The 59,236-nt window shown below is 38.8% G+C and overlaps 3 protein-coding genes across 7 annotated transcripts; 2 read left to right on the top strand and 1 right to left on the bottom strand.

Moving 5' to 3' along the window:
• Nucleotides 1–2,846: 2,846 nt before the first annotated feature.
• Nucleotides 2,847–6,511, top strand: mstnb (myostatin b). The gene is made up of 3 exons (XM_084908228.1): nucleotides 2,847–3,365; nucleotides 3,672–4,042; nucleotides 4,799–6,511. The coding sequence occupies exons 1-3, from the start codon at nucleotides 2,987–2,989 to the stop codon at nucleotides 5,177–5,179; spliced, it is 1,131 nt and encodes a 376-aa protein (XP_084764354.1). The 5' UTR covers nucleotides 2,847–2,986; the 3' UTR covers nucleotides 5,180–6,511.
• A 13,438-nt stretch (nucleotides 6,512–19,949) lies between these two features.
• pms1 (PMS1 homolog 1, mismatch repair system component) lies at nucleotides 19,950–46,006 on the bottom strand. Of its 5 annotated transcripts, none has more exons than XM_084908164.1 (13): nucleotides 45,919–46,006; nucleotides 44,588–44,734; nucleotides 41,754–41,936; nucleotides 41,556–41,658; nucleotides 40,265–40,428; nucleotides 33,512–33,628; nucleotides 30,844–30,966; nucleotides 30,588–30,734; nucleotides 29,712–30,484; nucleotides 24,636–25,094; nucleotides 24,357–24,487; nucleotides 20,336–20,496; nucleotides 19,950–20,250 (listed from the first exon to the last, which is right to left on the bottom strand). In XM_084908164.1, the coding sequence occupies exons 2-13, from the start codon at nucleotides 44,717–44,719 to the stop codon at nucleotides 20,050–20,052; spliced, it is 2,694 nt and encodes an 897-aa protein (XP_084764290.1). In that variant the 5' UTR covers nucleotides 44,720–44,734; nucleotides 45,919–46,006; the 3' UTR covers nucleotides 19,950–20,049. The 5 variants fall into 5 exon arrangements, with proteins under 5 accessions (XP_084764290.1, XP_084764292.1, XP_084764291.1 ...); XM_084908166.1 differs by having other exon boundaries at nucleotides 44,588–44,731; nucleotides 45,919–46,003; XM_084908165.1 differs by having other exon boundaries at nucleotides 45,868–45,977.
• Nucleotides 46,007–46,948: 942 nt separating this feature from the next.
• On the top strand, nucleotides 46,949–55,484 carry ormdl1 (ORMDL sphingolipid biosynthesis regulator 1). Its single transcript, XM_084908254.1, has 4 exons — nucleotides 46,949–47,067; nucleotides 48,690–48,869; nucleotides 51,125–51,276; nucleotides 52,156–55,484. Exons 2-4 carry the CDS (start codon nucleotides 48,696–48,698, stop codon nucleotides 52,289–52,291), a joined length of 462 nt encoding a protein of 153 aa, XP_084764380.1. The 5' UTR covers nucleotides 46,949–47,067; nucleotides 48,690–48,695; the 3' UTR covers nucleotides 52,292–55,484.
• The last annotated feature ends 3,752 nt before the right edge of the window (nucleotides 55,485–59,236 follow it).

The raw sequence follows: 59,236 nt of genomic DNA, 5'->3' as shown, positions 1-59,236 counted from the left end.
CTCCTTTAGGCGTAGAAGATCAGGATGAGCAAAACAGAGATACAGAATGACGTCCAGCAGGCCACTGGTGTGAATGTCTCTGACAAAACAATCAGAAGCAGATTTCATGAAGCCGTGGAGAAGACTATGTTGTCTGTGACATCGTTCAGCATGACCGATGTGTTCTGGTGATGGGTCAGTGATAGTCTGGGGAGGCATATTCATAGAGGAACGCATAGACATCTACAGGCTAAGCACCAGCATCCTGACTGCTGTTGGGTATCAGGATTAAATCCTTGGACCCATTGTCAGACCCTACACTGGTACACTGGGTCCTGGGTTCCTCCATGTACATGACAATGTCCGACCTCATGTGGTGTGTCACAACAAGAGTATGCAGGCAGTTCCTGGACAATGATAGCATTGACTGGTGCCCACACTAACCTGACCTAAATCCTGCATTGAAATCTCTTGTGTGTATAATGAGATGTGAACATTTTCTTACTTAAAGCTCCATAGTGTAGGGGTGAATAGATTAACCTTACACATAAAATATCTCTGATTGAATTACAGGAGGAGACACAAACTCAGCCTCAGAAGATCACAAGCTAAAACATGTGCCAAATGTCTCATGTGGCTCCATCTGCTGGCGGGTGAATCTATACCTTTTCATGTATCAGATGACCACTATACTGTGGAAATAATTAATTAACGTATCCATCCTCTTGTCTCTTTCTGAAATGCTTTTCTCGTAAGACTCAAAAATAACTGACAATAATATTTGCAAATAAATAAATAAATAAATCTAAGACTCACCTTCCATCAGTTGCACCAGGTTATTGGAAATCTCTATTTCTTTTTATTTGAGGGAGTTTTTAATCATACTCCACTTTGTGGGTACACACAATTCTCCACCTTGGGAGAAGTGTGGACACCAAATGATGTTGACATGTTAACCTGCAAGAGACCCGTGATGGCAGTCTAAAACCTGATTTTAGTTTTAGTTTGTCTTATAGTGTTGACTTTGGTCACAATGCTCAACACTGTCTAGACACGAAGGAACATGAGAACAAAGGGCCAAAAAGCTCTGTACTCCCACATAAAGACAGGCTGCCTTAGTCATTTATTGTATACATAAATAGAATAAAACTGCAATAAAACTATTGTTAGATTTACAAAAAGATGTTGGCTTCATTCATAGCTCTGATTTCTTGATTGGCATGTGGATACACCCCCTATAGGCTGTTGATAAAATAAACTAAACACTTTATTAGGTATCCCTTGCTAGTACTGTATTGGACCCTCTTGTTGAATCAATTCTTTGTGACATAGATTCAATAAGGTGCTGTAACTTTCCTCAGGGATTTTGGTTCACGTTGAGATGATAGCATCACACAGCTGCTGCACATCCATGATGTGAATGTCCTCTTCGACCACAAACAAAAATGTTCTGTTGGATTGAGATCTGGTGACTGTGGAGGCCATCTGAGTATAGTGAACTCATTGTCATGTTTACGAAACCAATTTGAGATAATCTGAGCTTTGACACACGGTGGTCAGAAAGGGATTGACATCAGCAATCCCCTACTTGGGTAGGCTGTGGTGTGTAAATGATGTACAGTTTGCATTAAGTGGTCCAAAGTGTACCAAGAAAACACCCCCACACCATCAGCCTGAAGCACTGATGCAAGACAGGCTAGATCCAAACTTTCATGGTATAAAAGCCAAAATCTGACCCTGCCATGTGAATCTAAAAGTAGAAATTGAGACATTTTTCCAGTCTTCTATTGTCCTCTGCTGATGAGTCTGTGTAAGATGTTGTCAAAGATTCCTGTGTTAGCTGATAGGAGTAGCACACAGTGCAGGTTTGTTCTGCATACCTTGGTTGCTATGAGAGGTATATGCATTACTGTTACTATTCTATCAGCTTTAGGTTGTCCAGCCATTCTCCTTTGACCTCTGACATCAGCAGGCATTTTGACCCAGAGAAGTGTTGCTCGCTGGATATTTTTTCCCCCTGGGCCATTCTCTAATGGCTAAGTATATTTATCTGAAGCAGTGCTACACAGAACAACTACACAGAACAACTACACAGAACAACTTTAGATGTTACAGAATTTAAAGTACATGCAGTGCATAAAAATTAAAGACATACATTTTCAAATAGCCTTGACACCAGCAATTTATGTTTCTGATGTTAGTGTTAGTAACTGGCCACACGATGGCGCTCTTCTCTCAGGTCGTTCAACCAACTTTCACTATTTTGAAAAGTCCTTGGCCAAGTATTTTCTACATTTTAGTTTATTCTCTTTGGCTCTGATGTCATTGCCCAAAGCTCTTTTGAGAAATAATATAGTTCCAGATTTTCATGGAAGAGGATTTATTCGATTTTGACGGAAAGCCTGACCTCAACAAAGCAGATGATTTAATTGCCACTTGATCACATTACAACTGTCATTTTTCTTCAGGTGGTAAATTCATTTAGAAATTAACATTTTAATCCAGAATCAGCCGAAAATCCAAAACGCTGCCCTTTCTCGAGGACGCAGAAAGAGATGCGAGCAAAGATATGACTGACTATTGGATATTCTTTAGAGAAGATACGCATTGTAAAGTTTAAGAAAATGAAGAATGCAGCTTCTATCTTTATTCAAGACTTGCATTAAATTATTTGTTTTTGGGTGATATAAAACATTGTCGGAGTGAGATTATCCCGTCCAGCACATGCCCACAGCCACCGTTCCTTTATGGGTTGACAGCGAAAGAAAAATTTTCTGTCAGTCGGTTAAAATTCATTGTTGCCTGTCCAGCCAATCATAGATTTTGACGACACAAAAGAGGCTAAAGTTGGAGTATAAAAAGGTGCGCGCTAATAAACTATGATGCCTATCAGTGTGGGACATTAATCCAACCCCAGTTCAGTCGCGCATCAGCTCCGACACAGTGCAAAGGATTTTTTTTTTTAAACAAAGCGTATTTTTAAACCAGACTTCACACCTAAGAGACAATGCATCTGTCTCAGATCGTGCTGTATCTGAGCTTGCTGATTGCTTTGGGTCCAGTTGTTCTGAGTGACCAAGAGGCGCACCAGCAGCCTTCTGTCAGCACCCCAGTAGACACGGATCAATGCGCTACCTGCGAGGTCCGGCAGCATATTAAAACCATGCGATTAAACGCGATAAAGTCTCAGATTCTGAGCAAGCTGCGAATGAAGGAAGCTCCCAACATTAGCAGAGAGATCGTGAAGCAGCTCCTGCCCAAAGCGCCGCCGCTGCAGCAGCTTCTGGATCAGTACGACGTGCTGGGAGATGACAACAGGGAAGAAGTCCTGGAGGACGACGACGAGCACGCAACCACAGAGACAATTGTGATGGTGGCAACTGAACGTAAGTGTGAATTTTCTTTATTTTTTGTGTCACTGCGTAAGCGCACTCGAACGTCTCCAAAATAATTTTTTACGCACGTGGTAGAACGCACAGGAGAGTTTATTTTTAGAGAGCAGTCATTTTTTTCCCCCCAAGGTTTTGTGTTAAAATGTTGATGCAAAAGATTCAAAACACTTTATGAGACATGGTGTTTGGGCAGAGAGTGCGCCGAGTGATTACGCATGAGTTTTACGCAATCATGCGCAAACGCGCCACTTTATTTCTCAGCGATCATGGAATTAATTTTCTTTTCCCATGTCTCCGCAGCTGATTCCGCCGTCCAGGTGGACGGGCAACCAAAGTGCTGCTTTTTCTCAATTACGCAGAAGTTTCAAGCCAGTCGCGTAGTTCGAGCGCAGCTTTGGGTGCATCTGCGTCCCTCAGAACAAGTGACCACCGTGTTCCTGCAAATCTCCCGGCTTATGCCGGTCACAGACGGGAACAGACACATACGAATCCGCTCCTTGAAGATCGACGTGAATGCCGGGGCCAGTTCTTGGCAAAGTATAGACGTCAAGCAAGTGTTGACTGTGTGGCTGCGGCAGCCGGAGACCAACTGGGGCATCGAGATCAACGCTTTCGATTCGAGGGGAAATGACTTAGCTGTGACCTCCGCAGAGCCGGGAGAGGAGGGTCTGGTGAGCTCAACTTTTACTTGAAATTTAACAGGGAGCTTGTGGTTAGGTTTTCACTTTGAAACGATGAACAATAGGTGGAGCTTGGTCTCATATGTGTAGAGCAATAGGCTATCTGTTGCTACTGTCACAATCGGTGCATATCTAGCCATTTCTAAAGCGCCTAGGTTCAGAAAACTGTTAATGCGTCTCTGTACAGAGGGTGAGACTTTAACTTCCAGTGTGCAGAGAGGCTTTGCAGGCTCAGCAGGCGTTTAAACATTCCTGCATTTCACTGCTGGAAGAAGGAATCAGGATATAAAAGACTTTTGAAAGCTGTTAATCAACACAGACTCCATGTAGGCGCACACCTGCATTTGGACAAGCGCCTGGTCCACAATAACCTCAAATCTTATTGCTTGATTACATAAAAGTTCACCTGCTCCACATTCCTTTAAGTATTCAGTGTGGCTGTGCAAATCAGAGTAATTGCTGGCACATACACACACAGAGCTACTATCAATGACAAACATACATCACAGAGCTCTAATAATGGCACCCGGCACTGGGGCAATTAGAATAACTAGACAGCTGTGGCTAACCAACCATCAGATGATTTAATTTCTGCATAACTCAAAGTTTCATAATATTATCGTGCCATGTTTGAAAACTGACAGCCGCAGGGCAGCGGATTAAAAGATGAAAAGCTGAATGCTGTCACCCCCCTCCACCTGCAAACCTGTTATTATCAGATTGTTCACACACACTCTCTTGTTTCAGCAACCGTTCATGGAGGTGAAGATTTCAGAGGGCCCCAGGCGTGCCCGGAGAGACTCGGGCCTGGACTGCGATGAGAACTCTCCAGAGTCCCGGTGCTGTCGCTACCCACTCACTGTGGACTTCGAGGACTTTGGCTGGGACTGGATTATTGCACCAAAACGCTACAAGGCCAACTATTGCTCTGGGGAGTGTGAGTACATGCACTTACAGAAGTACCCACACACCCACCTGGTGAACAAAGCCAACCCCAGAGGGACTGCAGGTCCCTGCTGTACCCCAACAAAGATGTCGCCAATCAACATGCTCTACTTTAACCGCAAAGAGCAAATCATCTATGGCAAGATCCCCGACATGGTGGTGGACCGTTGTGGATGCTCCTGAGTTGGGATGGAGAGAGAAAGGGGGCGGGGGCGAAGGGGCCGAGGCGCCGTCCAGCATCCTACTTTAAGACTGTTTGATACCACCAATCCACCAGTTCCAGTGCTTTCCTGCAGAACACGGTGCAATAGAATCAGAGTAGAAGCCACAAACAGCCCGACCTTCCTGCAGGGCAACGCTTTCATAGTTCTCACTTTTCTTTCCTCCAGTGAAATCTTAGCCATAGAGGCTTGAAGCCAGGTGGATGCAAGAATGCAAACACACACACACACACACACACACACACACACACACACACACACACACACACACACACACACACACACACACCAACAAATATAACACATGCTGGACCTTGAAGTGAATGTAGCCAGAAATGATCACAGTTTTCCAAAACAGTGTTATTATTCTTTGTTTTTTAAATGATCTGTGCTCTGTCCATTTATACCAACATGCCGTCCGTTTATACACCACTCCACTTGTAGCTGATATACAAGCTATCACACTTGATGCTCTGTGTTTGTGATAATCATTTTTTTAGTTTTGTTTTCAGAGTGAAACCAGGAATCCTCAAGGACTTTTTGAAAGGGCTTGGAAAAAAACACAGCTGGAGACTCTTTAGGGTGATATTTCACACTGGTAGAACATGTTTTAGTACCCCTAAGTGTTCCCAAGAGTCAATGAAAAGTTAAACTACACAAAAGACTAACTAATCTGGAGATTAATCTCTCTTGTATTGCTCAAAGTTTCCCCCATAATGATGTGGTGGTTAATCTCTCTTCAGAGCCTATGGATACAAACATGTTCCACCAGTCTGAAGTACCACTTTAGGTCTTGTCAGGTCCTCACTTATTCTGTCATACATACATGCAACAATATATCCAACTGAGAGATCATTCTCCCTCAGTCGCAATTGTCAGTATCCAACCAAACAGCCCAACCTGCCCGATACACTTGAATTATTCTGATTGTAAATTCACATGACTGGACAGAAGGACTTGAACTGAAGGCACGATGAATGCAGCCTCCAAATGAAAGTGTGTTTAAGACAGAAAACGATGTGAATGTCGAAATCATGTTTAGACTCTGTCTTACAAACACAGTTTGCACTATGGCACACCAATAGAAAGAATTGGTTGCTACAAAAAAAAGTTGTAAAAACTGATTTTGATATGTTTGCTAATTTGTATTGTATTCATATGGCATTTGTTTCCAGTAGGAGTTGCCTTTCTGAACCATTGTTGGTAAATATGTAAAACTGCAACCTAGCAAGATAAATGTTGTAATGCAGCAACTCTATATACTTGTTTTAACAAATAAAATTTCTAGCTTGTTTGAAGAGTTCTGTTTCTTTGATTAGCTGACATCTCGACGAAGCTCATTTTCAGTCATAAACCTCGATAGAATTTGTTATTAGAGCTGCTTCAGAGAAAGCTTTGCGGTCACGTTTCAGTATCACAACACAACAACCTGAACCTCAATATCGCAGCCCCCCTCCTGTCACACTCCAGCAGCTGAGAATCTTTATGTCTTCAGCACATGGTGCAAGCTGATACAGCCAGTGCGTGACTGTGTGTATGTGTGTGTGCAAAAAACAAATTCCAGCACTCGTCCTCCCTCCATCTACCGGACTACACCTGCACAATCCTGTCACCACCCGTTTTTCTTATGCACGGCTCAGCCCAATTTCCCTGACTCTGCTTTTTTTTCCCCATGAAGGGATGTTGAAAGTGTTGTAGTCTAATGAGAGGATGTGAACTCTGGTGCGCTCTGACAGCATGACCTATTCTACTGACAGCCTCATTGAGGCCTGACTTCCGCCCGGTAGAGGGCGAATTGAGCGCCACCCGTGAGAGCCACTTCCTTTCCTGCTGAGAGCTGGAAAACTGCCATGAAGATCAGTCACAGCGCAGAGCCGAGCCTGGGCAGAGTGGATCCACAGAGCGTCTTTGCTCTCTAAGGGGGAGATTACAGATTCTGAATTCCTGTGGCCAGTGGAAAGATCTGTACTTCCAATATTTATATATTATTGCTAATTTAACCGTTTGTGGGCAGAACCATTTAAAAAAAAGTGTACCATTTACCAGTTCAACTATCCTCCTACACTAGTGCTCTTTACATGTAAGACATGGACACAAGAATTTTATAACTTTCCAAAAGTTAAACTTCACAATATTATACAGATACCAAAATTTATTTTGCAATTCTTCTTAAATTATGATCTAATTTAAGTATCCAAAATTCTTACAGATACGTGCAACAGAACACATTATGCTGTAATTATTTTTAGATTAATGACTACATTTGGAGTTCTTTAAATGAAAGGAAATACAATTAATACAGTGAATTTGTTTTAGGCAGTGAATACTTTAGCGGAACAGACAGATTACTGTTATGAGTGTGTTTTGCATTTCTGAGTATCCTAACATCCTCCTCAACCATTTTACATGGATTTTGAAATCTATAGAGTCATATGGTCCAGGCTAAATAAAGGTTAAACACTATAAATAAACCTTGGTATTTTCAGAGATAAGCTCAGATATGTTATTACTGAAATATAGAAGTGCACAAATCAGATTCACTGTATCAGTATTTTCTAGGCAATTGTTTACCAAATGCTGGGACACAATAAAGTCTGAAAATGATGGTGAAATAAAGATTTATGAAGCAGGGTAAATTGAATGATCTACAGAAAGTAGAAAAAAGAATGGTCCATAAAAACTGTTGCAAAAACTACCAGACACGTTGTAGCTAGTCTGGAGCCTGAATACAGCTTTTTGGATAAGTTAGCTAATGCTGACATGGAGTCATGCAAAAAAAGATCTAGAAACCAAGCATTGCTTCTTAAAGAAACCTGAGCTGCTTCTAAAGGTGTGAATACAGGTGTGACTTGACATTTATGGGAAATGCTTTGGTGTGGCTTGGGCACAGAAATATTTGAAAAGCAGAATATGAGTATCCTGATCTCCCGTTTTTTCATTATAAACTACACATTACTATTATAGGCACACTATAGATATTGTATGGGCATTATAGAGCTCCTCAAACTCCCCTTACTACATTATAAGCATAAGTTAGTATTTTAAGTGCAGACTGTAATACCTCGCTTAAATGGCATTTTAGAAGTTAACATACAATCCTGTTTTCTTTGAAGACATTGTTCCCTGTTCCTGTTGCCCTGTTTACTTTTAACAATAGTTTTTCAAGATGTTTTGTCCATTATTAGTGTAACTGAATTAAAAAAAAAAAAAAAAATTAAAGAAATGATCTATTTTATATATTAGTTATCTGTTCAGTATTCAATTAAATCACAAGAAGTTCATAAATAAAGATTCCCTAGCTAACTCAAAATTAAGAAAAAATCCTGGGTGAAATATAAAATCTTAATGATAGCCATTTTAGAAGTTATTAAATTAAAAACTCAAAAATATATTATAAATAGGTATAAATAATGTTTCATTGTCTTTTATGATTTTACAGTTGTAAAACTGCTCAGGTTGTGGGTTTGGGCACATAAAACTTAGTAACATCCTGCAGCCACATGAGCTGCTCTGATTCAGTAATGACTGCCCATCTTTTTCATTCATAAGCTGCTTGTTTCGGGCAGACAGCAGCTGCTCTTCCACAGTGTTCACTGCAGTGTGTTGTTTGTGAACAGGAGCTGGGAAACATTTCCACTGAGCATCATTACATCTGTCAGGAGTCCGACCCTGGAGGACCGTATCCGCCAGCAACATTCCACCTCTGACAGGTGAGGAAGTGAGAGTGAGAACGGGAAGAAGGATGTTCAGGGGTGAAAGAGTAGTCCAAGGCAGCTGGAGACCCCGTTATTGGATAGGATTCCTGTTGCGTAAATTTAATAGAAATTGAATGGATTAAACATACTCTTTGTTAAGTGTGCATTCACAAATAGCCATTAATAACATATGATAAGCTTGCTTGATGATTTTCTATTATTATTATTATGGAAATCAAACAGATTTACCAAAACTAGAGGTGATTGAATTTAAATTTTTTGTTTTAAATTTATTCTTTTCTTTTTTTTTATTTTACTCTTTTCAGTTTAGCTTTTCATTGGTTAAAATGGTTTCAGTTGAGTTTTTATTAGTTTCTATGTTAGTGTTTGTTTTTCTGATATGAAGTTAACAACATTACAATAACACAATAAACCTAAACCCTAGGCACGTCATGTAGACAGTCTCAATAAACATATTCAGCAGAACATCTTCAGGCTGGTTTGCTGACAAACTAACAAAGACTAAAGATAAAGACATTTCCTGTGTATTCCATATGCTTTTTACTTACTTTTATTTATTTCTATAGACGAGTAAAAAGTAATTTTTCCACAGATTTAAATTTTACTTAAATGCCATAAACATGGCCACAAATCCAGATCTTTTTTTTCTCTCTCTTTAACTCTACAGGGAACTGGCTGCTGAGTAGTCTTTGCTTTATGTTTTGGAATATTTATATATTGCTATTATATTTATATAATAGTTTTGGTAGGCTACTAAAACCATAAAAATATACATTTAAAGGACTAAAATGAAACATCAGCAAAACACAAATCTTGTGTTAACATTTATAACTGGAACTGTAGACTAAGACTTTACAGCTCCAATCGTGCCTTTATGTTATTGTAATAAACCGTAATTGCACTTGGAGTGAAATACTTCTGCCCGCATCTTCAGAATGACGTTACACACTTATATTTAGCATGTTGAAAATCTAGTTGGGTTGTGTATGTAGGAAGATAGCTAGGTAGGATGGGTAGATAGGGTGGGTTGGTAGGTCTGGACCAAAGTGACAAAAATAATTATAATACAAAATAGCACAAGACCAATATCCATGCCTGTATTTAAAAAAAAAAGAGAGATAAAAATGTGGCTCTAAGAGTGTGCAGCCATGCTATTTGGGTTTTGCTTTAATATTTATATTTTTGTGTACTTGAAATAATAATCTGTGTCTTGACTTGAAAGCACTTTGGCTCAATTCTTGTTGTTTTTCAAGTGTGCTTTAAAAAAAGGGACTTCTTGCTGATGTTGATGTTGTAGTGGGTATAGTACAATACTGTACTTGAACATGAGTAGCAATATGGTGATGAAATGAAAGAACTAAGTATGACTGGAAGTTATTACAAGTCACACTCTGGAGATCATTAATGTCTGCACCAAATTTTGGACCTCAAGGTTGCAGTAGGGAAAAGACAAGGGATTACTAAAGTCATCAAGACATCCCATCTAGGGAACATGAATGTCTTTAGAGACTTCTGAACCAATCCACAAAGGGGATGAGCTGGTTAATGTGGAAAAAGTGAAGTGAAAGTCAAGAGATCAAAATAATCTGGATCTTATCCTCTATAGTAAGTCTGTAGCACATTTGATATACATTTGCTAAAGATTTTATAGTTGGTGAAACATTTATTTCTGAATCAAATGGGCGAGACATTCGGCTGACCAACAACTGGCAGCAAAAAATGACTTAAAAAGAGGCTGAAAAGGTTCAAAAGGAAAAACTCCAAAAACTGAAGAGCTACACTATGTGCACCTTGCCAACGTTATTAGAATTTATCTGCAGAAAAACATAGAAATCTGTACCAAATTCAATCACAATCAATCCAGTTGGAGGACAGATATTTCATTTGGAGTTATAAATGTCCTCCTTATGGTCAGGGGATCAACAGAGTAATAATGATACATTCTCTAGACACCATTTATGATTTACTATTACCATTGCTATTTTTACTGTGCATTTATACACTTCATAACATTGGGAATTGACTGTATGCCTTTTCATTGCCTATCAATAAACATATTTTTGTAAGCAAGCTTCAAAGGGACACATATCCATTTAAGGTAATAAGATAAGAACAGAAAATTTGTTTTAACTACAGTAATTAGAATTTATATATTGTTTGTATCGACTAATTGTTGATAGTCGGTTTAACACAGTTGATGGATGGTTTACAATATTCACAGTTTTCAGACTGCAACATTTCTTTTCCTCCTACACCTCCTTCAACAAGCCCTCAAGATTCCCCAAACATCTGGACAAATTAAAACGATGCCCTGGGGCTTGCCAGGTGCATCCCAAAACATCTGGAGCCTTTAACAGATGTGCAAAGCATACCATCTGGAGAAGTGTTTCAGCAGTTAGATAGCTCAGTGGTAAAGGTCTTCCTGCATAAGCAGCAAGGTTCAAGGATGGCAAGAGGCCACAAAGTTGTATAAAACCATTAAATAACATTCTAAACAATGTTTATAGCAATAATGTATTTTCCTAGTGCAGAAAAAAGAAAACTGACACCTATTTTAAGCTGATATGTGGACCTGTAAGGCTCCGTCTGAAAACACTGGTATATGTGTGGGAGTATGATAAGTACGCATTTTAAAAGTTTAGTTATCATTGTACCGTTATCAATGTATGAATAGGTTTTAACTCAGCTCCAAAAGATTAACAATGCACCTATAAGATGTTTGAAGACCAGCAATAAACTAACAGTGAACTTGTTAACTACCAGTCAATGGGCTTTAAAACATGGCTAGTGCTACATGCTAAAAAAGCGTGATGATCCAAAGACAAAAAGGAACACAGCAACCAAAAAGCTTTGAAAAATAATGCAAAATGAAGCTTGCGCCAGTATCCAGCAGGTTGTGACAATTATGCACACTTCTTTCAGGGCAGAGTGGGGTTGGGGATGCTCTTTGATTACCAATGTATTTTTAAATGAAAAATGCCTGATTCCTAATAACATTACCCAAAAGAAAGCTAGTTTTATCGAGTGAAGCCTGTCTGGACTAATGAGTATGACATCCATGCAAAACTGTAGCCAACATCAGCAACGCACTAGTTTCATTAAGAACGCGCTGACTGTCTTTTATTTTAAATTAAAATAACCCTGAGATGTCTTTATTGTGGCTAATTTAGCAAGCTTCCTTGATAATATTGACAAATTGCTAGCTAACTTGCATATTTGATCTGGCATAAAATCTGCCTTTCTGACACAGCACTATTTATCAGGGCCTGGGAATGGCAGTAGCAGTACACTGACTTATGATTGCAAAGTTTTGGTTTGTGAAATCCTATTTCAAAGTCTCAAGATCAGTGCTTTTACCATTGGCATCTTTTCAAACTAGATGAGTAAGTAACAAGTAAGTGTTAGATCTACTTGATAAATCTTACAATTACTGGTTAACAATTTGTGAATACAAATTGCTTGAGAGTTTTCTGCCGTATTGGATGTGATACAACCACTGGTGACGAGGGGAGAAATACATGTTCCCTCCCTGACTGGTTGGCAAGTGGGTGCTGGAGGCTGTTGGTTGCTGCTAGATGAAATTGGCTGCAAAGAGGATGTGGCACCAAAAACCTCTTAGTATTTGTTAGGGTTATTACCAGATTGCTGCAATTGCCACAGTTTGCATAAAAGTTGCAGAATGGCTTGCAAACATTTGCTAAATAACCCCTGGGCAAGTGAAACTTTAAAAAGTGCAAGGCAAACTACAAGCAGCTGGTTTGTGTCCTACTCTTGACAGTTTCACAACCAGTTTGTGAGCAGTTCCCAAATATCTGCAGGCAAACACTCGCCATCTACAATGACCAGTTTCCCCTAGTGACAGATGGTTGCTAAGTGGTTACCAACCAGTCTCTAAGGTTCTCTAACTGGGGCCTAATGGACAATATTTAGCCTATTTGGTGTTGTTAGGTTCATCACATACAAGTTCAAGCTTTCTTGTCATCATGGTGCAGTCACAGTGCAACAACCATGATATAAATTACAATATTACAATATATACAATATTGCAAACAAACAGAGCAGGACAGTCCATTTTGGCCTAATTTAAGAAACCTCCAAATTACCCATTTGTCACAAAATTAAAAGAAGAGGTCAATTTATAAGTGAAACTGTAAGTAACTCTCCTTTATAGGAAAATTTTAAACCTTATTCCATGAAAATACATTGATTAGTGGTTATGGTAAACACCCCTCAAAGTCCAACTGACTACTGACTTAAACAATGTGCCCCTGGGAAGACACTTCATCTTACGAGGGCATGATGTTTAAAATCCAGGTTGTAATCACTTAAACAACCAGGAGAAGATGATCATATCAGGCAAGATTGACAGGTTGTTTATTAAAATGTCTCTCGGGCCCCCAGAAAGCAATGAAAAGCAATAAAATCAGCCAGTCTGGGACATGATAAGGGCCAGATGGCCAGCTGCTGAATGCTACCTGTCTTCACCTCTATAGTGATTTATCCTTCCCGTCTGCGCTCTGCTTGCTATTTCACTTAGCAATGAGGAATCCCTACTCCAACCCCAAAACTGACAGTCACCTCTGGGAAGCTATCGCTTGATTAATGACTTTGTAAGGCTGCTGGAAGCTTGGAGCGAGGACAAATTTGGTGTTCACTCCAGATATGTTTACAAAATTCCTCAATGTCAGTGTTTGTTTGTGAGGAGGGGTTAGGTGACGAGCAAAAAATGTGACCCCAAGTTCCAAGGCAGCTGAGCATTGCCTCTCCTGGGACAGAGAGCTGACAGTGATGAAGGGTAGATGTTCCTCTGAGGAGACAACGGGAGGGAGGATTATGGAAACCTCCTGTCTCCCAATGATATGCCTGTGCTCTTAACAGAGACGGATGTAGAATAGTATCAGGTATGTGTCAAAGAGGGCTGGATTGGTTTTGACATCTCAGAAATAACATTTATGGTACATTTTTACAGATTAATGCACACAATTAATTTTACAAGAGGATTGGTTGAGTGACATTCATGCAGCAAGCAGGAATTTCCAGAATTAGGCCTCGGTGGATAGATCCAAGAGACTGTCTGAGCATGGGCTTGACATTTATTGATATGGAAAAAAACATTAGGTTTTCGAAAGTTTATAGCAAATTTATTTGAAACATAAGCAGTGTTTATTTATAGGTTTGTTTCTTTCAAAGCTAAAAACATCATATGACTAAAAGAGACCTACTTACAGCAGTTATTCCTTCGAAAAAATAGATATTTCTTGAGCTCGACAGCAGTAGCATTTTCTTTAATTACCTAAAACATATTCCTCCAATTAGCACATCTTTGGATATAACCTCTTGCTACTGGAATTGATGACAAGTACTAAAAAATTACAAACACCAGACTTGATGGCCCCATCGAAGATGCCCTTGACCCATGAAATTGATTTTCGTGTGACTGTAAATTCTCCAATGGTTGGGAACCTGTGGCTTTTTAATGGCCATTGCATTAGTGTGTGTGCCTGAAGCCCATAAAAACAACTGAGTAGCCGTTCAGTGGTTAGCTGAAAAGTGCAGAGTCACAGCAAGGCACCAGCACCAATTACCAGCCAAGAAACAAAGTAGATGCAGCAAAGTAGTCCCATATGGACCGGTGGTATGTTAACAGCTTTGATAAATGTTTTCTGAGTTGTGCTGATAATAAGAAGATTTTGATTCTGGTGGTAGATTAAAGACTTCTTTGGGGGCCTGACTAAGAGTATTTAATGTCTTTAAAGTTCTGTGCACTCAGAGTAGACTAATGATATACAATTAAAATTATAATTACCATGTACTATCTCAGAAGGTTGTTTTCAGTACAGTTTATTTATTGGCAGATTTACACAAAAACTACCTTAGCTTATTTTCATGAAAGTTGGTGAAAAAGTGAAGCAGGGATAAAACAAAAACCCATTGAATTGCCTGCACCATTAATATTGTAACTCCAGCAATGAGTTAAATTTGGAGGGACATTTGTCCATGTAACTTCTTAATCACCTTCCTGAGTTTCAACAGACAAGAAAGCCTGGGATCTAGGAGAGTTAAAAGCACCTTAACACATCAGCTCTGTCATCTTGGTTTTCCATCTTGTTGGTTTTTGGGCAGAAAATAAATTTTTTCCCAGTCTTGTCATAGATCGATACCAGGCTTCACAAGCGTAATCATGCAGACTTTTGCTTTATGAAGGAATTTATCCATCAAAAGCAATTAAAACCAGCAGGAGGGACGGTCAAATCAAAATCAAACTTGGTACATTTCAAGGAATGTGTAAAATAACATCTGGCATGTGACCAAGGCTGAGCATGACAAAAATACACATTTTTACATCATTTTAATAGCTTTAATAGCCTCTTGGGTGGATGCAGCATGGAGGAAGAAGCATTAGCTCAACTCCCTTTTCTGTAACTGACAAATGCCCATTGAACTGTCATGCCCCAGTGGCATCTATGGATCTGAGGCTCTCTGCCTATATCTCTGGAAATATTCATGTTTCAGTAGATCTTAGGACTTACCTTAAATGCAGATGTCAGAAAATGATCGGCAGTTGCACAAATTTCATATAAGATGCAAGAATTGCAACTTTGATGTCATGTCCATGTGGCTAGAAGCCATGACAATTTATCTGAAAAGCCTTTTGTCTCAGTCCCCAAGGTTGATCACTCCTAGGGAGACTGAAGAAGCAGTGGCTAAAGTGCCTTAAGGAGGACGGCATGTTAATGTTCTGTCAAAGGATGGATTTGTTCATCCCAGGTGGAGACAGATCCTGTCATTACGCGGAAAGAAGTTGTTCTTCTCTGTTCTTCTTGCAGGGTAGATATAAAATACCAATACATAGGTAATAACAATAAATACACAGGTAGTCATAGAGTCGCATTTACCGGCACACAAGAAAATTCGTTAATAACCATTTAAAAGATTAAAAGAAGTGGGACTGCAGGTATATATATACAAGTATATAGTAGACATCATGCCCACCTAAAGCCATAATTTTACTGGCTACTAAGTTTCTTGTTTCTTCTTGATGGGTTGTCAGCTATGGTGGTAGTTTTATTTAAAACTGTTAAATTAACTGATTACTACATTTGAATGTGACAACATTATCTTTATGTCCTTTATGTATGTGGCTGTATAAAAATGTTGTCTTTTTTATAAAGCTAGCTTCATATTTCTAAACAGAAACAGGTGGTGCTATTACCCAGAACTGAGAACAGCTTTCTATGTGACCACTACTCATAAAAGTTCCAAAAATAGGGTGGGGAAAGGGGGTTAAATATAGTTCATGTCATTTTATTTTGGATCTGATGACTCTGTTAAAGTCTATGGTTACCTCTGGGTTGCAAGAGTGGGGTACAGTTGCCCTCGTTGCTGAATACGACCTAAAAAGCAGTAGCTGTGCACATTAGGGCAGTAACAGGAGAGGAGAAAACTATCTACATGGCGCTGTATGTGAAATTAATAAGTGGGACATACTGCAAGCAATTCAAAACTGCTCTTTTTGTTCTCGTTCTTCATGTCAGCACAATGACCAGAAAATGCCTCATTTTGATTCCAAAAAAAGTCAAAAAGAGTATAACAGGTGGTTTAAAAGACAGCTGGCAAAATGAACCACTGCTGACCTTTTAAACATTGTGGTCACATGGTCAAAAGATGATGATCAGTTAATCCACCCCAATTACTCTGATATGCCCCCTAGATGCCGAAGACAGCGTGTACACAGCAGATTCTGCTGCTGCGCGAATTTCTGGACACAAGCAACTGTGGAGTGACTGTCCAGCAGTGCGGAGTTTCAAACAAGCATCCATGTGGGAGTGAGGGACAACGAGTGGAGGGTGGAAGGGGTGAAAGGCGGGGCACGAGTTTTTGCTGGCATTTATCCCTTCCCCAGAGGCACTTTGCAGTGTGCTGGCCCTGCAGCAATGCTGAAGCCATCTGTGGGTTCTCTCAGCGGAGGCCACGTAAAACAAGACGTGTGCTGTGGTTTGACCTTTCACAGTCCTAACTATAATATTATCATAAGTTGACTGATCAGATTGCACTTTTCCCTGTGGTTGGTTTCAGTGTCCATATGCCAAAACCTATGAGTGAAAGTCTATATGTGGTACATGGTCAGACCTGCTGAAGTACGACCAATTATCATTATGTCAGGTTGAGAAAATGATTAAGACATGAATAACTATAAACAATATACTTTTAGATTTTGACTCCCATCATTTCTCTCCTTTCTGGCACACTTTAATTTCCCCATGCTAAACGTTAAGCAAGGCATAATATGCTAATGTCTTTAGGAAGTGGCACCACTACACGTTAGCACAGTGTGAAGGATTTGCTAAACTTTGTGGTTGAAATTACAGTGCAAATCTCTGAAGCATTTAATGCAGCCAGGGATAATATACAACTATCTGTCAATACTAAAGGCTGAGCGGCCAGCACTAATTGAGGAAAAAGAATTATGGGTAGTAGCTGGCACAGTACACCTCTCTGCAGTGCCAATGCCCATTCCAATGGTGCCACAATGAGGCTTAGGGAGAGTAAGATACTGTGGCTTTTGGACAGAAATCAAGTTAGGAAGTCAGATGTCACTCTACAGTTTGAAGGCTGCTGTTTAGATAATGCATAATCTGTGAGAAATTGGCCAAATAAACCAAAATGTCAGAGAAAGGGTTGTCTTCCTTTAAGCATATCAACCATTATTGCTACTACATTCCTTTTTCACTTGTTAGTCTCTTGACCATGCAGCAAAGACTGGCTCACTTTTATTTAAGTGGACTTAATCTGTTCATTTCCACCTAACTACCTTATAGTTGGATTCTAGTAGAGTAGCTTTGCATGATTTAAAGTTCACAATAATGCACATTTATCCTATACTGGATCATAGTGGAGTCTCTTTGACTGAAAACAGCATTATAGTCAAAGGTACCGTTTTATGCAAGCTTTCTTCTGAATTCCTACTCGTCATAAATAGAAGTTTTCAACAGCAGCTTCTGTGTTAATAGTAGCACAGATCTATCTACTTATCTGCCCGTCTGCCTGCTTGAAACGTGTCTATTTATTGGTACTATTTGGTACAATCAATCTATTTATCTGGTACTATTCATCTATCCATTTATTTATCTAGTACTACCCATCTATTTGGTTCTATCGATATATGTATATTTATCTGGTATTATCCATCAATCCATCTGGTACTGCCTGTCTGTCTGGCACAAACAATCTGTACATCAGATACCATATGTATCAATCTATCTATTCATCTATCCATCCATCCATAGGTATATCCGATACTTTCTATCTGGTTCTATTCATCTAGCTATCATCGTACATATCATGTACTATCCACGTCCATCCATCCATCACCCACTTTGTACTATTCACAAATCTAATGCTATCTATCTTTTAACTATTCATCCATCTCTCAATTTTTCAGGGACTATGTATTTTTTTGTATCTATCATTCACCAATTTGTTTAGTTCCATCCATCAAATTTATAATATATAAGTAACACATGATAGTTCCTCTTTGCAAAGACATTACATTAATATACTTTATAAGCTTCTTAAGTGGTTTGTTTTTAAATTCTCATCTCAGTGGAAACACCCCTAGAGAAAAATCACATGTCCGATCATAATAGTGCAAAAACCAAGCAGTTAGCATTAGTCTAGCTAGCTGCCTGTTACCAACTTGATGCACACCAAGCTGATTATTCATGGCAATGATCAACTTCTTTAATTTGATTCCTAACTGTGCAAGCAACAACTTTTCTCTGTCAGGATATTTTCATAACAGTATTTGACTAGCTTTTGGATGTGCTGAACCATTTAAATAAGTGTGATTTCATTTGCTGATGCCTTCAAAGTTGATTTACTTTTTACAACTTTTAAGTGCAAATCGGTTCAATGCAGCAATGCATGAAGTAACCCCCTTTCCAAGCTCCTTAGACCATGAAGTAACCCCATACAAAGTTCTATGGTCTAAGATATTTTAATGTAAATCCCGCCTTAGGACTATGGTATCTGCAGTGATTGGACGGTGTAGTTTTGAAAGAGAGCCTCCTCAGTTTTGGCTAAAGATAACATAATAGCTGTCTTATACAGATTGTCATGATTTAACTTATATTTCAAATATTCTTAACCCTTCAATATTGTTACAATGCTGGGCTTTTACATTTTGTGTGTTTTTAATGTGGTGTTTTTGTTGTTCTGTTGTTGGTTATGCTGACCCACCCAAAGACAGTGGATGACAATTTTCTTTTAACCAACTTGGAAACATATCAGCTGGTCTGATGAACACCAAACTCCAGAGATGAAATTTAGGTCAACATGGAATTGTGGTTGTTAGGGGAAACCCCTAACAGCCACTTCAGACTCACTTTGGGAGTCAATGCCATTCATTGACTCCTCTGGGCGATTGTGGCTCAAGAGCTGGCAGTTCGTCTTGCAATCGGAAGGTTACCGGTTCGAGCCCCGGCTCGGACAGTTTCGGTCGTTGTGTCCTTGGGCAAGACACTTCACCTACCGCCTACTGGTGATGGGCCGATGGCGCGATGTGGCAGCCCTGCTTCTGTCAGTCTGCCCCAGGGCAGCTGTGGCTACAACAGTAGCTTGCCTCCACCAGTGTGAGAATGAATAGTGGAATTGTAAAGCGCTTTGAGGGTCTCGAAAAGCGCTATATAAATGCAATCCATCATTATTATTTCCAAAGTGAGTTAATTCATGTTAAAATGTCCAACATAACAGCATAAACATGTTTACAGCCTTATACAAAAAGAGTGTTGATATTGTGAGAACATTACCTGTTTACCTGTCATCAAGAACTTCTGAGCCAGTCTAATCTCGGTTCTTCCACCAAAGCATCACCCTATTTTTTTTAAGGCTCTGTGGAAATCAGAGACCACATTATATGCTGAATTTCTTTTTATAGCAGTTCTGAGTCTAATCAAATCTGTTATTAACAAAACCAACAATACAAGTTTCAAAAAACACATTTCATGATTGCCCAAAGCCCAGAAATTTGTTTATTTTATGTATTCTGGTTATAACAAATTGAGAACACTCATCTACATTATAATGAAACAGCAATTTTATAGATATTGTTAGTTTGTTAGAGCTCTAAAGGTCTCAGCAAAGCCTTCACTTCCTGTTCTGTTGTAGGAATGTCAGTTAGGTGCTGAAGAAAAGGGCGTCCATGGATGCAGGTGTGGTTGGCGCCACCCAGCTGCTGTTCCATCCGCAGGAGGGTTTCCTTCACATCATCTCTAGATAAATTTGTAGGCAGCTGCCGGGTAAGTCGGACTGCTTCACCCTGTGAGGGAAAAATTCTAATTAAATTAAACAGCAAAAATATCACCGTGATGCTGTGTTCATTTTGTACTCAGAGCAGCTCTCACTTGTAGATAGTTTGTGACTTTCAATGGCCTACACTCCCGCACAGTTCTGGCTTTCTTGTGAAGAACTGCAGTCAGGATCTCCCTGAGGTCCTCCACACCGAGGAAAGGCACGCAGTCTGCCATTGCTGTCACTTCCAGATGTCTCTCGGCTAATGTGACGCCTGGCCAAAATAAGCAGAAAACAAGGATTAATATACTCCAGACGCTAGTACTATCTCCAGGAAAGAATAATAAATAAATATTGTGGTTTACAGCCGAACTGTTGACCAAGTCAAACAAGCAGAGGGCCAAATGGAGTGTTAAATGACTAATAGAAGCCCCAGCAGACTGGAAGGAAGCTGTCTTGTAGGGTGGAAGAATGATGGCTTCTCATTTCACGAGGAAATACTGCGAATCATGCACAATTTATTATTTTTAATACACAACTTTGGATGGTAAAAAAAAAAAGAAAAAAAGAACAAACCCAGAGAGCCAGGGACAATTTGAAATATCTGTGCAGAGAAATACTGCAGGGTTCAAATCATTCTCTATTCTATTAAATATTTATATGAAAATAATAGCTTAAAACAATAAACTTACCTATGGCAGTAACACATTTACTTTATATTCAGATTTAATTTAAAATATCAGAAAAATTATACACAAGTTTTGAAGGATATTTTCAAGAATATAACAAAAGCAAAAGAAACTCAGCAGATTTCGTGCACTGAAAACATCTTACATGCACCGCTGCCTTCAGTCCAAGCACACCCACAGAGGCTGGCAGTGCCAAATGAAAATTCCTGGAATTTTTTAAAGGGCAACCATTCTCATCACCTGCACACTGGGGTACAAACCTACTGTGAGACCACGCTGTCGGGCAGAGAGCCAATGTCAACTGAGGTGAACCATTCCAGCAACAAAAACAACCAATACTCACAGGACATTGTATACCCTCTGCAGGCAAATATTGAAGAGGTAACATCAAAGCATGGATGAACGAGGTTTAACTGAGGAAGTCATTCTACTTCACTCTGACATCATGTTTAAACGTTTGCTGGGATAAATCCTCGTAGTCTTATTTAATAGTCTCATTTCTTTCGCTCATTTACAGATCCACATTTTTATTCTCGGTCTCTATTAGAATAGCTCTGAATGATTTACAGTTCAAAACAATATTTATCCTATAGTTGGGCTTGGTGCTGATGCTAAATTCATCTACTGCCTTAAACAAGAGCCCATAGATTTGAACTACAGCCTGGATATAAAATAAAATATAAACATTCTGTGTCTAAAAAGTAAAGTCAACACTGACATGCCTTAAACCTGCAGTCTTTCCAATAGCCAGCAGGGAGCAACTCTTGACGAGCAACATTTTAGGAGCTGGTCTTACTGAAGGAATTTAAGGTGAGTTTAGGTGACGTGGAGGCAGAAGCTAAAGTAATATTCAGCCAAATGTTTTTCTTGAATATTAATAACCCTGTTTTTTGCCCCAATATAAAGACTTACACTGATGTTTTCAGTGTCAATAAGATTACTCATAGATTTTGGTAGTTTTTGTATTTTGCAGTTCATCGCCTTTACATTTAGTATGCTTGCAGTACACATTTGGTATACTATTATGTATTTTTGTGTGCCTTACTAGTCTACGCAACCACCATTGACTGTACTGTTGTTTGTCTTGGCCAGGAAACTCTCCCCAATGACAATGAGAAAGGGATGCTTTTATAAAAGAAAGCCTCAAATCAGAAGTAACTGACCCTCTGGTATAACTCTCAAATGTGCACCTTAAACCAGATAACTTGTAAGCTGGAGTGGAAATGGCATCTTACTAATTTAGAAGATCATCATTTAGTTTGGAAAACTAGTTTGTTGCACTAGAATAAAATCCTCCATAAAGCTAGAACATCTTACTATTCATCAGATTGAAGAAAATAAGAACCCTAGGTTTTTTCACCACTGTAGCCAGGCTGACAAAGAGTCAGAACTCTTCATGAATTTATTCACAAATAAAATTTTAGCCATTAGAGATTAGATTATTTGTAACCATCTCATACATCTATGGTAAACCATTTCTCTCTGATTCATTTTTTTGAGTTAACTTCAGTGATTACTTTCTCCTAATCATCAACGCGTCTCCTAGACCCCATTTCTACGAGACTGCCCAAAGAAGTCCTACCATTAATTACTGTTTTAGTCTTAAATATGATCAGTCCATCTATTACTGGATTACTTACTACAGACCTTTAGTAATTCACTAATTAAACCATAACTTAAAAAGCTATCATTTGACCCAGCTGTCTCAGCAACTCAAGCTAAACAGAGAGTCTTCTTCACACACTAAGGTTAATTATGGAGTTCCACAGGGTTCTAGGACCAATTCTGTTTACATTACACAGAATCTATCTGTGTAATGTAAACAGTATAATTAGAAGGCACAGCATACAATTTCATTACTATGCAGATGATACCCAACTTTATCTATCTATGACGCTAGATAACACACACCAATTAGTTAAGCTGCAGGAATGTTTTAAAGATATAAAGACCTGAATGACCTCAAATTTTCTGCTTCTACAATGAGATAAAATTGAGGTTATTGTTCTCGACCCAGAAAATCTTAGAAACAAGATTTTAACCCGATACTTGGTTAAAACCAATGGATAGTATTTCCTTGGCTTCCAGTAACACCGTGAAGAACCTTGGAGTCACGTTTGATCAGGATATGTCCTTCAAAGTTCATAATAAACAAACATGTAGGACTGCTTTCTGTCGCAGAGTAAAGGTGAATAACTAGTCAATGCATTGATTACTTTTAGGCTGGACTACTATAATTCATTATTATCAGGATGTCCTGAAAGCTTCCTAAAAAGCCTTCAGTTGATCCAAAATGCTTTAGCAAGAGTACTGACAGGGACTAGAAAGAGAAAGAATTATTCTCCTATACTGGCTTCTCTTCACTGGCTCGACTTTAAAATCCAGAATGAATTGAACTGAATTAAACACAATTATGTTTTTGATGAAGTATTTTCAGTATTTATATCAGACACATTAGAAGAGAGGCACTCAAACATACCTGAATAGAAACTAAAATGTGAGGTTTCTACAACAGAAAAGGTGGTGGTAGAAATAAAACTTCCACAGGGAAGGAAAAAACTTTTAAAAACATTATTGTTAGGTCTCAGTGACCACTGAAAATTAGTTTAGATACTATTTGAATATCAGGACCACTTCCAAGTGCTGAGACTTGATTCTAGAAGGATGTTACTTATACCAACATCACTGCATTATTTGGCTGTTAACATTTACCACAATATCTCACAAATTCTTCACCCTTTTCATTGTTGAAATGCATAAAGTTAAGTAATCAATCGGTAATTTTGGCAAGTTTAAAATGAACATTTGGAGGTTACTACTGAAAACTCTTAAAAAACAAAAACACTAGAATTGAGAATTTATTGTTTAACATGATAAACAACCTTGTGAAAGACTGGGTGTTTTTCATTTTACTCACAGCTAATCCGACACAGAGAAACTCTGTCAGACATAATTGCCTGTAATCCCGTTACGGGGACTGTAGGTTTGACATTTCTAACTGCTGAACTATGACATTAACAAAAGCATGAGTCACAAAACAAGAAACTTCTTGCACACAACTTGTTTACTTAGTGGACTTTTTGTTTGCAATATTTACATTTTCCTCATGTAGCCTGGAAATTAATATTATTGAATTTTATCATCATCCTCATGATTTGTTCTTCTAATTTGAATTCTGTGGAGCTTCTGCTTTTATTTTTAGCGCCCTCTATGGGTTATGTAGGTAGATTGCCAGGAGTGGTATTTATTTCAGGCTGATTGGATTTGTCAGACCCTGATGAAAGCTTAAAGTTGATATGTGTTGGTTTATTTTTTTCTTCCAAGCTGTTCAAAGAATAAAATTAATCTCTCTTTTTAACAGAAGCCAGAGTACCTGAGTGGTTTTCTGTGGTAATATCCTCATAAAATAATGTCAAGCAACTTTTCCTGGATTTATTCTTTGTACCTGGAGTGAGTTTGACTTTAAAACCATTTGCCACAAGCCTAGGATCAGAAAAGAAGGCGGCTCCATTCAGCTCTGGGCTTTGTTTCTCCATGCTGCACAAAGCCTCTGTGTATTCAGCCCCTCCAAGGCTTCTAAAAAAGAGAAAAAGAGGATTTTAACATACATACAAAAAACAAAGGTAAAAATACTTCTTTCTTACTTAGCTCTCATATATGTGCATACATTTATACAAAGAAACTGGCTGTGCACTTTGCTGGTGAAACGTGAGTGATACGTTACCCATCTGTTAACTGTATAGGGTTCTGCAGACTCGCTGCTGGAAGTATATTATTCTCTAGAAGTCTCTTAAACAGCAAAGCTTCCTCCACTCGAAATGGGTTTAACAACATGAGCCTCTGACCACATAAAATGACCCAGGCGCTCTGAGAGGCCAGCCGGTTTACAAGACGGAGGCCCTGCGGCGCTGCGCTGCTCTGGGATGAGAGGCGCTGAAGCTGCAGCCGCAGGGCAGCCACGCTGCAGGGGAGGGGCTGTGAGGGCTTAGGAGCAGGGTTCTTCATCTTCTTCTGAGGCTGAGCGGCGAAGAGCTCGTCCAGCAGCTGCTGGTTGGACAGCGGGGCCTTACGTTTCTGACCCTGCATATGGCTCCTCACACCAGGCTCTCTGGGGCCCTCAGCTGAGGCCAACTTAGTCCTTTGTTCATGATGTTCCAGGTGTTTTTTTGCCTTCTCTTCATACCTGCAGAGTTAAACCAAGCCTTGTAATGGTAGTTATGGCTGTTTCTGCTATTAAATCAAAAACTCTTTTCTAAAAAGTGTGCATAAATGAAACAAAGAGAATGAAATGAGATAAGCATAAACGTGTATTTTTAGTTGAACATAGTGGAAAAACATGTCAAACATTGAAAAGTTGGGATGGGGGCAAACAGAAGACTGTAAAAGAGGTGGTGGAGTATCTCACAACTAATGAGGTACAGGACTAGCCTGACTGGGTTGTTTTTTTTTGTTCTGTTTGTTTTTTAAAAGCATCCCTGAGCAGATAGGTCTTTCAGAAGTATTTAAGGGAGTATCCACAGATTGTTCATGAGTTCAACTAATTAGAAATAACTTTTCTTGATGAAAACAACAACAACAACAACAAAAAAACCCTTTTTGGGTCATATACAGTTAATAATATCATAAAAGATGAAAATGCAGAGCAGGGATGTCAGACTCATTCTGCTCATGACCAAACCAAGCCTGTACATGTAATGAAGTCTGGATTCTGAACCATTCATTTACAAAACAGAGAAGAATAAGTGCAATTTGAACAATATTCTGTCTCAGTTTTTGATATTAAACAATTTACTGTGGTTACAAAGAAACACTACTTTGCTGTTATAAAGCAGGTTGTAGATAATGTCTTTATCTGAAAAAAAACTGCAAAACTAACATAACAGACTGTAAAAAGCTCAAAAACTGTGCTCTGTCAATCTGAATATTTTGTACTTTGTGTGCCAGATTCAACACTTCAGCAGCTGGAGCTTTCAGCCGGATATAGTGAAATCTCTGCAAGGAGCAAAACTAAAAAACCAGTACCGAATGTTCACAGTATTCAGCCTTTGGAAAGTACATCATTAAAATCAGACGTGTGGTGGAAATCACTGCACATGCTCAGTAAAAAACAGGGTCAGTGAACACAGTTCACCACTTCTTCCATAAAAGTCAGTTAAAATTTATCCATATAAAGATAAAAATAAGATAAAAATGACCTATGATCTCTCTCGGGAGGAGATTTTCTCTCAAGAAGAAAATTAATTCTTGAACTATTTGCCTACACAATCATTTAAAGAGTGGTGAACTGGTCAAACAGGCAGCTTCTTTGGGATCCCAGCCTCTCTCTCAGTCTTTGAGAAATACCACATACTGTAAGCGATGAAAGCCCAAAATAAATGCTAAGAAAAAGTTTTCGCCCACACATTCTTACAGAGCAGCTCCAATCTTCTGAAAAACTTAGCTTCTCCAGGATGCTCTTTTTATTACCAATGACATTAGGAATTCACCTAACCAGCTCTGAGATATTTCATTTAAAAAAAATTGTATTTCCTTTTTTAGCATAAAGTCGTTTTTTTGTTGCTTGTCACATCATTCAAAATGATGTATATTTTTGCAAATCATTGTAATCCGCTTTTCTTTACAATGTACACAGCATCTCAAGGATTTTTTTAATGGGGTTATAAATTACATCATGAGTACCACTTTGTTCCCAAAGATCATGTTGAGAAGTTGACACCAGGGTACATTGGGTGCTTTCCTTAACAAAATAGTAATTTTATCAACTCCTGTTTCCATATACTGCATCTGAGCATTAGGTCTGATGCTTTACCACCTCATTATTTAAATAGCATGTTTCACAAATTCATGTTAGCGTGCCACTTAAGTGAAAGGTGCAGAGTTATCTTATTTCACGGTTAAGACAGCAGTACAGTGAAACACAAGTCTGAACAGATGTCATTTTCCATATGCTCTTCCATACCTTATTAAAAGATCCTATAATCTGCTGATACACACTTTCCAACCTTGCAATTACTTTAAATTGGTATGCAGCAATCTTACATAATTGGGTTCAAATGTTTGCAACACAGTGTAATGTAGTATCTCAGCAGTTAGAAATCAAAGTCTGACACGTACCAGTGCGTCTGGGACAGTTTCTAAGTCACTAATGACAAATTGACAAATGACTGAAAAGTACTGCACACGTTTAATGCAAACCTTGAGCCAGGAGGATGACAAACTATTCTACCAATATTACCGTCACTGGAACAATAGGTCAGTAATAGCTTAAGGGTTTAAATCCCGGCCAGGGAATGCATCCAGTAAGGGTTCCCCAGGCTAGGACCTGCCATGCTACTCAAGGCTACTTTGGAACATGATAAGATACTTGTAACTGAAGCCACGCTAGCTCAGACATCACCCGGATTAATAAGGTCTGGGTCAGGAACCAGGATATACTGATGAAAAGTGTGCTTTTGGAACAAGGCTATGGCATAAGCTGGCATGGGATGACAATAGGGAACTGTTGGAAAGATACTTTGAATGCAACTCCAGTTAAGGAGGAAAATGAATGGGAGAGTGACCCCCAAACTGGGAGAGTGGCTCCAACAGATTCCAGGAATGAGATGTCCAAAAAAAGCATAGTCCCAGGAACAGTAAAGATACTGCCCTAGACACTCAAGTCCCCAAGCCCCTGGTAGAGGAACTGAGATTGAAGGACAAACAAAGAGCGCCCGGAGGGCAAGAGGGGAATTTTTTTAATGTATATGCACATTTTATTTCCAAAAGTATTTGCTTGTGTGCCTTCACACGCATATACACCTGAATGGCATCTTATTCTTAATCCACAAAGTTTATAATAATGTGGGCCTTTCATTGCTAAGATAACAACTTCAACCCTTCAGGGAAGGTTTTTCATAAGGTTTAGGAGTGTTTACTGGAATTTTTGGAAATTCTTCCAGAAACACATTTGTGTGGAAAGACACTGATGTTGGTTGAGAAGGCCTGGCTCAGTCTCCGCTCTTATTCACCCCAAAGGTGTTCTATTGGGTTGAAGTCAGGACTCTGTGCAGGCCAGTCAAGTTCTTCCTCACCAAACTCAGTCACCCATGTCTTTATGGACCTTGCTTTGTGCACTGGTGTGCAGTCATGTTGGAGCAGGAAGGGACCATCTCCAAACTATTCCCACAAAGTTGGGAGCACGAAATTGTCCAAAATGTCTTGGTATTATGAAGCATTAAGAGTTCTTTTCACTGGAACTATGGGGCTGAGCCCAACTCCTGAAAAACAACCCCACACCATAATCACCCCCTCTACCAAACTTTACACTTGACATAATGCCAGTCAGACAAGTACCGTCTCCTGGCAACCAGCAAACCAAGACTCATCCATCAGATTGCCAGACGAAGCGTTCATCACTACAGAGAACGTGTCTCCAATGCTTTAGAGTCCAGTGGTACCGTGCTTTACAGCATTGCATCTGACACTTGTGTTTGGTAATGTAAGGCTTGGCTGCAGCTCCTTAGCCATGAAAACCTTTGCCATGAAGCCCTCTATGCACATGTCAAGGCAGACGAGCTAATCTGAAGGCCATATGAAGCTTGGAGGTCTGCAGCGTTTGACTTGGTAGAAAGTTGGTAACCTCTGTGCTTTATGCCCCTCAGCATCTGCTCTATGGTTTTATGTTTTCTACCACTTTGTGACTGAGTTGCTGCTGTTCCCAATCACTTCCACTTTCTTATAATACCACTAACAGATTACTGTGGATTATTTAGTAGTGAGGCAATTTCTCAACTGGACTTGTAGCACAGGTTACATCCTATCGTGGTACCAAGCTAAAATTCACTGAGCTCCTAAGAGCGACCCATTCTTTCACAAATGTTTTCAGAAGCAGTCTGCTTGATTTTATACACCTGTGGCCATGGAAGTGACTGGAACACCTGAATTCAATGATTTGGATGAGTGAATACTTTTGGAAATGTAGTGTGCAAGTATTTTAACCCTTTTTGGATGAATATTTAATGAGACTATCTTCTTATATCTTGTATCTTGCTGACAGGTATTTATATTTTATAGCTTATTAAATAATGCGCATAACTGGCCAGGGACTGCAAAGAGAGGTAAGAGCTAAGGCAATTTTTTTCATCTTTTTGTGTATTATCCTTTCAAATTCAAGAATAAAACTAAACATTTGCTTTTTTTTCTGTTTATTTATTTTAATATATCCGTCCTCATCTAACCTTCATTAATGCCAATCCTTTGACTCTGAGGGGAGCCGGGGTCAAACACAAATGCTCATTACCTCCATGTGTGCTGCGCCAAGTCTGCCCTTGACTAGCCAACTATGTGTCAGTCCTCATGCCACTTATGCGGTGTAAGTGTAGGTGAGATTTTTAAGTGGACAAAGGGACATGTGCGAGTCTGGAAATGGTCTCTAATTAAAATTGAGTGAACAGGAGTTTATATCAGTGAGTATAAATTAAATCAGTAGTTAATGCCTGTGTTTAGTCGATATGCATGGAAAGAGAAAACAAACTTGAAGCTTTAATTTGCCAAATTTAAATAGAAATGAGATGTGACCCTCTGGACAGACCAAGAGGGGACATATCATCATTAGGAATACCTGTTGCACTACGGAAATCTATGTTACCTCACCCCCTATTAGGCAAAGTTGTGTGGAAATTAGAAATACAGCTCGTATCAATAAAATTTCCACAGCAGGCCTCTCACATGCAAATGGCAGGTCAGACTTTCCTCTCTTCCATCTCTGCCTTGCAAATAACAAGAGATGGAAACTCAGAAAGGTGAAGGTCTGGAAACTCACTTCTTACGGTCTTCCTCCCTCAGATTTTTCCACCTCTCATGGATAGCGACGCTGATGTCCTGCAGGCTGGCTGTGGGTTTCTCTCTCAGGACCTCGGCTCTGGCTTCCTTCTCAAAAATAGCGACAGGAGACAACGGTGCCCTCATGGTGCGGTTGCTGATCATGTCATAGGCTGTCAGGGCAGCTCGCTTCTCCGTGATGGCATTTAATGTCTTTTTGCTTGAGCTGCTCTCACTCTTGGCCTCATCTGGGACAGAGTGATTCTGCTTTGTAGGTCGATGAATTATGACAGGCTGCAGGGGTTCTCCTGATACCGGGTCAGTAAGAGCGGTCCCCCGGCTCCAGTCCTCAGCTGAAATTTGGACTTTGCTTATAGTTGCAGCTGTCATTTTATTGTCCACAAGTCTCTCCGGGGATTTGCTTGCTGGCTTTGTCACCGTCTGAGACATTTCATCATCATAAAGAGAAAAGTTAGACTCAAGATCAGCTGGAATCTGGTTTACAATCCAGTCATCTGCTATAGAAGAAGAGGAGCTGCAGTTTGAGGCCTGGCGGTCCAGCGAGGTGTCAGCTCTCGATTGTTTGGGTCCGTCTCTGGGGACGCTATCATTGCTGTGACTATTCTCTGCATTTCGTTCACTGTCAGCCTGCAAAGGACTAGATGGCGAAGGAAATGGCTCAGAGCTGAGGTGTTTGTCAGCTGGGAGATCAGCGGTAGGCCGAAATCCATAGAGAGAAACCAGCAATGCCTCTACTGCAGTCAATACAGTCTCCTAAAAAACAGATGACAAAAGGTCAATTTCCTTCCTCAGGAATCTCTACAGCCAAACAAATAAACTGCAACTCACTTTGATTAAGTTTGAGCTTTGTGGTTACCTTGTTATGAAGAAGAACCTGAGTCTTGTCTGGCGTCAGATTAACGTCCACTGATGAAGGTGGAACAGAAATTTTAAGCATAAGGGTGGGATATCGATTTCTGGCTTGGTCGTCTGCATACTGAGCAGTATAGTGCTGACGCAACAGCTGATGGCCAATCACAAAAAAATAAAATTTGCAGAGAAACAAACAAACAAAAAAAGTTTTTAATCCATAAAAATGTATTTATTGATTGTTTTATTCAAAATGAGTTTACCTTCATTATTTCTTTGTGCTGGACTGGCCGGTTGTTGACAAATATAAATGTTTTGTCAGGGTTAGAAGTGCTCGTAGAGGAGTAATCAGCTCCAGGCTTTGGGAAAAAGCCCTCCAAAAGAATCTGAGAAAAAGAAAAATTAGTTATCCAACACAAAGAAGGCTAATAAGAAAAGGTATGCCATGCATTAAAAACTAAAAATAAGTCAAACAGGAATAAAAATCCAAAAAGAAACAAAAGCACTATAACATCATTCATCTATTTTCCATCGCTTGTATAGGATGTACAGCAGGCTAAATAAAGATCTTGCTCTTCCCATTACCTCCCCAAGCTCTTTCAAGGTGATATGGAGATGTTCCCATGCCAGATGAGGGCGATCGTGGCTCAAGAGTTGGCAGTTCGTCTTGTAATCGGAAGATTGCCGGTTCGAGCCCCGGCTCAGACAGTCTCGGTCATTGTGTCCTTGGGCAAGACACTTCACCTACCGCCTACTGGTGATGGCCAGAGGGGCCGAAGGCGCGATATGGCAGCCTCGCCTCTGTCAGTCTGCCCCAGGGCAGCTGTGGCTACAACTGTAGCTGCCTTCACCAGTGTATGAATGTGAGAGTGAATGAATAGTGGTATTGTAAAGCGCTTTGAGGGGTCCCGAAAAGCACTATATAAATGCAATCCATTATTATTATTATTATTAGATGAGATACATAATATCTCCAGTGTATCACTGGTCTGCCCCAAGATCTTATACCAGTTTGGACATGTGAGAAACACCTCACCTAAAGGGGGTTTACAATGCTAACTGGTCAGATGCCTGAACCACGTCATCTGGCTCTTTTCAGTGCGGAGGAGCAGTGACTCTACTCTGAGTTCCCTTCAGAAGAAGCTCACTTTTGCCATCTTATTCTTTCAGCCATCTATTGCTTGTGGCCAGGTGAAGGTAAGACCAACCAGGTTTAAGACATTGGCTTCACTTTTCATAAAGTCTCTCCTCACACTGTGCCAGAGGAGCACTAAAGCCACATTTCCATTTCGTCTCTCTCTAATTCTGCACAATTCTGTTGTCCATATATTAAGGTTATGATATTTTACGGGTTAAAATGATCAGACTCATAAAAGAGGACCAAAGTTCCCTCTTCTACATGCAGGCCTGTTTCTGGTGTTCAGCATTTTCCCATTAAAACTCAGCATCATACATGATGACCTTTTACCCAAAATCATGCCAGAGGGGGTCCTAATGAGCTAAAATCGACGACTCAGCATAAACCTCAACAACTGTACTTAAAACTCCATTATGAATGCAAGCTAGTAAGAAATTATGGAAAACTATTAATGTTCAGCAGATCGCGAGGAGTCAACAGCTATGCTTGTTTCCACATGGTCTCAGGCTCATTATTAGCAGCAGCGCACGCCAATGAAGTTAATAAATGAACTGCTGTTTCAGGTCAGGGCACACATGCGTTTCTCCATTTCTGCTCATTAGGGTCACTTTATGAGTGTACGAATGGCACCTCTGGCCCTAAAGGGCCTCGGCTATGTGTAGTCAAGCTGGCAAAAAGCGAGTGTCACATTTTGTTCTGCAGAGGAACAGCTCTTACAGCTCTCCCCTAGCGAGGCTGGAGAAATTGTCAACCCGGTCCCCTTGATCACTGAAGCTTTGTTCTTAGGGACAAGGTGGAGAAAAGTTCCCTTTCATTGCTACGGGGAGTAAGAGGAAAAGGTGAAAGGTTGTTCTCATAACCGGGCACCAAGCAGGAAAATAACAACAACAAAGGGGAAAATGAGAGAGAAACAGGGTGAAAAGGGCTGCTCCATATCTGTCAGAATAGATTAGTTTGGAGCCTGACAGCAGGTAGGAGCCACATGACACCTACCGTGACCAAGCAGAAAGTTACAGCTCGACGGTAATTCAACTACAATCTGCAGAGCAAAGCTTAGCTAACAAAAATCACTCAGCCCTCATCAGGAAAGAACTCAAGAGAAAAGGGCAAAGAAATTGTTGGCCAGCCACCAACTGACCACATTTGCTGGCTTGAGACCAGGCGTTCATGATGAGGTTATTAGCTCACAATCGAGTATAACGTGCATGCTCCCATTTGCTCTGCAGAAATTATCCATCATATCCAGGCATTAAATGTAGTATTGGCAGCTAAGCCTAAGGTCCTAAGGTCGTAATCATTAATCATCACCAGTGCAGATCTGGTTATTTTTAACTTGTTTTCAAATATTTTCTTAGGTTTTTGAGCGCTAGTGTTGCATAACATTAGCAACACTGACTCTGAGAAGTCCTGTTATGCATGCTGCAATGTTACACAATATTTTAACTGATCTGGATCTCAGGATGTGTTTGTTGACATCAAGCTTTCAAGGTGAGCGAGGGGAAATTGTGCTTTTCGAACACAAACGTCTGCGTAATGAAGGGCAACGGGGCCACAGGAGAAGCAGCATGAGGTTCAAGCAATGAGTAGATGTGTGCGCTTGAGGCGGGACAGGGGCAGTGTGCAGATCTGAACTCATGACAATCGTCCGTCAGGGTTCTGTGCACTTCATGCCGTCTCTTTTGTTGCAATATTAAAATGTGAATTTGGGACACAAAAGGGTTAACAACCGTTTGTGTTCATCTTGCAGAATCGCTCAGCTTTTCTCCAGTTTCTACAGCTTCCCCTTAACTAACCTCCGGTTGCTCCTGGTGATGGTGGCAAGGGATCAAGTTGGCAATAGCACCGGGCCCCAGCGTGGCGAGGAGGGCGCTTCTGTTATCGGCCACTTTGGCCTTCTGCCAAAGGACCACCTGGAACGAAATGACACCCGTCCACCTCCATGAGTCCTCGTCAAGGTTATTACAGTTTTTATTTATTAGCTTTGACTTAGATTTGACAATTTAATTTTCGATGTGACACATTTTTAAAGTGTTTTGATATTTTTTTAAGTGCTATAGTCTGTGTTTTGGTCTTTTCTATAAAACTGAATTTTTGTCAGGGCTGAGACTCAAAAAGGTCAGAAAAAAGTAGGAAAAGAAGAAACAAAGGAACCTTTGGTAAAATACACATATATGCACATAACAATATAGCCAAACAATAAAGAGTAATGAAACAGGGATTTGTAGTTAATTTCACATGAGTAGTCTTGCAGGGCCAAGTTGCAGGTTGTCCAATGGTAGTTGGAAAACCATGACTGCTACAGGGAAGCAGGAATAAGACTATTAAGCATGCTGACTGCCAGAATGAATTATATATATATATATATATATATATATATATATATATGTATGTATATGTATGTGTGTGTGTGTGTATATCATTGGAACGGGATGCTTAAGACAGAAAAAGAAGGAAAAGCAAAAATAGGTCCACTGTACTAAAAAGCAAGTTTCATCGACAATCACACTGTATAAACCCCCTAATGCTGTGAAAACGTTTAACATAATGTAGTAATTAAAGCTTGGAAAAAAATTAAAAAATAAATACATTTAAAAAGATTTCTCCACATAAATTTCTAAATGTGTACATTTTTCAAATAAGTAATCAAGAAAAAAACTCACTGCTGTATTTTCAGCAGCACCACAGTTCAGAAAATATTTTAGGTGCAAAATATGTTAACATCACTATGTGTCTACCAGTGAATTTATCTCCTGGGTGTTGATTTCTAAAAGCACACACTGTGTTGCAGGACGTGTCTCAGATATTAAATTAAAGTTGGCACCTGTAAACGGATAACTCCTGTAAACAGTTCCTGAAGAAACTATGAAACATGACACAGGCCAAATGGCAGAGCTGGAGATAAAGGATAGGGGGCAACTAAGTGCTGATTGCACAAAATGGGTTCAGTACCCTCCCCTGACGAACTCCAAATTGATTTCTATGAAAGCTATATGGTGGTCGTGTGCTCCCTTCCCTGACCTGCACCACCTACACACTTCTGTGTACAAACTGGCTGCAGCCTGAAACTGAAGCCGAGGTCAAGTCCGCAGCTGTGATCAGCAACTTAACTCAGGCATTATAATCACCCAAATCGCAGCCACAGTCAGCTGTATTTGTGTTGGGGTGCCTGATGGGTAAGAGACGAAAATGTCTATGTAGTGAAACAAGTAACAATAGCTTAAATTTGGAGTTGTGGTGAACAGGAGATCACACAACAAACTCTTCTGCATTGCGGATACTCCTGACCACTCTATTCACAGAAAGCAACACTTTCTCCAGGACTCTGCTCCACTACTACAGGAACATGCAATATTTCTTTTTAATTTACTTTTTATTTATTTCCTGGTCTTGAGTGTAACCACTGGTTTGCACTTTATTGTGAACCCTCTGTATTTCCATCCATGAAAACATCTCTTGATTGTAGACTTTGACTTTGTGTCAAATGATACATCCACCTCCTCATCTAACCCTCTTGACTTCGTACGATGTTGTGAAATTGTATTTCTTAACCATAGAAATTATTCTGTGCTCAACCACACTTGTCTTCTGTAATCTTTCAGCCTTTTCAGTGTTGCTGGGCTGGCTGGTGTATTAGTTCTTTTTAAGCCACTTCTATAGCTTTTGTTCTCTCTAATAGATGGATTTTGGTTTTTCAGCCTATCGATGACTTCATTCACTAGCATCTCATTGGATCTCATATTGGCAGTTCCAGTAAAAAGCTACCAAATGCAAGCACTTAGAATAATTTCAGATCTTTGGTCTTTTTAGACTGTTATGAAATAATGAGGGAATAGACCTCACCTGTTCCAATACTTTTCTTAAATCCCCATTTTCCCTTCATACAATGTAATGTGTACAGAGGCAAAGCTCCAAAAAAGAAAAACATCCTTGTCCAAAAACTGCATATAGTGCTTTTTGTATCATATTTTTCCGACATATTGTCATCATACATTTAAAAATACTAACTCTTACATTATTAAAAATACTGAGTCTATATATGAGAACCAAGAATTTTGTTCCATGTTGTCATACCTTTACCTATTTAAGCCATTTTTTAATACTTTTTTAATCATATTTTATTGTCCCCTTTAGTTCTCAATTAAGATGTTTTATTTTGCTTGACTTGTACTATGTATTCTGATTTATTTTCTTGTGTTTTTATTTCTTTTTTGATGTTTTATTTACATTTTTACTTAAAAAAATCTTCTTGTCTTTTGGGACATTTTATGTTTTGAAATAGTATTTTACTCTATTTCTCCATGTTATCTTACTTTATTTAAAAATGGTCACCTTTTTTACTGCTACACAGGCCTTTCCAAATTTGGGGAATAAATTAATAAATATCTAAACCGGTACACTTCTAAATTATAAAAAAAAAGACCAAATACGTCTCTGGTCTAAAACCAAAAATCCCACAAAATGACTTAATTTTACTTTTCAGTTTTTCACGCTGGAAAACATGCAACCTGAATATAACTAATGAGAATTAATGACTGTTGTTAGGTCAGTGTTTATTTATGATCCATCTCTTCACAGTTAATTAAATAACATTAGACATTGTGAAAGATGTTACATTACTTAAGTACACGTGTTATTTATGTTCAGTTAAGCTTGTGTTAGCCAAACTCATCCAACAATCAAATTGCTACCATTTGCTAAAAGAGCCAAACAAATGGCAACACATGTTAGGGATTCACGCCTCTCAGAGCATCGATGTTTGCTCTTAAAGTAATTTGAACTATAGCATTCTCTGCAAGCCCAAACAATGATGTCTGCTACATCATGCTGTAATGTTCATGGATGCACTTGGTAACATTTTTCTTGCAGCAGCATCCAGAGGCACTGTGGCTCCAAGGCTGTAAATTGCCCCCAGACCAGGCATGAATTCAGTCCCTGGATCTGGATTAATTTGTGAGTTTTCTTGAGAAAATCAAGACGACATTTCACGTGTTTTTTTTAAATTAAATGTTATATGCATTTGTGAAGTGATGACGCAAAGTATTTTGCAATCAGGGCTGCTGCCTGATTAAAGTAAATATCAATCACAATTATTTTGGTAACTCTGGCAATTACAGTAATTTTTCTTAATGCAAAAAAAAGACAAAAACAAAACAGCCGTAGATAAGAGTGAGACAATAACCCTGATAAGACAGACAGTGCAGGGAAAGGCATACAAAAACGTCAGTGGCCTTGTACTAGGAATGAAATGAGAATCGATATTATGATTGTTTAACACAATCATTCTCAGAAAACAACAGTGGATTTATTAAACTTTGAAAAATAAATAAAAGCATTAATGTATTATTATTAGACTTCCATGAGCTTTAATTGTAATTCAACTAAATAAACTCAACACTACATGAATGCAGTAAATCTGCTGCAGGCTAGTGGGAATGTGGCAGGGAGTGAATCTGGAATTTTGTGATTGGAAAACTGAATGTGGCACAATAATATTTTGATCTATATTACCTTCTTTCAGTAAAAGGTGGAGGGTAAAAATATAGCTGAAATTAAAATTCAATTAACTGCACAGGTAAAACAGACCTTCCAAAAAATCCCTGAATTCAGATCCAGATTGACTCCAAAAGCCCCACTTCTGGTCAAAATTTAAAGCAAATCTCTTCATAAATGTTTAAGTAATCTTGCTACCAAACAAACCAATCAATCAAACAAATATTAGAGCTCTCTCACTTAATGACATTTACCACTAAAAGAGATCCTCAAATATCCAGAACATGCTCCCCTTAAATTGTTAGACATCTCTGTTGTGTGTTTGCCATTCACAGAGGTTTTGTTTCAGCAATTAGTTGCATTAATTATACTATTTTGATCACCATCTGACAGACTGTTGCATCACAAGTATTTGTAAAATGTCTGCAGGTTTTATTGTACATCATCTAATCCTGTTTAAAGATTCTCAATCAAACATTTCAGAACAAAAGATTGAGGTTCGAGTTTCTCAGATGTGACGTTTTTATTATTTTCATTTATTTTATGTCACCATTTCTTTAGTATCTTTTGGTTTTGGACTATTTTACTTATTTATGTACCTTGAAGCCAACACGGATCAAAATGTCTTTTCTTTCTCTTTAAGAAAAAGTACAATAAATCGTACAAAATAAGTCATTCAAAAGAGATACGTTAAGATTTTTTGACATTACTAGAACCAAAAAGGACGAACATAAAAAATAATAAGGCAATTAATCAAAGCTTGAGCTGTTTCTGTTTAAACTCGGCTGTTTGAACCTTACTGGAAACAAATATATTCTTTTGCATGTTTTTATTTTAAGTTTATTTATTAATGAGTGAAATTTTTATCAACCTAAATGTAGAAAATGTTCACTAGTCTTGCAGTGTTTCGGTTCGTCTTTCTCGCCTTGATAAAATCTTTAGTGTTTCTGGAGCGCCTGTAGAAGCTAAATGAAGATTTTCCATCACACGTTAACAATTTCACAGCTCACCGACTCGCATTAGCACTGACAAGAAACCAGCAGGAGGCCAGAGACAATTTCTGTCTTCAAACAGGTCGGCCAAGCTTCTCGATATTTTCCTGTAATTGTCCGTTTACACATCTGAGGACACAACCACAAGGACAAAGGGCAAAAGATGCCCGAACATCTTACAGCTGTAAGGAAATCTGGATGAAAAAAGAGTGTAATGGCTTTATTACTTAGCTCTCTCTTCCAGTATTTAATCAATTTTTTGTTTGATTTTTGTTAATCCCCCAAAATGGACCAATATACTACTCAATAAAAAAAAATACACTTGTGCATTAAAACTAAAACATATTACTTAATGTATTGCATTGTCTTTGCACCCCCCAGATACAGTAGGAGGAGTGATAGTAATGGCATTAATCAAAATAGTGAAGACAACTTAACTAACTGACAATCTAACAGTATGTAATCCTAAAGAGGTTTTCAGAGTCTTGATACATGTCAGTGTTATCAAGATGGCTACAAAACAGTACATTTATTTTCAAATCCTTAATTTAATCAGTCTGTCTTACTGAGAAAGAGAACTTTTTATCAATAGAGACCTGTGTATAAAAAAGGTAAACAACAACACAGAGAACACACACATGCCGTGTTTTCATATCTTTGTGGGGACATCTAACTGACATAATGCTTTCCCTAGCCACTTACCCTAACCATCAAAAAATGAATGCCTAATCCTAATCCTTAGCCTACACCTAACCGTAACCTAATTCTAACCCTGACACTAAAACCACATTTTGAGTCTCAAAAATGCCTTCAAACTTATGGGGACTTATGGGGATTTTGTCCCCATAAGGGCTGTTGGTCCCCACAAGCATAGTAGACTTCCAATTTTTGGTCACCACTAAGATATGTAAACATGGTCTGTCTCACACACACAACCTCTCTCACACTCTATACATGGTCACAAATAAAGTGAAAGAGTTGCAGATACAGCAGCTAGTTGCATCTATAGTCCCATCACACATACATGCCATATTAATATATAAAAAACTGAAGGGGATTTTCAGCTAAAGGGAATGTCATCTGAAGGCTAAGGCGGACACCTAGTGGTTGCATCAAGCTAAAGCTTTAAATCAGGGTGCTTGTATACAAAGGCGTTGTGTTTTTTTGTAACCACAGTGGAATATGACTGATACTCATCTCCATCTTTACTTGTATAAGTGTCTTAATTACTTCCTGGCCAAACTTGCGTGTGACATTAATCTCCAGTAAAGCAGTAAAGAGTAATATGGTGTGACTATGAGGGAAAAGTGCAATGTTACTAATTCTGTGGTCTTAGTTTTGAACTGCTAGATATGGGAATGCATCCACGTTACTTGAGAATTCATAAGTTTGCTGTTTGAATCAAGCTTCAAATTGGATTCCTCCATCAGCAGATGGAGGAGTCAAATACCACCCTCTACCACCATCTGCACCACTTATTGGACAAGCTTACTACAATACAATACCTTAAGTTCTTTATTGCATTATATTTTGATTTTTATTCATTAAATACATCTTTCTTTTTTGTATTATATTATTGTAATAATAATAAGGTGCAATAATAACAATGTGCAATAAGCATACACTTATTCTTCTTTTTATTACTTAAGTTACTGTGTTGTGTTGTGTTGTGTTGTGTTGTGTTGTGTGTAGTGCCGACGTGGGACAGTTTTTCAATTTCATTGTACTATTGTATTATGTATGACTGTGCAATGACAATAAAGAGTTATCCTATCTTATCTTATCTTATTTAGACCCATTTTATTCTGTTATTTTTAATTTATTTTATTAAGCTTCTTTACTTAACAGTTTTAATTTGTCTTGGTATATAAATCTATGTTGCTGTTTTTCTTCTTTCATCAATCTTTCTTTTTCGTTGTATTTTTATTTGCATTTTCTTTTTTTTATTACTTTAATATCTGGTGTGTGCTCTGCCTTGCCTGTATGTACTAGCACTTTGTTTTTAAAGGTTGTATATAAGTAATTTTTATTTCTCTTCTTAAGTTGTGTGGAGGAGTTACTGACCTTATTGTGAACGAGCATGAGTCTCAGCTCCGGTTTGATAATGGCGTAGGCCATCAGCAGATCCTGCACCTTCTTCAGCTCCTCTTTGCACTTCTTGGTAGAAGAGAAACGCTGACGTCTCACTGGAAGGTTCTTAAAAAGTTTCATTACACTCACTGTCGTCCCTGCAAAAGAAACAGAACAGAGTAGGTGACCTAAAATTATATTTTCATGCAACAATTAGAGTTGATAATATGGCAGACAAAAAATTGCAAAAATTAAAAGTATGTACATAAATAAAATACTAAATGTATTAACACACCAAAAATAGCCTAAAATTATATCTAAAGTTAGCTTAAAAACTGATGTAAACTGACATTTGTTTTCACTTGTTCTTGTATTTTTTTTTTACCTTTATTAAACTCGTCCATTGATTTATATTCCTGTTTTATTATTCCATCATTAAAGGACATTTTATACAATTAAACAATAAATAGAGTAACTAAACAGAGTATTTGTGTAATTGTAAATCTAGTATGTTTTGCACAGTTATGGACGCAGACTTGCATTTTCCAATTTAACACACAATAAACAAGTGTACTTGTGTGATAGCATCACTGATTTATTATTTCCTATTTTTATAGATTTCCCTATTTATTTTTCTTTTTGTTACACATAACGAAGAAGAAATCCTTAAAAGAAGATTAAAAAGAAAATAGAGAAATAAATACACTTGAATTACTTCTATTTTATTTTTCCAAAGCAAATATAATCAAGTTAATCAATAAATGCACTAATCAATTAATTTCAAAATAAACTGGAAGTTAAACAGAGAGGAGAATAAGGAGAAAGGTTTTTGTTTTTTTTTTAAATTTTGGTCCTCCATACAATCAATGTATTATTATTATTTCTTTTTCTTTTTCTTTATTACACTCTGATTTTTCCTGACCTTTGCTCTTCTCTATAGAGTTTACCTTACTGAACTATTTTTGGTTTGTCATATTTCATTTTAATTTTTCTTATTGAGCTAACCTATTTAAGAACTTTTGTGATGGGTGGTGTTTGATGTTTTTAAATTTTTGATATTCATATTTCCATAAAAGTAAAACACTTCTATTTTTCCAATAATAATTAATGAACAGCACTGTTTATAATGTGTCTGCTGGCTGATTTTGTAAACATCAATATTAAGTTTCCTGTTCACCGGGATTAAAATAAATTCTGCCCTCATATCTGAAGCAACTTCATTTTCTTTTTTTAGATATTTTTTAAAAAGGAAGTTTTCCTTGTTGCTCTGCTGTCTGTGCCGTACCTTGACCTAAATGAGACGGCTTCTGGGAAACAATTTTCCCTGTCAAGTCCATCGTGTACTGGGTGCTGATTTCATCCTCCTCTGTCTTTGTGGTAACAGCCACCTGAAGGGAAATGACACAAAACTTCAGTTTAGCCACATTGAGGTGTCAGCGGCTGTAATTTACACAGCACGAGTGTTTGAGTTTTAATAGAACACCTCAGCCACGGCGCAAATGGAACCCAGCGCCTCCCCTCTGAAGCCGTACGTTTCCAGATGCTCCAGGTCTTCATGTCTGCAGATCTTTGAGGTGAAATGTCTCACAGCCATCACAGGAGTATCTACAGCTTTGATTCCTTGCCCGTTATCACGAACCTCTATGCGGTCCAGGCCAAAATTTTCCTAAAATGTCAATAAAATTAGTGCAACATGAGGGGAAATCAAACTCAAAGCTGTTACGATCTGAACAGTGACTGCAGCAGCAAAATGCTCTAATATTAATGATTTATTTTCACTCACATCATTATTCATAATCATTGCATCATTAATGTTAAATAAATATGATTATAAATTCAAGTAAAATACACTAACAGGGGTAATTAACTGGAGGAAATCAGACTGGAAATCAGACTGGTTACTGCATTAGAGGATCATCATTTAGCCTGGAGAAATAGTTTGCTGCTTTATAAGAAAGCCCTCCGCAAAGCCAGAACATCTTACTATTCATCACTGATTGAAGAAAATAAGAACAACCCCAGGTTTCTCTTCAGCACTGTAGCCAGGCTGACAAAGAGTCAGAGCTCTGTTGAGCCAACCATCCCTTTAACGTTAACTAGTAATGACTTCATGAACTTCTTCACAAATAAAATTTTTATCATTAGAGAAAAAATTACCAGTAATCATCCCACAGATGTAATATTATCTACAGCTACTCTTAGTACCATTGATGTTAAGTTAGACTCTTTTTCTCCAATTGATCTTTCTGAGTTAACTTCAATAATTACTTCCTCCAAACCATCAACGTGTCTTTTAGACCCCATTCCTACAAAACTGCTCAAAGAAGTCCTGCCATTGATTAATTCTTCGATCTTAAATATGATCAACCTATCTCTAATAATCGGCTATGTACCACAGGCCTTCAAGCTGGCTGTGGTTAAACCTTTACTCAAAAAGCCATCTCTAGACCCAGCAGTCTTAGCTAATTATAGGCCAATCTCCAACCTTCCTTTCATATCAAAAATCCTTGAAAGAGTAGTTGTCAAACAGCTAACAGATCATCTGCAGAGGAATGGTTTATTTGAAGAGTTTCAGTCAGGTTTCAGAGCTCATCACAGCACAGAAACAGCTTTAGTGAAGGTTACAAATGATCTTCTTATGGCCTCTGACAGTGGACTCATCTCTGTGCTTGTCCTGCTAGACCTCAGTGCAGCGTTCGATACTGTCGACCATAATATCCTATTAGAGCGATTAGAACATGCTGTAGGTATTACAGGTACTGCACTGCAGTGGTTTGTATCATATCTATCTAATAGACTCCAATTTGTGCATGTAAATGGAGAGTCCTCTTCACACACTGAGGTCAATTATGGAGTTCCACAGGGTTCAGTGCTAGGACCAATTCTGTTTACATTATACATGCTTCCCTTAGGCAGCATCATTAGAAGACATAGCATACATTTTCACTGCTATGCAGATGACACCCAGCTCTATCTGTCCATGAAGCCAGATAACACACACCAATTAGTTAAACTGCAGGAATGTCTTAAAGACATAAAGACCTGGATGGCCGCTAACTTTCTGCTTCTTAATTCAGATAAAACTGAGGTTATTGTACTCGGCCCTGAAAATCTTAGAAATATGGTATCTAACCAGATTCATACTCTGGATGGCATTACCTTGGCCTCCAGTAACGCTGTGAGGAACCTTGGAGTCATTTTTGACCAGGACATGTCCTTCAACGCACATATTAAACAAATATGTAAGACTGCTTTCTTCCATTTGCGCAACATCTCTAAAATTAGAAATATCCTGTCTCAGAGTGACGCTGAAAAACTAGTTCATGCATTTATTACTTCCAGGCTGGACTACTGTAATTCATTATTATTAGGATGTCCAAAAAACTCACTGAAAAGCCTTCAGCTAATCCAAAATGCTGCAGCAAGAGTACTGACAGGGACTAGAAGGAGAGAGCATATTTCTCCTGTTTTGGCTTCCCTTCATTGGCTTCCTGTTAAATCCAGAATTGAATTCAAAATCCTGCTCCTCACATACAAGGTCTTAAATAATCAGGCCCCATCTTATCTTAATGACCTTGTAGTACCATATCACCCTATTAGAGCACTTCGCTCTCGCTCTGCAGGCCTACTTGTTGTTCCTAGAGTATTTAAAAGTAGAATGGGAGGCAGAGCCTTCAGTTTTCAGGCCCCTCTTCTGTGGAACCAGCTTCCAGTTTGGATTCGGGAGACAGAAACTATCTCTACTTTCAAGATTAGGCTTAAAACTTTCCTTTTTGCTAAAGCATATAGTTAGGGCTGGACCAGGTGACCCTGAATCCTCCCTTAGTTATGCTGCAATAGACGTAGGCTGCCGGGGGATTCCCAAGATGCATTGAGTTTTTCCTTTCCAGTCACCTTTCTCACTCACTATGTATTAATAGACCTCTCTGCATTGAATCATATCTGTTATTAACCTCTGTCTCTCTTCCACAGCATGTCTTTTATCCTGTCTTCCTTCTCTCACCCCAACCGGTCGCAGCAGATGGCCGCCCCTCCCTGAGCCTGGTTCTGCCGGAGGTTTCTTCCTGTTAAAAGGGAGTTTTTCCTTCCCACTGTCGCCAAAGTGCTTGCTCATAGGGGGTCATATGATTGTTGGGTTTTTCTCTGTATCTATGAAGCGCCTTGAGGCGACTTTTGTTGTGATTTGGCGCTATATAAATAAAATTGAATTGAATTGAATTGAATTGAATTGAATTGAATTTGCTTCTGCATGAATCAAGGTTTTTAAATAAATTATTTTTTTTCCCCTGTAACATTAGCTGTAATTAAGTACTTTACCAGTTTAACATCAATGCTTGAAGCTCCAGCATCCAGGGAATTCTCGATCAGCTCTTTGACAACATTCACCACAGAGGTAATGACCTGGGAGCTGGACAGCAGACGCACAGTGTCCGGGGGCAGCTGCTTCATGACTACAGTTATCTGCTAAGGTGAAACATCTGGATTTAGTGGCACATCTAGTCACAAGAATAATAGGAGAATAGCTGGCCAAGGGATAGCCCTTATAAACGTGCTTCTGATCTTTCTTTTGATCCCTTGCAATAGTGGGTAACACCACATATTTGATTCGGCAGAATATTATCCTGGATGTCCCCCAAAAGGGGATTTGTGTCCTCTGACCAATTTTATTAAATGTAATATTTATATGATCTTGGTTATCCACATTTTCAGTGGTGTCAGACTGCTTTAAGCTCATCAGATACATGCAATCTGCGCTGAAGTGGGTAGACAAGTTCATAAAATTGTACACAAACATATAAAGAAAAACGTGTCCAAGTATTTCCCTTTCTTTCAGTGTACAGTACAAGAATATTCTTCAGTTTGTCGACACTCACTGTGTATTAGGGGCGTGCATGATTCAAACTTTTTTAGTTTATTGAAGTCACTAATTAGATTTATTGTATTTATGTGATTTTTAAAAATCAGGAATCCTGTACAAAAATCTCAACCCAGAAACCTGCAGGTTACTCCCTAACTTCTTACACCTCCAGTCTTTATTTTAGCTGCCTGCTCAAACACAGCGGGCCATCCTATGTAAGTGTTTATGAGTTCAGTCTCTTAACTTCTCTACATGAAACCCAAAGAAATGCTGAACCAGCTTCAGTGGACCCTCCTGCAGTTAAAATCTATACATGGAAATAAGAGCAGATATTTCAAGGGGACATTTTATCTACATTAATTAACAACTCTGCCTTGATGACTGTAGACGGAATCCTTAACTTTTCAGGCGCTTCTGCCAGAAATACTCGTTTACTGCTGCTGATTAAAGAAATAGTATTTACGTTTTGTAAAATTGGCTGCTCCTTGATACATGAAAACGTCCTTTTATATCGATGAATTAGTGATCACAGCTGACAATAATTTACCAGTAAAGGCAGTCAAAAAAGCAACGGCACTAAGATATATTCACTTCATTTAAGGCACAATTTATCCACATTTCTTTAAACACAAAATGAAACTGTACTTTAAGACTAGCTAACTGCTCTCCACACCTCCTTTAAGCTGCTTAGACTTGCTAGCTCAGATTTAAATTTCAATTTTAGTTCAAACTTACGTACAGATGTTACAAAGCCATAATTAGCTCAATAAAGCGGCTAAATAATACTAACATAAAACAGCTTCTCTGCTTCAATTGTTCATAACAACAGACACGGAGAACCACAGGCGGAAGTTACTATTTTCCCGCCCCCTTCGCTGCATATTGATTGGCTATAAGTCAGGCGTAGGCGGAGTCTAAAAAGCAGTCTGCCCGGAGTTAGAGCTGGCAGTTTTGGGCATTGTTTTTCTTATTTCTCATTTTATTTACAAGAAATCTAAAAATCTGTCAATTTGTCTGTCGCACCATCTCCAAACCACAATTCATAGCAGGTCTCACTACCATCTTCTAAACGTTCGCTTTCACTCTTGATGTTATTCTCTGCACCTCTGCACCTGTGGCAGCTAACACAGAGAGACAGACAACCATTTGCACTCACACTTATGGGCAACTTATAATCACTTGTTAACCTTACCCCACTAAGTGGTTGTCTTTGGACTGTGTGAGGAAGTTGAGGTACCTATTTAGACATGGGGTTAACATACAAACTCCACAGAAAGACCTTCTTGGTGTTAGGCAACAGTGTTAACCATCATGCCACCCCATATTAAATTAAATTAAATTAAATTAAATGTTACCTGCTTGATGTGATGTGACATCCTGTGTGCAGGGATAAGAACAGGCATGCCATTTGGACATTTCTTTATTTTTCATTTGTTATGTATTTTCATATTAAATTAATATTTAAATATTAAAAATAATTAAATTTTGTGTAACAGCACGCCACACTAGCCTTAAAATCACCCAGGAGGCACCAAGTTAACTTATGTTCACTGCACTTGTTATGAAAAATAAAAAATAAAAATAAAAATTAATATTTAAATATTAAATTAATATTTAAATAATTTATTAATTTAAATACATTTAAATAAATGTATTTAAACATTAAATAAATAACATGTATTCTGTTTTTTAAAATGTATTTGTTCATTGGCGTATCGATTGGTGTGAACCGTTAGGGGGCGGGGAAACGGCCTTACAAGTCAAACCGTGGAGTTAAAAATACCCCGGATAAAAACTCCCTAAATCCGCGTCTACTTCCGGTGGTGTCCGTCTACGTCGTGCCGTCTGCACTGTCTGGGAGCTGAGCACAACAGGAGGAAAAAGCGTTTCTCTTGCAGCAGTTTGTTCGTGCAAATACCTTCACTGCTTGCTACTAGCTGTAAGTCTCGCACTCTGGGATTGTGGGAGGTTTCTTTTCCTTTTTGTATTTAATTGAATTCAACTTGGTTTATGAAGAGTGGTTATTCGGGTCCGGCTATATCCTGGAAAAAAAACAATCAAGGGAGGCGTTCCGTGTTTATACAACTATTTGTGAGAGCTGGGTTGCTGCTAAATACCGGGTTTACACCAGTTTCATAACAAGTGCAGTGAACATAAGTTAACTTGGTGCCTCCTGGGTGATTTTAAGGCTAGTGTGGTGTGCTGTTACACAAAAGTTAAGCAGACAGTGACTTTTTTCCCTGGGTCTTTCTGTAATATCATCTGCATGTCTGCTGACAAGAGCAGCAGTTAATGACCACAGTGAACACTATTTGAGACTAATATTAAAATTTGAGTCATTAACCGCCGCACTCAGTGCTGTATATATGTCATTTGTCCGTTAAAATAACGATGCACTTACTGGACTCTGCTAGCTGTTTTAATAACAACTTGAGCTCTGATCTGTCCTTTATCTATTTAGAAAGTGTGTCAGAGGCCAAAGTTTAACCGGTTACATAAGGCCCTCCACCCCCGTTATTGTTATCATACCAAGTACTACAGACATACTTTGCTGGTATAATTTGATTTTCAAAATAACAGCTGCACCATATAGAGATAAAATTCATACAGTTACAGTCAGCTTGTTTTTTCAGAGCTAAACCCGGTACATGCCGTTACTGTGATTATCTAATTATCAGCCACTTTATTAGATACATTCGGTGTTACCTTTTTAAAGATTGGACATTTTTTGTAATCAGAGATGCTCTTGTGGATAACTGTGATAATTATTTGAGTTAGTGTTGTTTTTAAGTTGCTCTTGTCAGCTCGAAGCAGATATTTCAACCATATCAACCAGATATTTTCTCTGGAGTCTTTTTTTTTTTTTTTTTTTTTTTTTTCATTTTTGGAACGTCTTCTGTAAACACTAGAAATGGTTTTGTGGACAATTTTTTTAAAATATGTCTAAATGCATTTCTGGCTAATTTACCGATATTCGTCTTAATGAGTGCTTTGACTGGTGTATCTATTAAAGGGGCTGAGTGTTGATCATAGTTGACCATCCTTTTGAATTTGATTGTTTTTGTGGAGTTTTTGTTTTTTCTTTTTGTCCATGTTAAAATGCAGTCAGATTAAAAGTTTCTACCACTGAACTGCAACAAACCTTCACTGTTGTCTAAGAACTTAAAATTAGTCTTGAATGTAAATGAGACTAAACACAATAGATTACAGTGAGTTTCACGGAAGAGTTCAGTGTGAGGAAACTCTCATTTTAAAAAGTTGGATTTATTTATTATTTTTTTTTTTAGCAAAACACATCAGAGGTACCCATTTAGACATGGGGTGAACATGCTCAATAAGAGGTGGATTAGTGATGCTGGATTATGGTGCTGTTATCTATAAATACACCTCCACCCCTAAATCCCTGCAATCAGTTTCTCTCCACCTCGATGCTCAGCTCTTTGAATTCCATTTAAACATTCAACCTCCAGGTGTTTTAACACAAAACAGGTGGAATAGCTTTTTTTATAATGTGTATAACAGAAGTGAAAAGTTGTTTTGTGAATGTCTTTCTGTCCACAGACCAGGATGAATGTGGGTGTGGCTCACAGCGAGGTGAACCCAAACACCCGAGTGATGAACAGTCGAGGGATTTGGCTGACCTACGCACTTGGTGTTGGTGTGCTTCACATCGTGCTCCTGAGCATACCCTTCTTCAGCGTGCCCGTGGTGTGGACTCTAACAAATGTCATTCACAACTTAGTAAGTTCAGTTTTCTCTCATGCTGTGTCAGTGCTGCTATCCGAGCTTCAGAAACAAGCCAGGCTGTTCAGAGTTTTTTCTACATGGAGAAAGGCTGTTTAGATGGTGCCAAAAGGAGCAACAAAAAATACGATTGACGGGGGGGAAAAAAGAATGCAATTCAAGTGCATAAACTGAAATATGACATCTCTGACTTCCAGCTGCTGTATTTCACACAGGCGCTGGACAAGCCAGCTAAACTGCAGTGGTTTGGTCATGATTTTCAGTCTGTTCACGCTCCAAATGTCTTGCAGGAAATGCTCTGAGTTACAGCCCAGACTGACCTGGTGGGTTGAGCAGTAGTTTATTTCAGGTTTGCCAACACTCACTCACATGTGACACGCCTTCGTTAACCTGTTTCAGCAGCAGCTCTGATTCCAAATCTTGCACTTGCTGTGTCCAAAGACATGAGGATCTCGTGGATTAACTTTTATTTCCATTAGTGACGTCCCCAAAGCAACAGGAAAATCAGCATGTGCTCAAAGTAGAATTCATCCACCGCTAAAGTTTCTCTTATATCTTATAAATATTAATGCAAATCATCTCTCGCAGTTTCCCTGAAAAGTCCACTTCACTGGATATTAAAGTCTCTAAAATTTATTTGCATTTGTTTATTTTTACCCAGTTACTCAGGAAAAATACTGACAGTGATGCTTTTTCTTTGTTTTGTTTTTTTTCTTTTAAGATGGAACAGAGCCCTACATCTTTGATAATATCAGATTTCTCTAATCTGGTTAGTAATGGTCGCATGTCATAGAAAAATGGTCAAATAATGCAGCTGTGTTCATCTACTGAAGGCCTCCTCTGAGCAGGACGATGTACTGATATTTTACTATACAGTATGTCTATTTATCTTGTTATGTTTTTTAAGATTCTAGTGGTGTCAAAATATATCACGTTGTCTTTTTGATTATTTTTACATAAGTGGGATGGTGAGGTCAGATGCTGATTTTGTTTATTTGTCTCCAAGTTTACTAAGGATCTGTATTGGTCCTGAAAAAGCCATATTGGTCAAAAGACTGAAAAAGTATTCGCCTCCAAAATTTAATTTGAATACATTTTCTTTTATTAGAGGGTTAATAAACAACAAAGTTAAAAATTTTAAATTTAACAGATCAAAGTGAGGTCTTCAAAATCCTTGTTTTGTTCTAACCAAGTAGTTAAAATAAATAAATAATTAAAAAATAATTTTCTGTGTTTGGCAAGAAAAACATTCAATTCTATATTATTTCAAGAAAGTTTTGTGTTAATTCTGATTTCTAACGCTTATCAGTTTGATTCAGGAACCCTGTTTTGTCTTAAGGCGGTTTTCCTTGTGACAGCCTGATGACTGACCTATTATGATAATTTCCCCATGCCTCAAAGTCTGACAAGAGTGACCTTTCATTGCTGCATGGCTGGCCTCAAATGAAGAGAGTTGATGTGGGTGACGTCATCGAACAGTTTGAGCTCAAGGATTGTGTATCACAGCCAATAAGGAAGGCTATTAACAGTAGCGGCTGAGGTCAACTATAGCCTATTGTTTTCCACCACAATACACCATCAGTGTGGTGATTATTTCTTGGCTGTATGTCAGCGCTTCAGTTTCATTACATTTCCCTCTGTATTGCAGCTTTTTCCATCTAAAGCTCCAGTGTTTTGGACACAGACATGTAATTAGAACCTCCCAAGATGGCTAACTTACCAGGGGAATCCCAAAAGTAAGGTATTTATTTTTTGGGAAATACAAACAACCATTTATTTTCCATAATATTCGCATCATTTTAAAGCTTGAAGACTTATTTTTCTACATAATCACCATTTCGGTCGATGCATTGTTGTAGACGCTGTGGCAGTTTTACAATGCCCATGTCATACCGGCTGCTGCAGAATTGCCTACTGGACAAATGTTCTTTCAACTTTGGGAACAGGTGGTAGTCACTGGGTCTGAAGTCCAGACTGTAGGGTGGGTGGGTGATGAAGTTCCAACAAAAGTTTGCCAGGAGATCGACATGGGCATTGTAAAACTGCATAGACCGAAATGGTGATTATGTAGGAAAAATAAATAAGTCTTCAAGCTTTTAAAATGATGTAAATATTATGGAAAATAAATGGTTTGTATTTCTATAGGAGACCTTACTTTTGAGATTGCCCTCGTAGTTGACAATAAGAGGACATCACATTTCTTTTTGGCTAGTCCTGTCAGTACACTATTGACCGCAGTTTCCACTCCACAGGGAATGTATGTCTTCATGCATGCAGTCAAAGGCACCCCTTTTGAGACGCCTGACCAAGGAAAAGCCAGACTTCTTACTCACTGGGAGCAGCTCGACTATGGCGTGCAGTTCACCTCATCTAGAAAGTTCTTCACCATCTCCCCAATTATTCTGTACGTACTATATACCAATGATTCTGTCTGAACCTGTTGTCTTTAGACATGTACCTCCAACCCTGATAGTTCTGTAGACATTACCATGTGTGAGAGAATGCCAAGTGGAAACTTCTAGGAAAATGATACCAGTAACATGGAACTACCAAAAACTTTGATGATGAATGCCCGTTTGAGCCTGGCTCCAACAGTGACACAGACTCCCATGTTAAAATGCTCTACAGCAGAAATAAGATGTTTACAGCGTGCCACAAAAAACCTTTGGTGGTAGACTCCACATCCTAGTAACTGCACAGAAAACGGTATTAATTAACAAATAATTAACACACAATTCTCTGGAAGGCACAAACTCTGTGGAGAGGTACAGCTCAGTGACTTCAATTGGCTGAGGTGAAGCCTGGCTGCACATCTCAGCTTCCACATGTGAGTCAAAGAGACTATGTCCCTGAAAATAAAAACATCTAAGAATTACTGGGTCTGAGCAGAGGATATGTGTGTCTTTTATTTTTTATTTTTATCCTATAAATGGTTTCAGGACTTTATGTCCCTGAACCATTTTACGTGGTTAGGGGAGTTCCACAGTGTTCAGTAGTGGGTCCAGTCTCATTCACATTGACCAACTATGATGTCCGTTTTTATGCTGGTGACATAGGTCTGTACTGTATAGTTGTTATGATAGTGTGAAAGACAGGAAACTATTCATAGAGCCCAGTGGCAGACTGGAAAAAATGTTTTACTTTTTTTTTTTTTTTTAACTTTGTGTCTGTGGAAAGTGACTCACTTTAGGAGGCATTGTATTTATTTATTATTTATTTTTATTTGATTGAAACCAAAATGCTGCAATGTATTTCTAACAGTCTTTTTTCCCCACCTTTACAGATACTTCCTGGCAAGTTTCTATACAAAATACAACACAACACACTTTGTCATCAACACTGCATCGCTTCTGAGTGTCCTGATCCCCAAACTGCCACAGCTGCATGGAGTCAGAATTCTTGGCATCAACAAGTATTAATAATTGTAAATGCTGCGCCTCTCAGCAACTGAAGCTAATTCCTGTGTAGTCTGTACCGCCGATGTGTGTACCAAGTCATACAGTTTGTGTAACGGCCGCTGTTGTCGTATAGTAACACCAGAGGGATGCACTACGAAACGAAGTACGTTGAGCCTAAAGAGTTTTCAGCGTCATGAAGGTAGCTCTGTTTTTTGTTTTGTTTTTTTTTTAAACCAGGTGACTCAGCTACATTCAAAGTTTTGTGTAAAATTATCTGTTAATGAGCAGTACAGATTTTCAGCTGAGGTTATATATGCAAAACCTGTTGAGCCGTGTGTTTGTAATGCCCCCAAAGAAGCTGTGCAGTTTTAGTTGAACAAACTGTTACAGCAACAGGGATTTAAATGCATTAGGCTGGCAATGCAGAAAACGTGCTTTTATGTTTGTTCATAATTTCCTGCTGATGTAGAACACTGATTTGTCTAATATTCAGTCAGTAAACTTACTTCCACTTTGAAATGGCCAAAAACTCAAGTGATTTTCATCCTTTGTTATGGGACAGGGTCAGGCCTGAATGCACTTCCTGAGTTGTGTTAGGAATAAACTGCAGCAAAGAGAAAACACTAAGCAGTGTGTGATCACAAAGCTCCACAGCTCTGCCCATGTTAATCAAAATTCTTAACATCTTTAACGTTTGCTGATCTCTCCTTCAAAATTGTTTCCTTGGACACCACTATGGCTAGTTTTAGATCGCTCCCTGGATTTGAGCTTCATCGTCATGGCTGACTTGAAATTTGCTCTCTGAGCAAGTTTAAACTTTAGTAGATCTGACTTTTGTTGTGAGGGCTCATTGTGTGTGTGTGTGTGTGAAACTGAACTCAAAAACCCAGTGCCCATCCTAGAACTTGTTCCATGCATTTCCACCCCATAAATAAATCCTACTGGCACAAACTTAGAAACAACGACGTAACCCAAATTGGAAGGCAGTACCTGCAGTTGACCAGTGGTTCACCAATGATTCAGAGATTCTGCCCATCATTATTTTTATTCCCATATAAAATATCTGATCCACTGCAAGAAATACTGTGGAATAATGACTTCACAAACCTGCTGAAATAAAAGATGGGTTTTAAGGTAGAACTCTCATGGCGGAGGTAGAAAGGAAGGAAAAGATCACGCAAAGTTGTTTGGAAAAGTTGACAATGAGTGAAGGGGGCAACTAGAACAGGGTTCCTGCAGACTGATTTTGAAAGGTGTCTGAATCTGAAAAGGCATCCCTAGTTTTTATTAGTCTCAAAATTCCTCAGATTTAGAGTGAGGTAATTTAACGTCTTGAAATGTGGTTGGTCAGAGCAGCTGCATTGCTCGCTTTACTCAGAAATGAAGAAATGTAAATTCGCTGAATATTGGCTCTTCATCCAAGCATTTGTGAGTCACAATGTGTTTTGTTCAGGAAGTGCCACAATGGGAATGAAGGTGCGGGGGAAAACCCCTACAAGTTTTGGTTCAGTTGCAAGCAGTTCTGACTAGTTGCCTTACATTGTTTACCTGCATAGCCTAGCTTTTTGCTCAACTACAACTACACGAGACAAACAACATGCATCTAAAGCAGTGAAATCTATATGTAACATTTCTTACCCTGTGGAGACTTCATCTTTTTTGCACATGCATTGGGTTTTGTATAGCACTTTTTACCTCCTGAAGTCAGACATCCTAAAGCGTGTGTGGCAGAAAGCAAATTAGCTGAAGCTGTACAGAAGAGATGACCATTGCTTCCATGTCTGAAACATGAAGCCGGTGCATTAGTGCCTTATATCTGCAGTCTTTTAATGGTCGAGTAATCTGGCTGCATAAAGAAGCCAGATTTTGTGGAAATTTTTGGAATAATTACCCTCCCCTCCCCCTAATTCATCCACTTACTACACTTTCTATTTTTAAATATTTAAAACATGCAGTTATTTATTTATTTATTTTTAAATTAAGCTCCCCATCAGGGTCAGAGGCTATAGTTATGTGAATGACAAGCCAGTGCTACAGGAGTTGGTCAGATCCAGCCCATCCTCCTGGTGTCATAAAGCTAAGATGGCAACAGCACATACTTGCACAGACGCAAACTGAAATGAAAGTGGAAAAAGCTGCGATTCAGGCGAACTGGGAGTGATTCAGGACATGATACAGAAACGGTGTGAGGAGTCGGGACTTCCATGGAGCGATCAAAAATCAGCGTGCATGAGGAGGCAATGTCAAAGGGAATGGTTTCATTTTTTTTATGGGCAGAGATTCAGAAATTTTGTATTGAGTCCCAACTTTGTAAGAAACTTTCTTTCTGGCCTGATGTTTGGCTGTAGTAATTATCGTAAAGTCTTCACTGCTCAGTGTGATCTGCTCCTTTTTTCTTCAACACAGAGTCGGGATAAACACATCTCACCTTCATGACACCTGTTATCTCTGACAGGAGGCCTGGCTGTGTTCAGTTTGCTTTGTGGTGCATCCCTCTGGTTTAAAGATGATATGTCTGTACATGACAGGATGCCATACGCATTACTAACTTATGTGAATATTTAATGATGTATTTTCGGCCTGTGTCGACCTGGGCGGGCCCAGGCATCAGTGAGGCTTTTGGTTGAGTTTACTTTTCTTCCTTTCTTTGCTCTCATCTCACACACAGTGATGCAAATTGTGTTTCTAGTCACAAAGATGTTGCAAATGTATTTTTCAAATATGTCTTACTTTGTGAGGGTAGGAGCCCATGGCTCGCTGTTTACCGGTACACTCTGGTTTTGTAACGGGTGTCGGACATTTTTGTGCTGAGGAAGAACAGAATCAAGCTCTTCAGGTGCATGATTTCCTTTGTGAATCATTTGTAACCAATCAGAACAGCAGGCGTTTCTCATTGTACTCTTTGTGTGTGTGTGTGTGTGTGTGTGTGTGTGTGTGAGAGAGAGAGAATGTGTGAGTGAATATTATGTCCTTTATGTAGAAATGAGACAGATTATTGTTGTCAGATTAAGTGTTTACTGAGGGAGCTCCACAGTGTCTTTGTGATGAACTTACACTCATGTAGCCACTCTCTTCATACTTTGAGGGATTATTTGATTTGTTTTTGGTTTTTTTGGCTATAATTGAGGCAGCGAGTCCTACTTTGTTTGGCCATAGCTTGTAGTACTTGATATTTCTGGTTCTTAATCTTATTAAAATGTTTGCCCTCCATCTACTCCGTCTCACGTCTTAATTGCTTCGTCGAGTTTCTGAAGTTGACAACTACAATGAGGCTCTCAGGTACTTTGCCACAAAAGTATAAGCCGAGAAATGAGGAATTCTTTCAGGACATATCAGAATTTCACAGATGTTACTCTTCAGGCACTGAAGAGTAATAATCAGCTGTATTGGATACCTTTGTTTAGGAGTGCTATCGTCACAGAGCTATCAGGTTTCATCTACATAAAGGCATATTAAATAGGAGCTATTCTGTTTACTTCTACCTGCATGTCTTCATCCTTAGATTTTATTATTCAGTTCAAAATAATCCATATTTATCTCATACTGGGTTTATCCTCAGTTTATCCCCTGTCCGAAACAAGAAATTTTAGCCCCTTCTTTTTTAGGTCAACTTTTCCCTCACAACCAGAAGATTTCAACAGCCCGAGATGACCATATTAGTGATACACCCTCTCTATAACTTCACATAGATCAATGAGTAGATGAAAACTGTGAAACAGAATTTGGAGCATTCTGAAGCCTGAGCTGGCCCTGTGGCCTTCAAAATAAATGCACCACCTAGAACAAGTTACTTAGTTTAGTGTCTGCTTCATAAAGTTAAGCCAACATTCAGCTTGACTGTATCAGGCGTTTTTAAAGAAACTCCTCAGTTTATTTTTAGTCAACTCTAATCACCTAAGCTTAAAAACTAAAACACGTGGGGACAAAAACAGTTTGGTTAACTAAAATAAAAACTAGATTTTAGAAAAATTTAAAGTAACAGATGATTTCGTGAACTTGGAGAGCTAAAATAAAATTTGCAGTTACAGAGCAAATATGCTCAGTTTTACCATTTTTAGTTTTGAACATTTTATTGCATCTTGCCTGATGAGTCAGTGATGTCTACAAGACTGAGAGTCGACTGCTTTCAAAAAGTTTTCTTTTTATTGTAGTGTCTGTTTATCCTAAATCTTGCCTCTGCGTGGGCTCTTACATAAATAAAGCAGCTTATCTACTAACTGGAAGGTCACTAGTTTGATACCCAGCTACTCCAGAGTATCCTTGGGCAAGATACTGGGCAAGATACCTGAGTTGCTCCATCCTTGTGTGAATGTTGGGTTAAAAACACTTGTAGGACTGAGTGAACAAAATTGGTAGTAAGAAAGTGCTCAGAGTAGAAAAGCAATAGAAGTACCTGTCTATTTCAGCTACAGTGAAGGTGTCAGGGTTATTCTGCAGCCACCGTGTCTTTTTTTGAATCTAAATCATCGGTGTAATTTGAGTCTAAATTGTAAATTAAAACTAATCAAATAAATATCAAAGAAATACTGCTTGTGATTTTCTCCAGAACTTTCCTCTAACTGAAGTTGGAATGAATGAATGTGTTTGCAGTAAATAAAATTGACCACTAGATGGAGACGAGCACATCTGAGCACTCACTGGTTTTGCAACTTTAGATTAAATGTAATAATAGCAGTAACAGCAGTTCAGTGTTTTAACCCGGAGCTGGTTTATGGGTGACGATGTATAAATATGTTACATAACACATGAGGATTGTTTCTGGCATAGTAGAGAAACAGTTTCTGCAATCAGATAAGACCAAAGCAGAAAACGCCGAATCATCCTTTTCACTAATGTATACTTCAGTCCCCTACTGAAGTATTTTTTACTATTCTGAGCTAATGGGTAAAAACAAACTAACGGTAGTGCTGTGCAATACTTCAAATTTTTGTATCAATGCAATATGAAAAAAAAAAAATTACAGGACGAGTATTGCCAATACCAATACTGATAATTTCCTCTTATAAAGGCAGTTTATGGAGGTAAAAGCAGCGTCATGACTTATGAGACGAATCATCAATAATTTACAATTCACTGAGTTTTACTTTACCCAACAATCCGTTAATATAGCAAAACACACCTTTCAGCTTTTCGTGTATATTGAAACTGGCTTTTTTTGGAGATAAGGAATGAAATGCGCCTGATTGAAAAGCACTTTTTGCTATAAAACTGACATGATTATCAACACAAAGATTCAGACATCTTTCATAGCACATGTTTGAGGTATATTTCTTTTAAAATAAATTTACAAGTAACGCAACAGAGTGGACTGCATACTGAACATGACTACAATATACATAAAAACTGCTATCAGCCCTATGAATGAATATCATGGCAGAACCCTATTGAGATCTCTTTTATTTCCCTCTGTGATGTTTTGCATGCAGCATAGGTTTTCCCACTTTGGCGAGTGAAATAAGTGCGGGAATAACATATCTTTTGTCCAGTGTGTTCACCTCGTTCCCGAAGCCTTCCTTAGTCACCGCATTTACATTGGTGATTTCAGTGTGTGATTGTGCACTGGATGGATGCGCCGACTCACCGGACCGGCTCGCTATCAGTTGTTTCGAATGAGAAGCTCCTCACCTTCTGTGTGTCAAATTTTATTTATTTATTTATTTTTTTAAGTCATCCAGACTCTACCTCCAGGAAACTTAAGCTGTGCGTGGGGCACCTGTGACTTTTTCCACGCAGACAGATCATCAGGTAGTGATTCAAGGAGTTTTCTTGGTTTGCTTTTGCTTTGTGTTCTATTGTAGAAGCACACATTTTCTGTTTCAGCCAATCATGTACATTTACCTTTGAGAATCCAAATTTGAAATTGAGATTCAAATTCAATTATTTTTGCAGTTAACATCAAACTCTGCAGAGTTATTGTAGATGTATTAAATTACTGGGTAGGAGATCAAGAAAAGAAGGGATCTCCACAGAGGCTGTTTATGTTAAAGAGCCAGAGTTTTGTGCTAAACCCCTGTCTCTGATGCTGAAATAAAATAATTCTTTATTATTTATTTGATTTGTACGGTCAGCAAAGAGGAGTGACCATCAGCTGAGAAAGCACTAAAGCTGTGATGTTTGCTTTGAGAGTGTTGATGGAGAAGTACCAGGAGAGGAACTGATGTCCTGCATGAGGAAGTGGCAGAGAAGTATGAGGAGTGTGATGTGTGCAGCAGGAGTGACTTAGTTTCAAGGGATTATATCAGTCATCTGTTCTGAGCCTTTTCTTGTTTACAGTGGTGATGGACAGTCTGACAGGTGAGTTCAGCCAGGAGCCTCCGTGGACTGTTAGGTTTGCAGAAACCACTGTGATCTGCACTAAGAATGGAAAGCAATTTGAAGAGAGCCTGGAAAGGTGGAGGTGTGGAGAGAAGAGGAATGAAAGTCTAATAGAAGCTAGACAGAATACATGTGTGAACGACAGGGAGACCAATGGAAATGTGACAGTGCAAGGAGCAGAGGTAGTAAAGATAGTCTGAGATGGTTTGGACGTGTGCGTGGGAGGTTTAAATCCATTAAACCTTTCAGTAAACTGCACCAGTTTAATATGCATGAAGTAAAAGAGCAGAAACTAGCATTGCTACCCTGGATGTCTGACCCGGTTTCTGATAATTCACTGGAGAAAACTTCAAAAAGTGCATGCAGGGTAAACATTCGAGGGTCATAGCACCATGTGGCATGGGCAGCTGTGATAGGTCTCCTTCTATGAATTTGCATGCAAGGCTCATCTTCTAGCTTGATTCGTCCTGTGTCCTCCTGTCATCTGGACATCTCCTATAAGTAAGAATAAGGCTGCAAATTGCTGGAAAACTGAGGCGAATTAAAAAGAGCCAACTCCCACATACTTTGAGGGCCTGTAACTTGATAAATATTCATAAAAAGATGGTAAAGATTTCCATGGCTTTATTAAATATACTAGTTATCTTGCAA

This window comes from Perissodus microlepis, chromosome 16 (genome assembly GCF_051167445.1).
Source record: "Perissodus microlepis isolate ML-2025 ecotype Zambia chromosome 16, ASM5116744v1, whole genome shotgun sequence".
Classification (NCBI taxonomy): Eukaryota; Metazoa; Chordata; class Actinopteri; order Cichliformes; family Cichlidae; genus Perissodus; species Perissodus microlepis.
The sequence above is the reverse complement of the archived record's forward strand: the minus strand, read 5'-3'. Positions and strand labels throughout refer to the sequence as shown.

Bases quoted from the DNA above. Each gene is read 5' to 3' on its own strand.
- mstnb (XM_084908228.1), top strand. From the start codon at position 2,987: ATGCATCTGTCTCAGATCGTGCTGTATCTGAGCTTGCTGATTGCTTTG. The intron at 3,366-3,671 runs GTAAGTGTGAAT...ATGTCTCCGCAG, and splicing joins TGTGATGGTGGCAACTGAAC to CTGATTCCGCCGTCCAGGTG. The intron at 4,043-4,798 runs GTGAGCTCAACT...CTCTTGTTTCAG, and splicing joins AGCCGGGAGAGGAGGGTCTG to CAACCGTTCATGGAGGTGAA.
- pms1 (XM_084908164.1), bottom strand. From the start codon at position 44,719: ATGAAGCAGCTGCCCCCGGACACTGTGCGTCTGCTGTCCAGCTCCCAG. The intron at 25,095-29,711 runs GTGAGTTTCCAG...TTAACTCTGCAG, and splicing joins AGGGAGGAAGACCGTAAGAA to GTATGAAGAGAAGGCAAAAA. The intron at 20,497-24,356 runs GTACAAAGAATA...TATTTTGGCCAG, and splicing joins TAAAGTCAAACTCACTCCAG to GCGTCACATTAGCCGAGAGA.
- ormdl1 (XM_084908254.1), top strand. From the start codon at position 48,696: ATGAATGTGGGTGTGGCTCACAGCGAGGTGAACCCAAACACCCGAGTG. The intron at 48,870-51,124 runs GTAAGTTCAGTT...TCCACTCCACAG, and splicing joins CAAATGTCATTCACAACTTA to GGAATGTATGTCTTCATGCA. The intron at 51,277-52,155 runs GTACGTACTATA...CCACCTTTACAG, and splicing joins ACCATCTCCCCAATTATTCT to ATACTTCCTGGCAAGTTTCT.